General features: G+C 48.4%; 2 protein-coding genes and 1 long non-coding RNA gene across 5 annotated transcripts in view; 1 reads left to right on the top strand and 2 right to left on the bottom strand.

The window, feature by feature from the left end:
* Positions 1 to 15,561: 15,561 nt before the first annotated feature.
* On the bottom strand, positions 15,562 to 40,133 carry LOC140657083 (uncharacterized). Of its 2 annotated transcripts, none has more exons than XR_012044211.1 (4): positions 39,830 to 40,133; positions 21,984 to 22,157; positions 20,738 to 20,853; positions 15,562 to 20,012 (listed from the first exon to the last, which is right to left on the bottom strand). It is a non-coding gene; the product is annotated as an uncharacterized lncRNA (long non-coding RNA). The 2 variants fall into 2 exon arrangements; XR_012044212.1 differs by lacking the exon at positions 39,830 to 40,133 and adding an exon at positions 27,904 to 28,038.
* A 1,123-nt stretch (positions 40,134 to 41,256) lies between these two features.
* Positions 41,257 to 45,590, top strand: FOXF1 (forkhead box F1). The gene is made up of 2 exons (XM_072873486.1): positions 41,257 to 42,362; positions 44,129 to 45,590. Exons 1-2 carry the CDS (start codon positions 41,303 to 41,305, stop codon positions 44,287 to 44,289), a joined length of 1,221 nt encoding a protein of 406 aa, XP_072729587.1. The 5' UTR covers positions 41,257 to 41,302; the 3' UTR covers positions 44,290 to 45,590.
* A 10,554-nt stretch (positions 45,591 to 56,144) lies between these two features.
* Positions 56,145 to 70,464, bottom strand: part of MTHFSD (methenyltetrahydrofolate synthetase domain containing) — a 15,458-nt gene continuing 1,138 nt past the window's right edge. Inside the window, exons 3-8 of one of the 2 annotated variants that reach the window (XM_072872930.1) lie at positions 69,737 to 69,850; positions 68,872 to 68,985; positions 66,697 to 66,787; positions 65,709 to 65,821; positions 65,371 to 65,496; positions 56,145 to 57,160 (exon numbers count right to left, since the gene is read on the bottom strand). In XM_072872930.1, coding sequence (XP_072729031.1) covers positions 56,645 to 57,160; positions 65,371 to 65,496; positions 65,709 to 65,821; positions 66,697 to 66,787; positions 68,872 to 68,985; positions 69,737 to 69,850 — 1,074 coding nt within the window. In that variant the 3' untranslated portion in view covers positions 56,145 to 56,644. Of the gene's footprint in view, positions 57,161 to 65,370; positions 65,497 to 65,708; positions 65,822 to 66,696; positions 66,788 to 68,871; positions 68,986 to 69,576; positions 69,691 to 69,736; positions 69,851 to 70,464 lie in introns of both variants that reach the window. The other variant, XM_072872929.1, reaches the window with a different exon arrangement.

The raw sequence follows: 70,464 nt of genomic DNA, 5'->3' as shown, positions 1-70,464 counted from the left end.
TCTACAAAGACTAGATGAGGAAACAACCACTGAAGCTTATTAGACTAACGAGAAACTCAGTGATCCCATGGGAGGATGCAAAAGATGCGGGTCCTTGGCTCCACCACTGACCTGCTGGGTGGTCTTGGGCAATTCACTCTGGTTTCCACATGTACCTATTCTCTGTCCTAGAAGGAAATTCTCTCGGGCAAGACCCTGCAGTCCTGCCACGTTCATCCACGGACCTCTCGAAAGCCTCCAGTTTGTGTGGCTGTACAAATAACGCTGTACTGCAAAGCACAATGATGCTCTTCAGAGAGCCATGACGGTTCACAGCAACATAGCTAGATGGTCTTGATAATTAGAAGGGATGTTTAAGCCCATTCCTGCATAAATAGTGTTGAAGAACTTCCTCTTTTCCATCTTGACCACTTGTAGAGATTCTTGATTCACAGTAAAATACCCTACTGCCTGATGCCTATGGCAGACCTCGTGCCAAATACTCATTGCCTTCTGACACCCAAGAGTTACATATGGGCAGGAGCAAGACTTAGACTCAGGAGGAGGAAGAAAAGGAGGAAGAATTGGACTCAGCCAACATTTTCTAAACTGTCAGGGTTTTTTCATGGTGACCATATCCTCAGTTCTCTTATCCTTTGCCTCAGCATCTACATAGGTTTGCAGTTTGAAGGCAGAAGGAGCTGAGACTTCGTCATTGTAGAGTGATTATGATCATCTGTGATTCCCACTGGCAGGGATTTCCATTCACTTGTGTTAATGGAAATGAGTCCAGTGATGTAGATATCAGTAGAAACAAGTGTCCTTAGATATTTTTCTGGACAACCTCCAAAATGTTTTGGTAGGATTATGTTTCTGTTTTATTTCCAGGTTTTATAGTATCGTAGATAATACAAAGTTAAATAAACTAGTCTCGCTCCTTTGGTCTGCACTTATTTATATCTACCATTTCCATGAAAATCAAGAAAAAATACACATGTAAGGTCAGAGTCTTGTTCCATATCAAATTTGCCCGAAGTTAATTGAATTGCGGGGAACATCTAGGAATGCTGCAAAAGTAACTTCTGGAGAGAGTAACCTGAACATGTCTTGAGATAAATTTTCAGTGGGTATAAAAAACAGTACGTGTGCATCAAAAGACTATTTACCCTTTCATGTTTTCTTTTCTTTTTTTTTAAGTTCATATATACACAAGGAATGCAGCTTGAAGTAATTTTAGCAAGTTCTTCTCTAGTGAAAATTAAAAAATATTAAAGGCATGTGCCAGTTTGTTGGAATGAATTACCTTTTGATACTAAATCCAAAGAAAGAAATTCTGCTGGGTAAAATGACCTGGTGCAAATTTTTTTAGATCTTGCACATTAGACCCGTAGCCAGCTACATTACGATGTGATTCTTTATGACACAGCTGCAATAGCAAGTTATTAATAAAAGGATTAATGGTTAGAATAATAGTAATTCTCAGCAAACCATGTGATATGGGAATACTGGAATACGCAATGTGAAAACGCAGTCATATTACTGTAAAAAATCTTGCACACTCTGTACGCATCCATACGCACACATATGGTTTCATAATATATCCTAGATTGCAAAGAACAAATGGAATTTAGGAATGATTTGGTTTACAGTTCCCTTAAGTAACATTATCTTGTTAAAGACATTAACCTCAGGCCTTTACTGTTATATATTTGCTTTTATTGTTTTCATCCTGGGGAGCAACCTGTAGGAGAGACACTCAACAGGAAAAGAAGGTTCAAAGGGCATCAAAACATTGATTTTCAAGATGGCTGAACAGCTGTCTTGGGAACACTGTGCAATTATGAAAAACAGACATCTCTGTTTAGCCTTCCTTATTATTAAAAATCTTCACGTACCTTTCAAGCACTAATAACTGGGGTAAGATTTAGCTTGGCATCATCGATTTTGCTCAATGGGTTTTGGTACCCCCACTAAGCAGAATTTAAGTAGATGAAATATATTCTCCTGTGTGCTATATACAACCGAGTGCTGGCAGAAAGACTGAAAATGAGTCAAACAGCCTCTTCCAAAAAGATTTTCCCCAACATAACTGTAGTGATCTACATGGGATTTGTTATTTCTATTTACCCTTGGGGCTTTTATACAGTGTTTGTTTGCTGTGTGTTTATGGGTTAAGTATGCACAAATCTTAGAATAAACTTTAGGAATAATGTTTCCATTTAAGTTGCTTGACAAGTCCATTTTAAAATCCCTCTGGAAGCCTCTGTATATGCTCTCCAGAATTGCTCCGATTCCTTAAAGCAGGTGTTCTTCCTTGGTTTCCCTTTTCCTTGCTGAAGGCCAAAGAAGCTTTTTAAATGCCTTTGGCAAACCCTACATCGGCTAACACGCTATCTAGGGACAAATTATATAGCATGATGAGTTGTGTTGTTTCCAGAGCATTTGCCACAGCTTCTCACCTGTGCTTTAAATGAGCTGGGGAAGGGGTAATGCTGTACGGTCCCGGTTGCATCGTCCCCTCATAGGCTCATCTGTGCAAATGCTCTGAGCGGAGAGGTCCTAAGCTGCCTCTGGTTTGACTCGATGTGCCCACACGTGCAAACACCTGTTGGCTCCTCGGTTGCCTTCCCGGAGCGCATTGCCTGAAGCACAGCACCGTGCTCCCAGGTAGAGGCAGTTTCAGCTCGCAGGCTGAGGATGGAAGGGGCTGAGCTGTCTACGGAGCCCTCCTCCCCGAGGCAAAGCAAGTAAAATAGAGGTGATGCCAAAATAGACAAGACCATGAGAATGGGATATTCTGGGGAAAACCCAGCTGCTCCCAAGGGGAGGAAAAAAAAACCCCAATGTAAAATATATACGTTCTTTGAGTTCCATTACAAAGTCATTTCTTTCCCAAATAAAATAGCTTCTTCTGGAAAATACTTGGTACACAGATGCCCCAGACACAATGACTTCCAAGCTCTTAGCTCAAGGTTTCCAATCCGGGGCAGCTTTTACATGTAGTCACAGCTTCAAAGGTCATTTTAAGTACACGATGTTTTTTTTCTATTCGCAGTTGTCTTCTCTTAGTTAAGGCAGAGGCTCTGTTAAGTGACATCCATTCGGGAGGTCACGGCACACAGTTCACAGCGACAAGCAGGCTCTTCAAATTTCTACCAGCTCTCATTTCAGGCTGCTTGCAAACTCAAGCACCAACCTCTTTAATCAGTTACAGCTGAAGGGTTATTTCTTTCCCACGACCACAAGAGATAGAGACTGATATGAAAAAGAAAGTCCATATGCCTGAAACTGTGGGTTCTGGAACAGAAAATAGCAGCTGAGAAGATGTGCTGTCAAATGGTATTGCTGTTACTGCCTCCACCGGTGTGAGTGTTTGGGGCTCTGTCTTCTCTGCTGTTCCCCAAGGATGTAATTAGGATGCAGTGCCGTAGGTCTCCATTCATGGAGTTTCCTGGAGGCCAGCAGCTGTCCAAGGGCTTTTCCTTTTGTCTTTTCAATTGCCTAAGACTTGGGAGTTTAGAGCTATTCCTTATTGTCATAGCAGTTTGCTTCAGAGAGAAAATGAACAAATCCTGTGGTAACCAATTGAGGAAAAATAAATATTTATTCTGTATTGATTATGAATAAAGACGTGTTTCCTAAGGCACAGATGAATAACTGTATAGTCAGATTCCAGCTCTGTATTTAAAAGACACATTCACAGTATTTAAGAACATGTAGCCTTTTAAAAACATTGAATTGTGGTTTTGTCAATGAATGGTATTATTTCCGTCTTTAAAAAAAGAGAAAACTACAAAATAAGCTGGAATACAAAGATCCAGGAATGGTGTGGTGTGGTGTACGTGAATGCATGAAGTCATCAAAATCCCTTTTTTACCTACTTATCCAGCATGCTCCTATGATTTTTTCCAATGTGCTTAGAACGAAACTGTAGGACTGTGTTGTTGGATGCTGACTGGTGGAAAATTGGTTATTTAAATTCCAGGAAATGTCTGATTTTTCAACTACAACTGGTTTCTAATTAGGGAAGAATCCAGCTGTCAGCCAGCAGAGGAATTATGAAATGTTAAAATCACTGGGGGCGATGGAGAACAATTAACATTCTCAGCCGTAGTGTCGTTGTTGTGCGCTCCAAATGCTGGGCTGCTTACCTTGCAAACGCTTGTGGTCTGTTCGACTGAGGGATCCTATGGGAGTTGCACATGACAAGAGAACAGTTTATTACTTAAACTCTTCTGGGGTCAGCAAAAAGTCATGGAGGCCCAGAGTTTCTTCTCATTGAAGTTGATAATCAAAGGTTTAGAGCCAAGTGAGTCAGGTGGTGTGTTTCAGCACAGCTCCCTTGGCTTCGGTGGCTTCAGTGGGATGTGCAGCCATCGAGGACCTGACATGCTGGCCTCGGTGGGAGTGGGATTATTGAAAAGTGGTTCAAGATTTCGCATTAGCTTAGGCAAAGTTGCATGTTGTAGTCCAAAGGCTCGGGAACCAGAGCCAAGCTGGGCTCCTGCTGCTGTTGTGCTGGGAGGAGGAATTGGAGGAGGAAGGTGAAGGCAGAGAGACAGAGCCATGAAGTAATGGCCAGGGTTATGGTTGGGTTGGCACGAACGAAACAGCTGTAGCTGCTCAACTAGAGCTGGCCCGGACTTGTGATTCTGCAAAGCTTTTGGTGGGACCACCTGGGTAAGGGCAGATCATCTGGCCTTAATGCTTGAATTTGGGTTACAGTGGCTGGTTCCTTGCTTAGTCCATGCAAACCAGTGAAACACACTGAACTGCGGAGCTCCATCCAAAGGCAGCCAACCTACCCAACAGGAATTTGTATGAGGCAGTCTGGGGAGATGTTATCTTATTCCAGACTGATTGTTATTTTTTTCTTAGTCTATACCTTCAGTTTGGATTTCTAACAGCCTAGTAATCAAACTGAATGTATTGAAACATTTTGACCTGCTATTAATTTAAAGCTACCATTGTATTAGTCCAGTTTTGTGTTATATGTAACACTTTGGCACTGTCATAGTGTGCCCTCGGGCCTCAAATGAGACACCAATCTTGTGAGATACAAGATACATGCATCTCCTGTCAGCTTGAAAAGGTACTGGCGGGAAGACAAAGTAGCTTGGAAGAAGTTTCGATGTTATCTGAAAAGTAAAAAAATCAAGAATGTGTTATAGTTGGAAGCAATCAGCAGAGATAATGCTGGACTCCAGGAGGTGGAAAAGAAGCAGCCAAAAGGTGACCTTGAGGGAGTGTGTATGTGTAAATACAGAAAGCACTGAGTGTTAGAAACGATGGTCGTTGCCTGGGACAACGATGACTCCTTGGACAAGCTGGGAAAGGGGGGAAAGTCATGAAAGTTCTGCTCTGCTGCTCTCGTTGCCCAAGTTGGACATTAGTCACAGGAAAGCTCAAGCCAACAAGTTGGATCTGAACACTCTTGTCCAGATCCAAGTTTCATCCACTTGATTTTGTTCTTGTTTATATGGGAACAACTTGGCTAGTGTCAGTGCTTTTTGCAATGTTGCAAAATCAGTGGAAGTGGGATCAGAATTTTGTCCGACCTGATCTGTAGTGAGTCAATCCTACAACGTCACGTTAGAGACTCAAAGCTGAACTTGCGGTTGTGTTCCCTTCCTGCTGGCAAGTGGGACTTCTGAGATATTGCACCTTAGGGCACCCAGTCTTCCTCTTGTCCCTTGGGAATCTCCCACAGGACTGAACCTACAAAGGGTGTGCTGGACCTCGTGACATTGCTCTGTTCAGTTAATCCAAGTGAAATCCCCAAGGCGGGATGGGATTGCTTTTCCACTGCTGTGCAGGAAAGATCATGAAGACCTCTGAGCCAAGCCAAGAGGCAAGCTTTCCGTGCTCAGATTTTACCCTTCTAGAAAATGCAGGGTGAGCCGAGAACTTGGGCTCTAAACCTGGATGTGAGCCTTGGCTCAGATCTACCGATACCAGTCCTATCTCTCTTTTGGGGGTGAGATAAATATTTGAGTGCTCAGCTGTGTGTTTTTGTAAGGAATATGTATAGTCTTGGATAAGCAGATGAGTCACTATTATGAGATAGTTCCTGGCTGTTACTGGAGCACAGTAAAGCAGCTATATTAAGACTATATTAAGGAACAAATTGAATAATTATTTAAAGATGAAAAACCACATTTCTCCACAAAGAGAAAATGTTAAGAGCTCTGTGGCTTACTGTCTCCTTTCCAACATGAAGAGTTTCACAGGAAAGGACTGATAAACCAAAAAAACCCAAGGAACAGGGCAGAAAGCATGTCCCACGTGCAGTGCCGGGAAACCAAATTACCGTTATTTGCTTATTAGATACTGCTGTCTTGGTAAATAAGGGATACAGGTATGAATTAAGACGAGACATTTGTGGCCAAGGCTTGATACCTCAGAGTAACAAGCGTCTTGGTGAAATACTGCAGTTCAGCCCTGTGCACTGAGCACAGGCTCAACAGGCAGTGACGAATGGCAGTGCAATCTCATGCAAAGCCTGTGAGGTGGAGCAGGGCCTGGAAAGGCTGAAAAAGGTGGATTTTGGAAGAAGTCACCATTTCCAAGGATCTACCTCCTTGATGTGGTCTAGGAAAAGGTACAGAAACAGGACAGGTGAAGAGGTTTACTGTATGATACACAGAGGATGTGTGAAACCAAGCAGGAGAAAGATCATGCAAAGGACTGCTGTGGCTTCAGGACCAGCCCAGTATATAGGTGGTGTAACTGGAAAGAACTGAGACTTTAAAGACAGATTTACAGTTGAAGTTAGTAAGGGACCATCTTTCAACACTGTCCTCACCATGGCCTCATTATTCCCATTGATTCAGACTTGTGTCTGCTGGAAAACAGGACTCAGGGTGACAGCACCAGTTTGCAAAATGTGCTTGGAGGAGCTGGTGCGACCCAGCAGCCCCTGGGCAGGGGCAGAGCTCGGCAGCAGCGAGCACCCCTCCCCGAGCACATCTCCTTCTCATGGAGAGGACGCTTCACAGAGAAAACGTACAACGACTTAGTAAATAATTTCTAGTCTTGAATTCCTCTTATTTTTGGACCCAAATAGGTTGTAAGTATTAATTAATTTGATAATATATATAAAATACAGATGTGTTTGAAGCAAAAGCTTGGACTTTTTTAATGTGAAATAAGTGCAGAGGTTGCTGTGAGTAGATGGTGAACTGGGCACCAAGTGACCACAGATATTTGCTAGTCTGAAGGACAACTTGACTTTAAATCGTGTTGATTATTAATCATCTGTGTTAACCTATTTGTTAGGTCAGGACCAAAACCAACTCCCTTAAAAAACTTAAAAACTAAAATAATCCTCCTCCCCCTTCCACCGGAGCAGCCCTCCCTCCAGCCTGCTGGATTTCTGAACTTGGAACAGGGTTTAAAGCAGGGAGATGACATTACACACAGCCTGTCAGCATACAATTCCAGAGCCCAGGAAGAGCAAGACAGCCTCTCTCATTACAGGTGGAAAAATGTTTTTTAAGCAAAGCTTTCGGAAGAGTTACAACCGCGTGCGCACAGCGGAAGACAACGTTTTTCTTTGCGTTTTATCAGCCGTGTTTCCGATGCACATGGTCCTGTGATGTCGGTTTGTCCTCTGGGATGGGATGTCAGATAAACAGGTAGTTTGTACTTTGCTGGAGCCTTTCTCATCCTCGGCCAGGGAAGCCTGCCGAAATCCGAGATATAAAAAATAGAAGACCAGACTCCTGAATAGGTGTAAGTTGGCGTGCCTCCATGGCATCGGTGGAGCTACGCTGATTTATGCAAGCTGAGAAATCTGCTTCGCGGTGTGCTGGAATAGATAATATTTCTTTGCCTTGCTCTTGAAGGGGTGGGAAAAGGAAAAAAGTTATAATGAGGATGAAATTGTCATGGTTTTGAACAATAGGTTTGGAAATTCTTATTCTCGCAGCTCATGGGGAATATCACTTCTCAGGGGAAAGGGGAATGGCTTCTGGAGGATGACACGCCTTCCTCCAGTTCCGTTTTGGAAAAGTCTGTGCTCGTTTCTTCAGTTCCAATGAAAAGACACGATAAAACGAGTCATCAAGCACACCTACTGCTGTTATCTTCTGCATTTCACGGGAATATGACAAACCCTAATAAAACATCCAGCTGTGGACCGCCCTGGGCTATGGGCCTGATCCAGCAGCAGGACTGTGGGAGGGTGGTCTTCCAGGGCTCTGATGCTGGTGCTGCTGTGGTCCCCTGGGAATACAGCTTCCAGCAAGCCTGGAAGTACCACTGGAGTGGCTGAAACTTGGGGCATCTCCTGGTGCATCCTCCCAGCAGGCTCCCAAGATACAGGGATGTTTGGAGGTGCTGCCAGCACAACAGACTGAGCCAGGGTTCGGGTATCTTTCACCTCTGCGTTGCTTCAGAGCTCATCCTAAAACCATGGCTGGCTCGCAGGTGTAGGACTTTTCATGACGTGGTTCTGCTCAAGGAGCTGGGTGGTTTTGGCAAACCTTTGTGAAAAAATGCAAAATAAAAGGATATGACATAACTCATTTAGTTACCTTAGGTTGGTAATTAGTAAAGATATGATGTAGCCTCATATTGTGGTAAGAAATGCATAATTAATTCATGGAACTCACTACCACAAGACACCACTGAAGCCAAAGGACTTGATGGTTTCAAACCCAGCCTGTAGGATTATGTGAACACGGTTGCATTCAATTTGATTTGTTTGGGTAAAAATCAAAACCACAGCAGTTTGGAAGAAATGAAAGCCTACATGTTTTGGTGCAGGACTGAAACCTGAGCCAAAGGGTATAAGGAAGACAGGGAGATTTGTGACAGGTTATTCCATAACTTCCCAATTTGGGGATTCTTCTTTAAAGTGAGATACCAGAGAACAGGAAAAACTGCTCCAATCGAGTTGAGAAATTATCTAGGAACGTGCAGACCTAAACTCCTTGGTTTCAAGAGGTAGAAAGCTCTTCCTTGCTCCTTCGCTAACCTCCCGAGCAAAAACCATGGGCATTTGCTAATGCTTTTGCTTATCTCAGCCTTCCCCTATCAGCAGATCTCTGTCACGCACTTCAACTTGAACTTGACCACAAGTCAACAGGAGGCCTTGATAGATAGACAGATAGTTTTTGCATGTCTTTTCAAGCCGGTTCCCTTCAACAGGTGTTTGCTGTGTCTGAGGTTACTTTGTTTATATAACCCTTGTTCCATTTGGAAGGATGAAAAATATCGCTCCGTTTTATTGTAAACAGACTTAGGTTCTCTTAAACACTAAAAGGAAAGGTTACAAGATTAGTCATAGGCTTCTCCCCCACCGCCACCACCACCTTGCTTTGCTCCCCCTTTGAAAAATGCATAGGAACCAGCAAACCTCCCCTCGCGCTGACATCGGGGTGCATGGCGTGGCTGCTGGAGGGGGGCGAAGCCTCCGCGGGGCTCCAGCCCTGCATGCTGCACGGTGCTCTGGACGAGGGGCGGTTTGCTACGTGGGGGGTCTTTGCGTGCTGCGTGAGTGCTGGCTATCAGTTTTCAAATACAAGCTTGGATGAGCGTCCAGGTTTTATCTTCCATTCGCTGCCAACAATTCTCATTTTAATTTTTTTTCCTTTTCTTTTTTTTTTTTTCTTTTTTTTTTCTTGACAAGCATCCATGAGTGAAAGCTCCATCATGGAAAGACAATCTTTTATAATGACAGAAGCAGAGCCAGGGATCTGTGTCAAAGGGCTTAGATACTGCCTAGCTGCGAAAGCAAAGCGAGGGCTGGCCTGAGCTTGGTGCATGTATAAGGTGCATTTGGAAAAGCGATGGGAAGGCTGGGATAGATGTGAGATGTAGCAAAGACAGGCTGGCAGCCAGAACTGGGTGGCTTTACTGGGGTCCCAGTGACCCTAATATAGACAGAGGTCCCCATGCCTTCCTGCAAGAGGTTGGCACACGGCGTGGCCGTACCCCAACACCAGGGCAGCCGCTCCCAGGGCTCAGGTTTCCCCTGGGCTCTGCAGAAAGCCCTGGTGATGTGTATAAATGAGCTCTGTGCAAAGCCTATGCTCGAGTCCTCGAACTCGAAAGGGGCATGAGCATCTTGACAGGGCCTCCTAACATAAGGCATGTGTGCGTGAGCCATGCTATGAATCATCGGGGCCTGGAACGGAGCTTTATTTAGGATGCAGAGTCAGAGAAAATTCCACCCTTGCCCTGGGAGTAGGGGAAAGCAGGTGTTTTTTTCCATAAACTGTCCTTAGCCCTAAAGTTAACGGCCATAAATTAAACAGGGTAGGGGAATAGCAGATGTTACTCTAGGAATCCACGTGCTGTGTCTGAAGGTGAAAGCTAAATATAGGGTTTTTTTTCTTTTTCAATCAAAATCCAAAGAAATGTCCGTACTTTTTTCCTTTCTGGATGACAGTCAGGTTACACGGTTTTCAAGAAATTCACCCTTCCACCTTCCTCCCCAGACTGACTCATCCCTCGGCCCCAGCATGGGTCCCGTGGCTGGGCAGGCTGCAGGCATCCCACTGCCCCTGCTCCCCTCTGGGTCTGGGCTCTGCCGCCGCACCGCTCCCTAGCACATTGCAAGAGATTCGTTGCAGCCTTTTGGTTGAAAGAAACCCCCCGTATTCTTGATCAGCTCTATTTCTTCCCTTTTTTCCTAATATCTCCCCATTCCCCTTCTCCTAATCCCTCTCCTCATGAATCCCTGGTGAGGATGCGCTGGGAGCCCGCCACCCAGAAATGCCCAGACGCAGCCCTGCTATTGCTGTCCCCATGTCCCCAGCACCCATGCGGGGAAGGGCTGGTGGTGGCGAGGCCAGCCGCTGCTGCCTGTCCCCACGCCCCGTGTGGCTCAGCCCCGGTGGGACGCTTCCGTCCCAGCCGTCCCTTCAACACAGGCTGTGGCGCTGAGACAGCCGCCCCGGCTGGACCTCACCGGCACCTCGCATGCCTTTGCCCCCCCTCCCCACGACCGGTTTACCTAACGGCCTGTATAAACACAGGAAATGTGGTTATTTTCCAAAAAAAATCGGTGCGTGGCTGTTTTGCAAGAGGCGCTCCATCAGGCAAGACAGGGCTGATGGGGATGCAGGGGGACACAGCAGGGGACACAACCCGTGCACTGTCTCTGCTTAGCACCCCCATGATGGGGGGCACAAAAGCCCCGGGGAAGCATCTGAGGGCAGGATGAAGAGGGATTGCTGATGGGACAGCATCTAAGTCCTATCTGGGTGGGTGGAGGGCTTTTGGGGCAGGTGGGTGGGTTTTTGGGGGGTCGTTTGCTATTCAGATTGCCCGGTGGGCTGTGTGGGCACCTGGGCAAGGTGGGCTGCACATCCACTGTATAAATAAATGGGGAAACTGAGGCATGCTGAAGGCGCATTACAGGAAGGGCAAAATAACTCCGTTCCCCAGTGCCCCCCAACCCCAGTCCTTGCTGGATCAAAGCCCAGCTCTTTGCTAAGCCAGCCAAGCCTTGCAGCCATGCATGCAAAAACCAGGCGCCCAGACGCCGGGGCGATGGGCTCGGTGTGTCCTCCTTTCAGGCTGCCTTCTACCCACTCACAGATGTCTCGCTGCGAGTGAAGCTGGTTTAGGTTTCTCCAGCCAAGATGATTTTGTGTCCTGAGAGGGGAGAGAGGGATGCTGCTAACCACAGGGGCAGCTCACGCAGCACCATTTGGCCCGAGATTCGTGCTCCGTGGCCACCTTGCCTTGGAAAAAGCTGTCCAAAGGGCGTTGCTTCAAGCTGGGCATTTAGAAGCACCTCAAAACACCCTCAGCTTTGCAGTTCTGTGTAAATTGCTTTAAATATTGTTTCTTTGCAAATCGGGCCAGGGATACAGGACCACTGGGGTCCACTCCCAGAGCTGGGGAAGGGGCATCTTCAGCTGCCCCTTTGGTCCTTATGTCCACGCACTTTTCAGAGTAGACACTGCAACTCCCAGCTCCTCCAAAGCAGTCAGGAGGAAAGGGAGGGGAAAAAAAAAGAAAAAGTTAAAAAAAAAAAAAAAAGAAAGAAAAAAGAAAAAGCCCTGGGGCTAAATTGAAGCCATTAGTAGCCTCGAACTGATGACAGCGCAATAAATTACTAATTAACCTTCAGGGCGAGTTCAACACCTTGGGGATAAGTGTGAAAACACGGAGTAATAAGCCCTGACAAAGCCGGGGAGCGGCAGCTCCCGCCGGGCCGGGGCATGCGGCACTGCCTTGGCTTTAGGGGGGATTTCTGCGTGGTGTAGGGGGGCAGAGAGCAGCAAAGTGGGGGCACCGGGGCTGGGACCTTGCCTGGCCTCAGTCCCGAGACCTTAAAAAAAAAAATAACCGCATTTCTTCCTTGTTTTTGCAAAACTGCATCTTACTCGGATGTCTGGTTTAGTGCAGCCACGCTTAAAAAAAAAAAAAAAAAAAAAAAATGCCACCCGCCTATGGGAAATGCCTTCAATTACAGAGAACAAGGGCTGGCTCTGGGGGGGTTTGTTGCTGTTGTAATTGCACCAAGCCATCAGTGCCTCGGACTGACTTTTCCAGGGCAGGCGATTGCCTTGAACCCCTTGGCCAGCCCCTGGATCTGAGAGCAGCCCAGGCCTGGAGGGCTCTGCCTGCCGGCGCTGGGGACGGGGCACCCAGAGCCAAGCCCCCCTTGGCTGAGCCCTGCCCATGGGGGGATTTGCCCTTGCAGAGGTTTCGGCACAGAAATGCTTACAGTGATTAACGCTGTGCAGCGCCGACCTGATTAGGTCAATCCGCCTCATTAGGAGAGACAATCATATATTGCAACTGATTTTTTATACATATATAAATATATATATATATATATATATATATCACTGTGTTGCAAGAAGCGGAAGAAGATCATAATTACCCCAACCTGAGCCCAGTCCCTGCAGGTTTTCTGTGGTTGTTTGGATTTTATTCTCCAGCAAGGGGGGAAATGTAATCCCGACCACCCATGAAGTGCACGGAGCTCTTGGAAACGTGAACATGTTGGGGACAGGGAGCTGTGATTGCTGGGGACTGGGACGGGGCTGTGGCAGGGGACGATCCCTGCCTCTGTCCTGGGTGAAGGTGAAGAGGCAACATGCGCTCGAGGCAGCAAAGGGCAGCAGGGCTCTTCCCACATCAGAAAAAACCCCCATGCAAGATTTCAGCTCTTGCCTGCCGTAAGGAAGAGCCCAAAGCCACCCAATCTGTACAAGCAAGAGCTCCGAAACCCCCTTCTCTTTTTAATTTCCGTCCTGGTGCTGGGGCAAGGTTCATTCTTTGGCATCTTGCTGCTGATCAAGCAGGGGACTTTGCCAATAGTATTGCATCAAGGTCTTTTCAGTTGTAATGGTGTATGACATTTCTGAGACCAGATATGGCTCAACTAATCATATTTTAATAGCCCTACCTTTTAGGAATAGACTGGCTCGGAGTGTACACAGTAATATTTTAATTTCTGAGCTCTGATGAGCATAATTTTGAGCAGGTATTCAGTTTCTGTATGTTATAAATCGTGCTCCCAGATGTTCAATGCCAACGGGCTATAAAGAGTAACAGCACAAATATAATATTTAATACCGAATGTCAGTTTGGGTGTTCCACTCAATTTCCTGGAAAGATCTTTAAACTCGTCTTATTTAGCTTGAATACCCAATCAGTTCCATACTCCAGCCCGAGCTATGTAATTCCGCATAACTAAGTTCTCTAATTTCTGAGATGCAAATGTAGAGCAGATGTAAAAGGGGAGTGGAGGGAAGGGGGGATGTTCCTGTGCTTTCAGCAGCACTGGTTATCAGTGCCGGTTGGATCAGAGAGGGAAAGGGCTGTCAGGTTTTGCAAAAAGTGCAGACCCTGCATGCTTTGGACCCTAACCAAGGGCTGTTGGGGAGGAGGTGGGTCAACCAGGTGGCCCTAGCCCTGAGAAATCAGCCTGCTGCAGTGGCAAGTTCATAGTGGGAATAACTGGTGGACCTGTCCTGCTAGCAAAGCCCCGTCCCATTAAATGAGCCTGAGCTATCACACAGGCTGAAAGGAGCACTGAGATTTCAGGGGGCTGAGGGTAAAGGTGCGCTTATGGCTTTCTTGGTAGTAGGATGGGACAGGGAAGGAGCTGTAGTCATCTGGGACTTCTCCGATGCAGACAGAGACTCACTTCTTGCTGGTTGCCCTGTTGTCCCACATGATGTTCCTCTCTCGGTCTGTGGCCATCATTTATCTCATCACCTATGAGTAACCAATTTGGTCGGCTGAAACATCTGCAATTGCTGCCCGTACCGTTCCTAGCACTGCCAGTGTCCTGGTGTTACTCATGTGATGGGAATCAGTAACAGCAGAAGAAAGACCCTTTCCTTCCTCGGAGCCCTGGCTCCTGCCGGCCCACGGCTGTCCCCTCCGCAGACACCACAGCTCTGGCCCAGAGGGTTCATGCGTCAAACCCAACACAGTTCCCCACTGAGCCTGTCCATGCGGGTCAAAATCGGGGCGGAGGGGAGTCCCGAGGGAGTCGGAGTGGACAGGCCACCCAGTCTAAGGGCTCGCTGGTCTGGCAGAGGGCAGGGGAGGCCGTAGCCCCTGTAGCAGCCCGCACAAGTGCTCCCAGGGCTCGAAACTTAGCAGCTGCCACTCGCAGCACTATCCATCACCCCAGGCTCTTTGAGCATGGTGAAGTTATTTGACCTTTTTTCTGCTTTAAAAAGAAATACAATAAAAACGTGATTCTGGCTGCAGCTTCTAAAGCAGAACTGACCAAATACCATATATAGTATCAAGTAAGGGCAGCCACAGACTTCCTTCCATCTTTTTAAGCCATCCCCCTTCCTACAGCACCATCCAAGTTGCATTAATCATGGGCTTCTTCAGAGTAAACGGGATTAATCTGCCCTCTCGCCTATTCCCTGATGTTTTGCAGCAAATCTTGGATGCATGTGGGATCCTGTGCACCTCGCAGGCACGGTGGTGATATGCTGCAAAGGAAACGGTAGCTATTTCTATCAGGTCGAGCCTCACAGTGTTTCCTGCTCCTCCAAGCAGATCAGTCCCAGGTGGTCAGAGCTCCATGCACACTTAGGTCAAAAATGCTCACTTTCTCCGTGCTTGCTTGCCAAAAATAAAAATTGTTTGCTGAGTGACCCATCCTATTTTTTTGGTTTAAAGATCTCAGGAGCTTCAAAGGCTGCTTCTGCATCCTGGACTTTGGACATTTGTTCTGAAAAAGCTCAGAAAGAGCTTCAGAAATTAAGCTGGGTGAATATAGAAACTAGCTACCTGTTGGCATCTTTGACTCCCTCGGAATTTCTTCCTTTTCCTGTTCCCAAATGCATTTGCCAAAGGACTCCTTGGAGATATGCTCAATGTTAAGCAGACGTGTAATGTAATGCATGCATTCATAAACCATCAAAAAACCCCCCGAACCTTCTGTGCTTTATCTAAGCTGATCACAGTCTTTCTCTCACATGGGGGATATAGGTCCTTCATGTCATGTCCTAGTATTGTTATAAACAAAACTCTTTAAAATGTCATTTTCTCATCTTTCTTTTTATTTTAGTGGGAAAACTACTTATGTATTCTGCCACATGAAAGTAGATTTGCCTTCATTTGTGGCCATGCTGATTACAAAGCCTTGGAGATCTTTAATTAAATCGCTTGGGTTTTGTGTATTTCTTTCAAAGAAAACCATCAAAATAGCATTTGTGACTCATTACAATTATAACAGCAATGCTATCATCTTTGCTTTCTTATATTACTTATTTTGATCAAAAAAGCTGCGTGCCGTGCATATCTTTAACAGCTCGTGAGTGTGCATCACTCCTGCATGGGGAAGAGGATGATACCCAGCAGCGCTGAGGCATGGCTGGCCTTGGCATCTGTCAAAGGGCACCGAGCACATCTCTAGCTGGTTTATCACTTTGCTGAAAGCCACAAAGTCAAGACATTTCCAAAGCCAAAGCCCATGAGTGACTGGAATGTGCACAGAATTTATTCTGGACATATCCATGTCATCAAGATGTCGTGAAAGCAGTCAGCACACTTGTAGTGTCCTCTCTTGCTCAAAACTGTCCTCCAGAGGGTTTGTCTCTTGCTCTTTCTCCTTTTTTTTAAAAGCAGCAGAGACCTGGCAAGGTAATTCGGTGTCTGCATCTCCTGCTCTGTCCCTGCCACCGGGTGAAGTAACCAGCTGCAGTGAGCACAAAGCCCTCGTTCTGCTGGAGACAGTTGTGCACGGTCACATATGTTAACTGTGCTGAGGTTTTTGTTCTCCATTTTTTGACCCCCTCTGTTACGTCAACACATGCATCTTTTTTGGACACGGGATGGGGCTCATTCACTGCCTCCTGCAGCAACACTGCAGCACACCAGGTAACCGATGCCACGACAGCCCCCAGCAAAGGATAACTTCAGAGATGAAAGCTTTCTGGGGAGATTAATCCCACCAAAACTAGTGATGTTTGATGTCATGGGGCTGTGCCACTGCAAGGAGCCATCCAGCCTCCTGGGGCAGAGACCTCTTCTTAAAGACAAAAGTTACTTTGGAGAAAGACCAGAAATGAGAGAAAAGCTCCTAAAGCCCCTAAAGGGGCACTACGATGGGGATTAGAGAAGGGCCACCTCCCACTCACGGTAATCATCTGGGACACTTTGAGGGTTGTATATTAAGGGCAGACATGCTCTGAGTTATTCTCCTTAAGATGGGGCCAGACTATTCCCCTGATGTTGTTCCTAAGGAAGAGGGGATGCAGCTGAGGTCCCTTCACTTTTGCATGAGTTTCAGGACAGGTCTGGCTGCAAACTGGATGGGACCATGAGGGTTTTAGGAGAGGACCAGGGATGGAGTCACTGACTCCCCAGCTGATCCCACAGATCCCAGCTGTGGAAGAAGTTGCAGAAGGGCTTCATGACTCTACAGGTTTATTTTATCAAAGCTTGAGGATACTCTAAAACCACATTGCTCATTTGTCCGAGGTCCTTGCAGGACTCCTCGTCAATGGTGGCCTCAAAAGCCACCCTTCACACGATCATGTCTGAGTGACGGGGAGGACTGACACATGCCTCTTCCTACTGCTGCTTCCACTTATTGAGGCCGGGGAGAAAGCAGTCCTGGCCCCGATGCTGTTGCACTGATGATGATTGCCACCGGCACGTGTTTCCTCATGTTTGGTTTCCGATGCTGCGGGACATCCCTGTGGCCTGGCGAGTGGCATGTGGGTATAATCAGTCTCAGGCAATTTATTTTTACTACCCTGTGTAAACACTGTGCTGAAATTGTCACTGTGATTTAGGAGGTGCCAGATTTTTCTGTTAGTAATTTTTTTTTCTTTTTTTTTTTTTTGTTCTTTCTTGACACCTTCCACTCCGTCTCTGGAATGACACTTCATGAGCAGCTTTCACCAAGGATTTCCTCAGTGATGGGACATGCTGTTGAAGTCTGAGCTCCATCTCTCTAGGTTTCCCTAGATGCTTTCTTGGAGACTGCAAGAAGGAGAGGACAAAATTATCTTTCTCTTTGGGCCGGCAACCATTTTGTGCACTGAAAATAGAAGTATCATTTTAAATGAGCCGCTCAGAGAGACATAATCACCCAAATACAGATGAAATCACTTAAAAATTTTGAAACTGGCAACCTCATATATTTTAATTATAGACTACAGTGATATTCTGCTGAAAGCAATTATGTTGTAGCTCTTCCCACACACACAGGCAGTCCCAGTTGTGCTCCACAAAGACTAGTGGTTAAGCATATAAGGCATCATGTATGTTTGGTTTTTTTAAATCCTTTTTTTTCATTGCTTTGAAATAAGGCAAGAGATTCACTGTTCTGGACACGGCCTTATTGCATATACATGGGGTGCAATTAGGTAGGTGAACGTAGGTACATTGATTGCAGCAGCAGAAATACGTATCTGCCGCGAGACCAACTTTTTTCCCCTACTTTTTGAATGGCCTCTTGTTTTTGCTATGGAAATGGCTGTCCCTGCTTCGTCAGTACTTTTTAAACTTGCCATGGCCAGAAAAGATACTTCTGTTTAAAATCAGAGAAACGATCCACTAAAAAGCTTCAAATGAAAGATATCTATTTCACCGGGTTGGACTGGCCAACAAGCGTGGCTTGCTGAAATGTGGTCGAGACACTCAGATACAGTTCATGCTACTGATACCCCTTGCTCTCCCTTCAAAATTAGCCCAGATGAATGGGGCCTTTTGTAGTGAGGAAAGAAACGGGCAGAAATCACAATAATCTCTTTCTAGCCAGGCCTCTGTAGCACGGGGTGAGTCAACGGCTCTGCCTGGTGCTGGAGAAGAAGGAAAACAGCAATTTCTCGGCGGTTTCCTTGGCATGTTGGAAACTGAAGGCGATCTTCTCGCACACAGCTCGTTGCACCTCAGGCTGGTCGCTCCCGTTGACTCTGTTCCAGCCATTCAAGCGCCATGGGGCTGTGGACCGTGAATCGCATCCTTCACAGCCCAGCGCCATGGCCAAGCAGGTTTGTCCTGGCCCGGCACCCTCGGGTGGTGGGAGGTGGCAAGCATCTTCTGGCTTTGGAGCACAGTGGCTTTTGACTTTTCTGTGCACGCTTCTCGGGCCAAAACCTTTGCTCTTGGTGAGAAGTTATACTTCTTTCCTGTTATTCTAAAACTAAGTACTTTGCACATTTGGGAAGTATTATTAAGTAATAGTCTGAGTGACGGTCTGTGGTTGGAGTTAATTTCTTCCAGTTCTCAAAGTGTCTAATTACACTTTCTTCAATGCTAACTGTACAGATTGTTTCAAATGTGCAAAGACCTCGTGTTTAAATTTAAATAAAAAGAGAAAGAAAACCCTCAGTTCATCCCTCCAGAGTGAAGGTCTGGGACTAGAGGCATAACCCAAATGTCTTCTGACTTCAGCACCATTCGCAATTCTGTACATCTTCCCGCAAGTACCCTTGAAAGAATAAAAACCAAGGGGCCAGATGCTACCTGGTGTAAATCCAGATCATCCCTTTTATACAGTTCCAGTATTACCTGGCTTAAAGCCAGGTCTGTCTTTAACTTGGATCCATGTCAACTGAAGACATTGTTAAGCAAATGTAGACAATGCCATTTTAAGAAGTTGTGCCCCACTTCAGTTGCAATCCCTGTGGTGGGGTCACCATGACCAGCTGCCTGTTCCTAGTCCAGGGTGATGCAAAGTGAAGTCGGCACTGGAAGGGGCTTCAAGCTGATGTGTTTCATCCCAGAGCTGGGGCAGGGTAGGAGAACATACATGGGATCTCTGGCACGTTGGCTGAAAACAGCAATTTGGTAAGCCACCATAACTGGGTTGTGTTTAGAGATCATTTGAGCCTTCCTTTAATGGGAAAGCAACACAGCTTTCACATGGAGATATCTCTCAGAAGAAGGAGAAACTCCGTTTGGAGGTACATTTCTACCTCTTTGCTATGACCAATTTAGAAAAACAAACATATCCTGCAGCTGATTTTTCCAATTACAGTTTAAAATGCATTAGGTGGGTGTCAGGGGAGAGATGAGAGGGGCAGAGCTGCCACTGGGGCTGTGAGAAAAGCCAGCGATGCACATCACCCTTCGATGCCCGACGGACAAGCTCTGGGAAGGCACCAACAGCTTGGTTGTGCTCACAGCTGCTGCTGACCACCATGTCAGCCTCAATTCAAGCTGATCACAAGTTTTTTGTCAGTCCTTGACTTTGGCCATGCTCAGAATAAGGGTTTCATGGTTATCAGATTTTTGTCCCACTGTCAGACCATGGCGGGGAAAAATAACATGGAGAATTTGGAAGGGTGGGTAAGATGGGCATCTGTCTCATGGCAATGCACGCAGCTTTGTTTTGCACGGGTGGTTTCACGCGATAGCCTGGGCTGATGGCGCTGATTCGGTCGCTGTGTTCGCTGACTTCTCTGAGAGATGGACACATCCAATTTGAATGGTGGCCTACAGGACTAGACGTGGTATCCTTCAAGACTGGGTGAGCTCACAATGTGATTTATTTTTCTTTCCTGGGGTTTGTGACTGAATCAGACGGGAGAGAGGAAGTGAAGGTTTGTTCTTTCTAAAGATTTATTTCATTACATCTGCAACAAGTCAAGAAGAGAACAGGGTAGAAAGGCTTTTGGTTTTGGGCCTGGAACAAAGCTCAGTACTTGAGATAAACAAATGGGGGGAAAGGAATTATCAAAGAAAGAGCTGGCCACAGACTTTGTTATGAGCTTTACTGTAACAGGCTGAGAAACTTTGGTAACTTAAACCAAACTGAAAGCGGACCGGACTTGCAGGGTGAAAGGAAAAGCAGATGATTGAGGTACCTTGAAGAAGAAAATGTTCTCTCTGTCTGTCCACTTATTTGTCTCTCAGAATCTCCTATGTTGCACTTATATGTGGAGATACTTACATGGAAAATAACCCGAGCTTTGTATTGGAGGACCCAGCAGATTTCTCAGGTGTGCGAGTTGCCCTGCCATTGACTTTGATAGCCGTGAACAAGCTTTGTTGACTCATCCATCGAATGAAGTAGTGGTGCTCGCTTAGTTTTTACAACGAGCACCGAGACACCCGAGTGCAAGACAACATGTAGGTACTGATGTGGCCAGGCATTGCGTACCAGTGTGTTTTACCTGCCAGGTGTGATGTGTGATTATACACACAGCCAGAAGCTACATCCACAAGCAAGACTTTTCTCTGAGTTGGCTGCAAAATTTTCAAATATTCTATTGCAAGTAATTTTCAAAAAATGTTGCAGAACGACAATGACACCTTGTCCAGGTTTCCACTTTGGTAAGCAGGTGTTAATAATTCCTACCTCGTGCTCAGGCCAGTGTAGAAGCTGAATTACTTCATGTAGGTCAGCAGAGATGATGAAAAATAACAAAAGATCTGAGAGATACAGCGTCTGTTAAAATAACAGAATTTATTTCTCTGCGGGGGAAAAAGAAGGGAGAAATGATGAAACCTTCATTTCCACAGTGTTAAATTAACAACAGCAAAAACCACTCAAAAGAATAAACTGCATGTTAAGTAAATTTGAAAGAATTACTATAAAATGAATGCCAGGTTGCTTTTCTAGTGTTTGCAAATCCTGAGTCACCAAAATCCCTGATAGCACCTCCTAAAAAGCTTAGAGGAGCGTGCCGGTCGCAGCTACCCTCCACATATCCTTAGGAACCCAGCGTCCCTCTTAGGAGGTCGGTGCCTCGGGCTCTCAGCAGGAGAGATAACCCCTCCAGAAGGCAGCTCACCCCACCGCAGGTCTGACAACATTCACCAGTTACCTGTGCTGAGTGCTCCTTATCTGACTGATACCCTATCAGCCCTGCTCAGGGCAAGGCTGGGGAGATAGCAAAGTGGCACAATTAGCAGTAATTAGCCTAGTGAGAAACCCATTCTGCGGTGGTTCCGGGGATGGAGCAGGTCCATGTCTCCTGGTCCCTCCAGAGAAGCTGGTGGCATTGGGTTGCCGTTGGCCTGGTAGCCAGGATGGGCTTTGTGCTGCCGGTTCCCTTTAATTGCTGTGCATGATGGGGCTGGGTTTAGGGGCAGAGCCCTCAGGCAAATGGGGGGATGGTGGAGGTGCCCCCACCCTGTGGTGGGAGGGTGCATGGGAGGCGCAGACCTCTGCACAGGTGCACAGGCAGGCTACCCCATGGCATTGTAGAGACATCGATCTTACTAAAACTGGCCAGGCTGATCTTGCACGTGATGGTCCATGACCATAAAGCATCTTGCTAGGACCTGCTGTTCCTCACTGGGCTGCCTGGGATGAGGAAATCTCAGGCTGGTGGGAAATTTGGAGAAGTGGAAAATGTGAGTCCCTCTAGCATGGTGATACTGGGGGTTTTCTAAAGCAACAAAGCCCTTGAGATGACCCAATCATCAGTATGCCCTATAGAAGAAGAGGGGAAAACCTCAGTAAAGATGAGGTTTGGGTTGTTTTGTGCACACACAGACTGATTTGCATGGCAGCCCATCTCAGTTGCCTGGGGCTGGGGACGGCTGCCCCAATTGCTTGCTCCAAAAGTTGGCTTTGCCTACACTTTCTAAGCACTCACCCTTGAGGTGGGGGTCATCCTGTCTCCAACCCAGAGCTCAATCCTGCAGCATGGTTGGGGTTTTCCTCCCTCCTCCTGCACGCACACGGCTTGTACATGGCTAAAGCCCCTGTGCATGACATCTCCGAATTAACGGGTTGGCCGTGACAATCATTGGTGTTGCTGGCCAGAAACCTGTAAAGCAGAAGGGAAATGGTTTTGGTGGCAGAACTACAAATACTCAATAAAACACAGCTTGTTTCAGTGCTTTTTTATGTGGTTCTGTGCTGACTTTTTGTCCCCTAATTCACAGCAGAAGTGAAGCAGAGTGTAGTAGAGATTGAGCATGAATCCTTTGCGCTTGGTTAATGGGAACAATTACAGAAGTTTCTTCTTTTTCTTTTGCCAAGCTGTGATATGAAATCATTTGCTGGGTTCCTGTTTCCATGGAAACAATTAGTTTCATACCATTTTTGTATTATACATCAATGAAGTGATTAACCAAATGAAGGCCAACACTTCATAAATGTATTGTCTCACGCAATAATCAAGTAGCTACCAAGTACCACAGCTAAATGCACTTAAAATGCAATGAAACCAGCTCTATAAAGCTTATGAGTGTGTGAATATTTATTGATCTGATACGGCACATCATTTGCAAGCCAAAAATACCAAAAATACCAAATGTGGGTGTTTAGGTGTTGCGGCGCTTGCTGGCTTTTGAGTAAAGCCCCATTTTCTCAAAGGGTCTGGTCGCCTTGAGCCATCTCCAGGAAAGGGTTTAGGGACCTGTTGTGTGATGCAGATGGACTTCAGCTGCCGACGATGCCGAGAGCTGCCCATCAGCTGCCAGCCTGTCTTGCAGGCAAAGGCAAGCCAAGGGCAGATGACTTGCAGGACCTCCTAGCCTTGTGGTTAGTGTGCTCACAGGGACGTGCCTGGACCCCGGCCTTTCTCCAAGGACTCTCTACATATTTTCTCCTTAAAACAAAATATACAAAGAGTCCACCCGGCATGGAGTGGAATTCGGGACTCTGCCCACTCCCTCCCAAGCACATCTGGGAGCCTTTCCCTCGCAGAGCTGAGCAGCTGCACAGCGAGAGAGGGAGGGAGGGAGGGAGGGAGGGAGGAAGACTCCCATGCTCTGCCACGGAGGAAAGCAAGGGCTGAAATGGGAATTGAATTCAGGGATGCTGCAGTGGGTGGCTCAGCCCCGAGGCTCTTCAGTGGGACAGGGACAGGGTCACAGGGAGGTGCAGCCTGGGCTGGGTGACAGGCGGGGGATGACTTCCCTTAGTAATTTGGTTCTGAAAATAAGCCACTCACTTAGAAGGCTCTGTAGGAGTTGGGGTAGCTTATTTTAATGAGTAGTTAGGGAAGAATTTACCATGCAACCCTCTATATTGGACAGTGAATCCTTATTTCACGGGGCAATGGATTGGAGTTTTCATCTCCCTTGTTGAGACCATCCCTTAGAGAAAAGGAAATTAAGTTTTCCCCATCATTTGGGAAGGATTTATACACAAGTGGTCGTGCAAAAATTAATAACCCATTTTCAGTTTAGCAACTTAAGACAATCAGAATTTTGCTTGGATCATTCTCTTTTTTCCCCTCTCTCTCTGTCTGTATTGAAATATCTCCTAGGAAAGTGCTGTGATGCACATAGAAGCAGTCTCTCCCTGTTCCTGATGGGCAGCCAGACCATGTTCAGTGACCCCTTTCACAGCTATTTCTTGGACGAAGCCAGTTAGTTGGCCCGTCCAGACAAACGCAAACAGAAATTCCACAGAAAAACTTCACATGAAATAATTTTTTGACCTGATCCCAAAGGACACCATTTCCACATAGGGAGAAATGCTTCATCGATGTGTACAAAATGGACAATAGCTGTCCAGTGCAATGGTATTTTCTGTAATCCTTTCTGCTGACAAGCTAGCAGGTATGACATGACACAAAAAGAAATGTTCTGTGATGGATGAAAGCAATACACAGACCTGTATGTCCATCCAGTTGAGATGGACACCCGTCTACTTCCACCTGATAGAGCTATTTCTCCCCTTCTCCTATGTGCCCCCCTGCCACATGCCTTTTCTGCTTATTTATACTTCCCGTTGGTTATACCACAGTATCTCAGTTGCAGCTCATGCTGAAAACGTCCTCGTTGCCCTACAAAGGAACCAGGGATAAGATGATGCCTACCAGGGCTAGCTGCCTTACCCTGTCCTGCCTTGGTCCACTTGGCCCAAGTTGCATGACTAAGGACCAAGGGTGCAGAGCATGCATGGGCCACCCTCATCCAGAATACTTTGAAGCTAGGACTGTGTCTGTGCCTGATGCGTGTTTGCACGCAAACAACGCAGAAGGGCGGCAAATCTGGAGAGGAGAACAGGCTCAAGTCTGCACTTAATGGCCAGTGTAAACATCCCCCTGAAATCTCTTTGCAGAGTCAGCCTCAACTGTCTCTCTGCTATTCCCCACTCCCCTTTTACCACCCAACCTCCTGACCTTGCAAAAATATGTCTCTGAAGGGTCAGAGCTTGGGCCTGGAGCAGATGCTGATGCCTGGGATCAGGGGTGGGTGGCCCGAGGGCTGGACATTCCTGGACAGGGTCTCTGGTTGAGATAAGGCAGCCCCACACTGTGATTTACTCCAAGGAAGTGGAGTTCGAGTGAGTCCTGCATGTTCCCTGTCAGATGAGGCAGGAAAAATCCTGTAGAAGAAAAATCTTTCAATCTGTCAGTAATGGTTTGCTTTAGAAAAACATCTAATTATGTACAGCTAAAAGCACCACACTGGTCTGGACCACAAGCCATCGCTCAGTCTCCAAGCCCAAACACAGTGGAAGGTACCAGGGACTGAGCTCATTTATCGGCTTCAGTTATTCCTGGGCCAAATCCTACTGTTTTTGCAACCTTCTCCTGATTGGATTTCAGTAGCAAAGGTGGGACAAAGAGCAAGTAGTGCTTCCAAGTAAGAAGAGCCCGTGTGAGGTGCTTAAAGTCCCTGTTCAGGGTCTGGGGAGGGTCAGGACTTCAAAAATGAATTGATCTCCCCCACCAAGGTGAGCATACACCTACCTAAAGCCAGCAACTCCAAGTACAGCTGCTCTGGGCCAGCTGGGAAGAGAGCAGTGAATGCTAAAACAGAAGAGTGGCCTCCATCCCTCAACACGCTCTCTGAAAGCTGGTATCGGTGGCCTTTCTCTCCCAAAACTGCTCTGACGTAGAGTCTAGAGAATAGACCTGCAATGGGTCAGCAGCAGGTTCTCTCTTCTGCCAGAGAGCTTTGAGCCTGCAATTGCCCCCATGCAATGCGGGTGCTTCTAGGTTCAGACAACAGGCAAACTGAGGTTTTAGGATTGCAGTTTTGGGCTGGAATGCCTTATATCCAATCTTTTTACCATTTTTTTAATCTCAAAATTACTGCATCTACAGTATTTGAAAGGTCATAACCCATCCACAAAACAGCTGGCTGCAAAAGAGGGTATGAGTTCCCAATCCAGAGGCCCAGCAGTATGGAAGATAACACAGCCAGAGTCTGAATTCTCTCTCCAGCGGGAATTTCTTCAGGCAGCTCGGTGGGAGGATGGTGTGTATGTCCCCACCAGCCCAGCCTGCCATTTCCTTTACCTAATCCCTCGCATTCCCACCACACTGCACCCACTGAGCCAGCCCTGGGTCTGGGGAAAGGGGAGACCCAGCCACACCAGCATGCAATCCCCCTGGCCAGTCTCTGTGGAGGGAGACCTGCAGGAAGACTCTTCCAGCCCTGTAGCATATCCCCACTGAAGTGCAAATATAATCCCAAGGCTCACAGCTAAGAAGAACTGGAGATATTGATGCTTAAGCATGGTTGGCATGGCTGTCGAGAAAGCTTTGGGCCGTGCACAGTATGACCACAAGATAAGCAGCATATGCATTTGCAGAAACAGTCACTCTTGCAGTAAAAGCAATGCTGCAGTTAACACTCTGCCTCTGATCCCTCTACACCTGCAATGCTGGGACACCCAGTCCAGATGCCACCAGCCCCAGTGAGAACTTGTTGCTACCAACCAGGCACTTTACCAGATGCGACTCGTTCTTCCTTGCATCCCTCTGGCTTGGAGCCAGCTGATGGCTCAAGATCCTTGCCTAGGAAACACATTTCCAGCGCTGGTGGGTAATTCTTGAGAAATACATTCAAGGAGAGAGGAGTCCAGATTAGTCTGAGTTATGACTCCACATCTAAGGTCACACTGAGAATGTGACATCAAACCCAGGACTGAATTCTTTTAATATATAAAAAGCCTTCATCGAGCACAACAGATGACTTTGGAATTTGAGCACTTACTTCTTTTTTCCCATATATTTTATTACGCAATTTCTTCTCCCTAGAAGAACACCAAGTTCTCTTTGTAATTTTTCAAACAAATCAAAAGAGGTAATACTAATAATCTGGTCCACAGCCTGCGGCAGTTTCTTTCGTTGCTTCAGCGTGGGACGACAAATGGTCTTAACCCTATGTAAGGGAGCTCATTGAAATGAATCAGGTAACAAATAGAAAACATACAGTTTACGCAACAGCATGCAACTAAGAAATCTTCCCTTGGCAAAACAATAAGGCCATTGTATTCCCCATCTGAGCAGTCGGTAAACTCTACTAGTCCGGGGCTGTAACGAATTAAAGGCTTTTCTGCAGCAGATACAATTGCTGTTCGTTACTAAGAAATGCACGTTGTCTGGGCATCTGCAGCACGCTAAATGCATGCGTTCATCTTCCCAGCACAGTCGAAACTTGCAAAATAGTGGAGTGGAAGGTGATTACCAGACTTGAGTGACTCAATTCTATGCTGATTTCTCCCGTTTCTTAGGATATTGTTTCTCAATAACATGACAGCAGGAACGCTTACAGCCAAAATGGCTGCTGCTTTGGTAGCAGAGCTTGAGAGCCTGGTTGGATGGATGCAAGGGCACCAACGGCTCCTCTGCTACCTGGGCTATCAATATTTGTGGTTGTTGGACTCTGTCATTGGAGGCTTTCAAGGCTGTGCTAAACAAAGCCATGGATGACCCGATCTAGCGCTGGCGACGGACCTGCTTTGAGCAGGAGGTTGGGCTGGCAGTAGCATCGGGACAGTAAGTTACAGGATGGGGTATCAAGGCACCAGAGCTGACCTTTCTGCCATTGAATCATTGAATGAACGTGGGCAAGGTACTAAATCTTTCCTTGACTGTATTTCCAGCTCTGGTCAGTCAGCCTGGTCTATACTGGATGTACACTCCTCTTTTGGCTGGGAGGGCAGAAGTAGAGGCTACCTGACAATAGGTATGGGGCACTTCCAGTGGGGTCTGCACCACCACTGGAAAGCTGTAGCTATTTGAACACCAGAAATGGTTAAAACTGATCTGTTAGCACTTCTGATATGCCTGTAGCAGCAATCAGGGCTTACTGTGAGACAGAAGAGATCAAATCCCAGTAGTGGAAATTAGGAAGTGAAGTGCCAAGAACAATAACTAGAACAATGTCATGAATTTCCTCCACCACAGCACCGAAGGAGTGTGACAGGGAATATTTTGATGGGCTTAAATAATTCAGAGCATTGGTTTCACTTCGGAAATTCCAACTAAACATGCTCAATGCTTGTGTGTTTTTTTTAAATGTTAGTAATGGGTTGAATTGCTATCAGGGGTACGCATCATTGGAGTGGATCCTAGGCTCCCATCTTGCTGCTCCATGGGCTCCAAACCAGTAAGCAGCTTAACAGAGCTGGGAAAAGGGAGCCGAGACTTATGAAACAGGCTTTCTCCTGCATCCCCTTTCCCAGAGCACACATATACCATGTGTCATGTTGAAACTGGATGCACCTGCTAGAGGAGCTGTGTGGGGGCAGACATTATACACCAGTTATAAATCCTTAGGCTATCAACAGCCTTTAGTAAACATTTGGACAATCCTTCCTACCTCTCGGTCATCCAAATATTTGCATCATGCGGGGCTGCTAGCCGTTTCCTGACATGCTGCGTATCTAAGAATATCCTCAGATCGTAGGTCGGTTCCAGCGCACAGTGATGGATAGTCTTATTGGATGAAATAAATGGCTTGGGGAGAAAGAAAAAAAAAAATCTATCTGTCTCCTGATAATAAATCCAGGTCAGGATGGAGTGAAACAGCTTGCAGTCGTGAATGGTATTTTTAGAGAGCTTTTAGGATCTGATCCGAAGCACCCAAGGGTTAATGATGAACAGCCCTGAGCTCAATTAGTGGATATACTTCCCTTGGTGACTCGGACCACTTTGGACCAGGCTCTTGGAGAAACGGTTGAGGATGCTCCTGCAAGCTCTTCCTTCCTGCTGTTGGAAATAGCCCCAGCCAACTTTGGATATAAAATAGGAGCCTGCTGCACCAAAGCTGGGTTTGGCAGCTCTCCCTCCAGACCAAAGCATCTCCCAGGTGAACCGCGGGAGGAGACCACTACAAGGCACAGGGCTTGTAACCTGTGTGCAAGCCATTTAATGCAGCAGAGTCGCCAAACAGAAATAAAACCTTTTTTTTCTTAATGCAGAGAGAGGAAAGCAGCCTGGACTCCACTTTAGCAGCTAATAGGGTTTAGCAGTTAATTGGGTTTAGCAGTTAATAGTCTTAAACACAAAATCTGTGTTTTGTCATTAAGACTACTGGGCTAAATAACAACATTAGGAAGATTACGCCTTGCAACACAATTTATGTGCAACTAATAATTTTAGTCTTCTACTTGATACACGGTGGGTACTTTATGGCTAAATACACACTATAATAAGCCAGTGGATTTTCTGATAGTGTAGTAAAGAAAATAATCCACCCTCAGCTTAACTGCAGGATAAAACCGCTTAGGGCACAGTGTGGCTTCTCCACTCCAGCTTCAGTTCGGACCTTTTGTTTTAATCTTCTCTCCCCTCTCAATAAAACCACCAAACCCATGACAAATAAAAGCAATGCGGCTCACTATTGTGTGATAGTTGAGGCGGAGGGTGCCGTAAATGTGTTTTCTAATTGCGATGTGGGGCTAACCCCATGCAGAGGGTTTTCTCACCCCCCGTTACCACCAGGTAATCGCCCTCTGCTACCCCCCAGTTTCTCCAGCATCTCCTCTCCCCCCCGGTCATCACTTCCTTTTGGGAAGCCCAAAGCTCCGACCCCTCTTTGGACAGACTAAACAACATCTGCAAAGTCACCTTTCTCCCCTCCAGCCCTCCCGGGGGAAAGGAGCCAGTCCCAGATGGACAGGAGAAAGCCGGTGTCACCGGGGAGGGCGAGCGGGGCTCCCGGGGGTACCAGGGAGCAGGGATGTGGCGGAAGCATAAAGCACCTGTTGGGAGGCTATTTAGGGATTAGCCAAGTGCTGACAGACAAATTGGCAAGATTAATAAGAGCAATCAAGGCTGTGTGGGCTCGAGTTGTGAGCTGACATTAATGTGACATCACTTTCATCTGCTTTTGCCTCACACCGCATAGCCGGTCTGCGGCATCATTAGTGCTTCTAGAGAGCAGCGCGGTCGGATGTGGGGGTTAGAGGAGCGGGGAGGGGTGTCTGCGAGCGTGTGTACGTGTGCGTGTGTGTGCACACGTGTGCGCGTCGGGGTAGGGGACAGCCCTTTGTGCCCATCCTTGAGCTGGTCCCCACGCAGGGGCTGCCCACGGGCACCAGCACAAGGGCTGTCCCTGCTTCAGGGTGAGCACCAGCAAGGTGCTGCGTGTTTTGGGGACCCCTGGGCCCCCTGCCCTGCTGCCCCCCACCCCAGGCACCTCTGCAGGGCCTACCTGGCTCTAACAGCACAGGCTGGTTTTGTGACTTTTGGTGACATTTTCTCCAAAGCCATCTACTCTACTGGGTTTGGGGTTTTTTTTTGCCCTGACAATCCCTCCTACAGGATCACTTAATGTCACTGGGAAAAAACAGTGTTTTCCCCCCCAAAAAAGAAAGAAGAGGGAAAAAAAGCATCATGGAATAAAGGCTAATTCCAGGTGTCAGGAGAGAACAAAGAAACCCCCTCTGCGGTCCGCAGAAAGCCCTGCGTTGGGAATCTCCCCTTTCTGCAGGGAGATGGCTTGACCCCCTAAAGGTATTTTAAGGGAGAAAAAGCTGTTTTCAGAGCACTCCTCTGCCCCCCAAACCCAGGAGAAATCCCCCCTGCAGCTCTGGTGCAGCACAGCCATTGCATGGGGAAAACTTTGGGTAGGCTTTTCTCATTTTCCCTTTTTTCCCCTTGTTTTCTTGAATCCCTTCCCAGCTAAAGCTTCGCTCGCCCCAAATTTTGTTCGCATCCCTTTCCAACAGCGACTTGGTTACGCTCCGATTTTCTTTGTGCTTTAGTCAATGAGGAATCATAAGAGTAGTGTAACATCTGAATGTACAAATCCTCCAGGTCTGCCTGGCTCTGCCGGAGAGGCTCCTCTGCCGAGAGCTTTTGCCCACAAAAGGAAAGTGTTGAAAAGGAGCGAGATGCCAAATGCTGCACGCACGTTTGCTCGGGGAGGGAGAAAGCCGCTTGCTGGGAGCCAAGGTGGATCCCTCCACGCTGGGAAATTATCGAGTGGGGAAAAAAAAGTCTGCAGAAATCTGGTTTTTTTAACTATCACTATCAATAGTTCAAGAATGCAAATGCAGATGGGGATAGAAGGGGGGCGGGGGGGGGCAGGAATAATTTTGGAAAGAGGGTTTTTGTTAAGAAAAACAGAATGAGACTGACCCCGAAGTCAGACTCTGAAATCAAAGTAACAGGATGATGATTGCTGCTTCCCCCCCAAAAAAAAAAAACTTCTGTATTTTTATTTTTATGTAAATTGATTAATTGATTCCTGCTTAGTTAGCATTTAAAAGGACTGGAATTATATATTTTTAATCATCCTAAATGGGTAAATTACCGGGGTTTGGGGAGTGGATTTCAGGTTCTTGCCTAGCTCCACCCGGCAAGGACAAACCCCTGAGCACAACCCATCTCCACCGCGCCTGCGGTTCCCCCCGCGCAGCCCAGGTTTTGGGGGACACGCATCCGTTTGCCACCGGGACACGGAATCCCCTCTGCGGGGTCGGGGGTCACTCAGAGGGGGCGAGCTGAACCCCCTCTTCCCCTGCCCGCCTCCAGGAGCCCAGGGCTCGTTTTCGTTGGTTTTTAATGGCTAATTCTTGGAGATGCTTTTCCCTGCAACCTTCCTCCATCCCTGCCCGCCGCGCTGGGAAATGCAGCCCCAAAAGCAGGGGGAAGGGGCGGCACGGGGCTCCCCAAAGCCCCCAGATGTCTTTCTGCTAAAAAATAATTAAAAAAAAAAAAAAGCCAACAACATATTTGCTCCCCAAAACTGATGAGGTTTAAAGTACACAGCTTAGACCAATCCGGCAGCAACATCCCGGGCATTCAGTGGTCTGTTTGTAATCTCAGCCTTTTTCATTAACATAAACACTACTTCAACAAAAATATACACGGCCACCTACTAAGCCAGGGAAGTAAATGAGGAGCCGGTCGCGCCGTTTTCGGCGCGGGTATTAAGCCGGGTTTAACGGGCGCGGAGCGGGGCAGGAGCTGCGTGGAAAACCCACGCGGAGATCGGTGTTAAACCTGTGTTCTCCTTCGTGTCCCTGTCCCGGGGGGGGGGGCGACAGGCATTGCCCTTCACCCACCGCCAATTCCCCTCTCCGGGAACAGATCAAACACGGAACCACCCCCCGCTACCCGAACCCGGGGCCGGGGTGTTGGGGTGTTGCTCGTTCTTCCCTCCCTGTGGCGGCCAGGGCACCGGGCACGGGGGCGGCAGGAGCCGGGGGCCCGCGGCCGCGCCGGGCCGGGAGGGGCCGGGGCCGGGGCCGGGCTGCTCTGCCCGCGGGAGCGCTTTCCTCCGGTTCACCCCTGTTTTCCAGGGAGAAATTATATTGTCTATGTCTTATTATTGGTTTTGCAGGAAATTAGTTTCCCTTTCCGGGCTTGCTTTTTTTTTTTTCCCCTTTCTTTCGTGCTTTCTCTCTCTCGTTCTCCCCTTTTCTGCCTTTCTCTCTTTCCTTTTTTTGTTTCTCTTTTCTTTTGCTCTTTTAATCTTTCTCTTTTTCTCTTTTTTCTTTTTTGTTTTCTTCCTCCCTTTCTCTCTCTCCCTTCCTTCCATTTTCTTTCTTTCTTTCTGTCTTTCTGTCTTTCTTTCCCTTTCTTCCTTCCTTCTATTTTCTTTTTCTTTCTTGCTTTCTTTCTTTCTTCCTTCCTTCCATTTTCTTTTTCTTTCTTTCTTTCTTTCTTTCTTTCTTTCTTTCTTTCTTTCTTTCTTTCTTTCTTTCTTTCTTCCTTCCTTCCTTCCTTCCTTCCTTCCTTCCATTTTCTTTTTCTTTCTTTCTTTCTTTCTTTCTTTCTTTCTTTCTTTCTTTCTTTCTTTCTTTCTTTCTTTCTTTCTTTCTTTCTTTCTTTCTTTCTTTCTTTCTTTCTTTCTTTCTTTCTTTCTTTCTTTCTTTCTTTCTTTCTTTCTTTCTTTCTTTCTTTCTTTCTTTCTTTCTTTCTTTCTTTCTTTCTTTCTTTCTTTCTTTCTTTTCTTCTCTTTCTTCCTTCCTTCCATTTTCTTTTGCTTTCTTTGTTTCTTTGTTTCTTTCTTTTTTCTTTCTTTCTTTCTTCCCCCCCCTTTTCCTTTCGTTGTCTTTTTCTGTCTTTCTTTCTCCCTTTCTCCCTTTCTTTCTTTGTCTTTTCCCTCTCTTTGTCTTCATTTTCTTTCTTTCCTTCTCTCCAGCTTTTCCTCTTTCTCTCTGTTTTTCTCTTTCTCTTTATTTCTTTCTTAATTTTTGTTTCCCTCTTTTTTGTCCCAGTTTCCCTCTTTCCCCGTTTCTTTCTTTCACCCTTTCTTTCTCACTCTCTTCATTTCTCTGTCTTAATTTCTCTTTTTCTCTCTCCTTCTCTTTACTCCTCTCTTTTTCATATTCTCTGCCTTTCTAGTTCTCGTTCTTTATCTCTTTTTCTTTCTCTCCTTTTTTCCCCCTTTCTTTCCGTCTTTCTGTCTTACTGTATGTCATTCTGTCTGTCGTTCTGTCTGTTCTGTCTTTCTTCTTCCTCACTCTCCTGTTCTCTCTCCTTCTCTCCCCTCCAGGTCAGTCTCTCTCTATACCCATTTATCTATTTCAGTACATGGACACACTTCTGTTTTCCCCTTCTGGGGCTGCGGGGCAAACCAGACCCAGGGTTCCACTCCAGCTCTGCTCTAAAACCTCTGCCCGATGTAAAGAAAAAAACCTTTCCTGCTATGCCAGCGCAAATTTCACAACACGCCTGTATTCGCTTTAATCCCAGCCGTTTAAGCATCGTCGGGAGGGTTTGAACCCCCCCGTGGGTCGGACCCACTCTCTCCCCGACGCCAGGGCTCTGCAGGCAGATTTCGATACTCTTTAAGGGCTCAGCACCGTGCCCCGACGGCACCGCCCGTCCCACGCGTGGGGGGGGACACGGGCGAGCCGGGGCTGCCTCCGCCCCGGGCACCGGCAGCTCCCCCGACCCCGTCCCCGCAGGGGCTCCGCGGCTGCGGCTTCGCCCCCCGCTTCGGTGGGGGAAACACCGCTTCGGGGGGAGAAAAGTCCTTGAGCCCGCGGGGCTTTGAGTGAAACATTCGAATTCGATTGTTTCCGAAGGAAAAACGAACGATCCTGGAAGAAAAATTTTTATGCTGCAACCGAAGCCCTCGGGCAGCACCTTTCCTCGCAGGTAGCCCGCAAAATCTGCTGGAGAAAGGGATTCGCTTCCAGCACCTTGGGGGCCGGGCAGGAGTTGCCCCATTCACGGATTTTAAGGGGGTTAGACGCAAAATGGTTTTGCATATTTTAAGAAGTGGAGTTTAAGGGAGATGAAGGGCGCGGAGCTGAGGGTGCTCTGCAAAACGCGCTGGGGCGTTTCATCATTCAGCGAGCAATTCTGCACACAGGAAAAGCAAACCCGTTTCTGGGTTCGTTAGTCGAATTTGTAGTGAGTTCTGCGCCAATTTTGATTTCTTCCCCTTTCCTCTCCGGCTTTCACACACGCACATCTCCTTCCCCCCAAAAAAACCCGCCAGATGCGGAGCGGGAAGATGGATGTTCCCGTTATCAACCTGATTCTCACAGAAAGCAACTGCTTTGCTGCAGAAATCGGTTAACTTCGGGGCATAATAACCAGTACTGCGGAAAGCCTTCCCACCTTGGGTCGGGCATTTCACGTACCCACTGAGCATCTTTCCCGGGAATGCCAAGGGAGCACGCTGTTCCTTGCAGAACGTTTTTACCCCCCCCCCCCCCCCCAAATCCCTTATAATATTTAGCTAGGGACCGGTCGTGAAAAAGGCATCGTTTTACCAGGCGTTCTTCTGGGTTTTTTTTCTGAGGAGATGGGAAAGATGATTAACCAAATTTGGGTGGGTTTTAACTCTCTGCGCTGGTAACTGCAAAGCGAAGGGGGTCCCGAATCTGCAGCACCCCGTAGCGCGGCTCCAGAGCCGGCGGGTGCACTACAGAGCGGCCAGGGTCCACCAATTAAGCGATACATCATTAGTCGGGAGTTTACTCATTAAAAAGAATAATAATAACGAGGGAAAACAGGTTTTGCCGGGAGAGCTTCCAAGGAAAGCCATCCCCAGGTCTCTGCAAAGAGGGGAGCAGGGAGAAGGGAACTGCGGTTGTTTACAGCGGGGATTTTTCACGTTGTTTGTGAACACGAGTCCCGAACCCCCCCCTTTGGGTTGGGGAAGAAGGAGGGGGACGGAGTTTAGATGAGGGATTTGTTGTAGAAACGAGAAATTTAAAATGTCAGGAGGTTGCCCTGGGACACAGGCGGTAGCCCTGCGGGCTCATCTCTGTCCGGGCAGGGGGGTCTCCGGGCCGCGGGTCTTTGCCTTGGCCGGTGCGGCCCCCCCTCCGCCTGCCGTGTGCTGCCCCTTTGCCTGGGGGCTGCAAGGCCGCTCGGCAGCCCAGCCCCTCTCCCTGCAGCAAAGCACCCGGGGAAACGGCCCACGGGTGGGGTTTTTTTCCCCCCCGGAGGGATGCTCCGGGGCTCCCTCCAGCAAAAGCCGCTTTTGCAAGTGGGGAGGACCTGGCTGGTCCCGGCGTGGAGTGGGAGCTCCGTGGGCAGATACCAAAGGGACAAAGCCCCTCTGCCGCACCAGGGACCTTCTCGCACGCCGGGACCCGCCGGGAGCTTTCCTCCCCCGGCCAGGTACCTGCGCAGGTCGGTACCTCCCGGCAGGTCGCTGCCACGGCCCGGAGAAGGTGCCAGCCCTCCCCGGCTCTCCCGGGGCAGCCCTGCCCTCAGCATCCTTCGCTGGCAGCCGCTGTTCTTGCCGCATCCCTCCCCACGGGGGACCGCCGCGTCCCGCGTGGATGGCTCTGCCGCCGCAGCCGCCCGCTCCCCGCTCGGCAGGTGACAAGGCAGAAGGGGTGGTGGCTGCCGGGGACCCCGGTGCTGGGGACCCCAGGGACACTTGCCCTGGGGAGCTCCCGCCTGCCGGCACCCCCTCTTCCCCCGGGGCCGGGGGATGCTCCTGCCTCGGTGGTCGCGGGGGGGACCGTGCTGGACAAGGTCCTTTCTCCCTCCGCGGAGCCCACCCGGACCCGCAGCACCGGGGACCGACCCGGGGCTCTGCACGGTCGCGGGGACCGTGCGGGTCCCCTCAATCCTCGCCGGGGTTTTCCTCTTGGGGAGCCCCCTGGCCGCACCCCCAGCTCAGGGGACCGGCCACGTCCAGGCACTGCTGCCCCCCGGGACTGAGCACCGAGGGGCAGCACAGGGAGGCCGGATCCTTCCCAAAAGCCGTCGGGTTTGTTTTCAGCCTCTTTCTCTATATTTAAGTGTAGACGAAGCCGCCAGACTGGTTATTATTTAGCCCGACAATACACCGTCCCCGCGGCTTTTAGTACCCGTGCAAGAAAATAACGGTTTCCTCCTTGATTTGGGCAATTCCGTTTTAACTTCTCTCACCTCTCCGTGCAGACGGATTTTGTGTGATACCCTGAAACGGGCCCGTCGAGGGGGCCGGTGGTCCTCGCCTGCCCGACGCTAAAAATGCCCCCCCCCGCTACCACCGGCACACCGGTACGATTTCGGCGGAGTTTTGGTTTAAAGTTGGGAAGAAAACAACGAAAAAATTTCAATAAGGCGGGAAATAAGGCTAAGCCCCGGGGAAGCCCCTCGCCCTTCCCGTCTGGCGGGGACTCCCCGGCCCGGCTCGGCCCGGCCGGGCTTTTCTCTCCGGGAGACTTTGGGGGCTGGAGGCGATTCCCGACCCCAAAAAGTTCGGTGGATCTCAATATTTCTCCGGCACAGCCGTCCCCATTTGACCGCTAACCCGCCGCAGTCTGGGGCTAGAAAAGCTGGAAACGGCTCCTTATTTCGTCTGCGTGCCACACTGCTCTGCCAAGGAGCTGGGAGAGGGGGGCATCCCTTCCCGAGGGTCCTGTTGGGGTTTGGGGGCATCCCCAGCACCGGGCCCCGTCCCTAGAGGAGCCCCTCAGGGAAGAAAACTTGTCCGAGAAAGCATGGATAGCTCAGCAATGCCAGCCTGGATTTACATCTGGATTTACACCTGGATTTACACTTCGGGCCGTCTTTAAGGGCGAACTTGTTTGCCGAGGGCTGGCCGGGAGCATCACCCGCCGGCTCCCAGCTCCGCTCCGCCTCAGCCCCGCCGTTTCTCTCGGTACCCAGGTCCTCGGGTCTGAATCCCAGCCAGCCAAAAAGCATCCCTCCGGGAAAGTATTCTAGCTATCCATCCCTGCCCGGGGTTATAAATACCCGGAGATATTTTGAAGATCTCTGTGGGAAGCGATTGTGTTTAAGTGGTAGCGCTCGGAGCTTATTATCGCTGGAACCGATTTGTGTTGCAGGGGCTGGGTCCTGCCAGAAATCTCCTAAAAAATCCTGCCCTGAAGAAGAAGGCTGTAAATTCCTGTGCTGCAATATTTCATCGAAGGACGTAATGGAAAATGTGGGCTCTTGGGGCGGGGGGGCAGTGTCGGGACGGACAGAAGGGGGAAAAGAGAGACAAGGGGGGGGGGGGGGAAGTGTAAGATTTTTCTTTTTTTTTTTTTTTTTCCATTTTCTGACCAAAGTCTGAACTTCTGCCTGAGACACGGCGTTGACAGCCAGCCCGCACCTCCCCGCAGCCGCTTTCGGCTCTCCGGCCGCTCTGCTTCGCACCCGCTCCCGATTTCGCCTCCTTCTTTCCCAAAATCTCCTCCAGGTCCCGGAGGCCGGACTCTGCCCGCACGGAGCCCCGGGGGTGCGAGGGGCCGGGGCTGGGCTCTGGGTGCCACCGGGAAAGGGCCCGCCCGCAACCGGGCACACGCACACGCGTGGAGCAAAGCGTGGCCGTGTGATAGATCGGCAAAAACGGTCGGGGGGTGCGTGTGTTCCCCCAAACACCACCTCTCCCTCGGCCCGTTCGCACCCCCAGCGCCCCTCTCCCTCTCCCCAGCCTTGAGCCCCTCGCTTTCAACGCACCCCCTCGACCTTAAATAAACATTTAGGGATCAATTTGCCACGGATTTGGGGCCAGCGGCCACGGGGACGGCCGCGACTGAAAAATACAAAACCCAGCCGAGGGAAAAGGGCCGATGCTGGGGAAAAGGGGGGGGACCTGCGGGTGGTGTTAATGCAAAGCAGGGGCGGCGGGGAGGGGGACGTGAGGCGGTCACTCCCCTCGCCCTGGGTGGTCCGGGCTCGCAGAAACACCCCGGCCCCTCTCCGAGCAGCACCCAGCCCGCCTATAACAATACCACCTATATACATTTCCATACTCGGATTACACCCGGCCTGGTTGCAAAGTTGACTTCACTTAAGCAATTAGCTAGTAAAAATACCTTCGGCGCAGGAAAAGGAAGAAAGCTCGGATTTGTCTATTTTTACACAAAACACTGCCGGGTTTCGGGGCGGGGGAGGGAAGGGGAGCGGGTTTGGGAAGGAGCCGGTTGGGAAGCGCAGCGGGGCCGGGGGTGGTCGCGGGGAATATGCGGGGCCGGGCCGGCAAAACGGGCCCCAAACGGTGCGGGGATTAGCGGGGCTAATTGCTCTAGATGATCTTTTATTTTTTTCTTTTTCTTCTTCTTCTTTTTTTCCCTTCCCTGCATTCCCCCCCGCCCCCCCCCTCCAGGGGGCTGGGGCCGGACCTGATTAAACCACCCAAACCACCAGCAAACAACAGCAAAAGCGAGTCCCGTTCATCTGCCGGGGCCAACCCGCATCTTCAACCCAGAAACTTTTCCCATCCTCTCTCCTCCAAAAACCCATCCGAGGCCCATCTTGAATCGGAAAGTGCTTCTGGGACCTGTGCGGGGGTTTTATAAGCCATCGAGTGTCACCACCAACCCCTCTCCCCCCGTCTTTGTCTCCCTTCCATCCCTCCAAGGCCGGCGCGGTCCCGCCGGCCCCGCACACCATCATCCCCCTCGTACCTCAGACACGACACGGCCTGGCTTTTCCTCCCCAAAACTCGCCTTTCCCCAGTTCACGGCCTCGGTTTAAAACCCTCCAACCTTTCTGCTATTCCCACGGCGAGGCCTATAAAACCCGGGGCGATATATTTCCATGTTTAACGTTTGCTGGCTATAATAAATGCATCGGAAACCAAATCTTCACACTCCGAAAAGATACTGCGAGGGGGGAAAGGGCACTGGTGCCGGGACTGATTTTCTTTGAAGGGGAATGGTTTGATTTCCACGGAGAGGTTTTTTTTGCTCGGAGATGTTTTATTTCCTAGTGGAAACGCTGGCGACGGTTTTGAACGTGGGTTTTACACGAGCTCTTTGTGTTGTCTTTCGAGCTCCATCCCCGGGTGGTTTTGGGGGCAGGTCGGGGAGATTCAGTCGCAGAGCGATGTAAAGCGATGAAAAACACCGTTTTCGCGGCCCGGGGCCGGGAGCGGGGAGGGTCATTCGATGCGGAGCAAAGCTCATGGTCAGTGATGCGCTCCCCCCCAAAAAATAAAAAGAAATCCAGCGAGAAGCGGAGGGTTTTATCTTCACCAGCCGCCCTGGGGCTGTAAGCACCCGGGGAAGGTGCTCGCTTGCCCAAAAAGCGATTTTTGGGGGTGGTTTTCCCCCTCCCGGAGCAGCTGCCGGGCTCCGCGCTCTGCTCCGCGCCCGGACGAGAAGAGCAGCGGCCGCCGCCTCCCCGGGCAGCCGGAGCGGCCCGTTCTCCTCCTCCTCAAGGGAAAAGCTCCAGGAATAACCGTGTGTGTGCCCCCCGCCTCTCCCACCCCCTCCCCGGGTACCTGCCCCCGGCCTGGGGTTTGCCCAGGGCTCTCTCCCCTGCTGTCCCCTTCCCCAAAGCTCCCCCCTCGCCCCGGGAAGAGAAGGGCCGGTGCTTTCTTGCAAGAGGAATTATTTTGCGGAGAGGGGGCAGACGATGGGAAGGGGAAGGAGGGGGGGAACCAAAACAACCCTGATGTGAAATCCCTCTTGGTTGTATCACAGATGTGACAGGCGCCCCGGAGGCTGCTCACAACTGCTCGCGAATAACGCGGAGGGACTCTGGAAACCCGACCGGTATCTATCTTTCTTTTAAAAGGTATTAAATTATCATTAAAAACTTTAAAAGTGAATCTGAAAGACGGGGGGGGGTCCCCCTCTCTCTGCGGAGGGTGCAGCGGGACAGACCCACAGCACGGCGGTGCGGCCTGCAAAGGGGAGGGGGAGTTTTTCTTCTTCTTTTTTTTCCCCCCCTTCCTTTCTCTCTTCCTTTCCCTAATCTTGAAAGCGAGCAGGCTGCAGCAGCCAGCACATCTGCTCCGCTCCCAGCCAGCAGCCCTGAAAGCCCAGGCTCCTGCAGCCGGGCCACCCACCCTCCCACCCCCGCCACCCCTCCACCCCCGGAGCGCAGGTTTCCACGCGTGATCCGCAAGAAGGTGACAAAGGTTTAAAGCGACTTACCTTGAGTCACAGCTCTCCTGATGGGGCGATGCTCAAAAGGGGGGGGGGCTTTGGGGGGAGAGGGGGGAAGGGGGTCTCTGACCCCTTTCCTTTCTATTCTCCTTCCCCCACCCCGTGGCATCCGCCGGAGCTGAGCATCAAGCTCCTGGCTTTCAACTGCAAACCTTCAGCACAGATTTATATACCCCCCCAAAAAAAATCCCCAAAACCAACCCACCCTCATCCCTAAAGCAGCCTCGGAGCAGGCGAGGGGTCCGAAGCCCGTTCCCATCCCCGGACCGGCGGCGGAGGCAGAAAAGGGCATTTCGAGAGGCAGCAGGAGTTTTCGCCGATTTCTTTTTATTAAAGCACCCCCGAGCCCGTGTTTACATTGCGCAGTATAAACATCCTGCCCGGGCCCGCCGAGCTTAAAAAGAGCGCACGAAGAGGGGGTTTAAAGTGGGTGAAGCTCCGCGCTGCGCGGAAGCCGCGGTGGGGCAGCGCCTCCGCTGCCCTGCACTCCCGCGGAAGCTCCGCGCTGCCCGGCAGGCCCGAGCTGCCGCGCCCCGGCCCCTTCCACGGCCCGCGTGGGGCCCTTCCCACCCTCCCCCGTGATTTTCAGCAGAGGCGGCGGGGGGAAAAGGGGGGCAGGGCGGGGTGGGGGTGGCGGCCCCCGAGGCAGCGCCGCGGCCACGCGTGGCCCCCCCCCCCCCCCCCCCATACAGGCGGTACCCCCCGCGGCGGGCAGGGATGCGTCGCGCAGCCCCCGTGTCGGGCAGGGCGGCGTGGAAAGGGCTCTTTAAAAGCTGCCCACCAGCTGGGAGCGGGGAGCGGAGGGGGGCCGGGACAGGACGGCGGAGGGGGCCGCCCGGGAGGGCGTGGGGGAGCGGGCCGGGGCGGGGATCTCCTCTCCGCTCGTACGTCTGTCAAGGAGCGGCAGACGCCGCTGCAAGAGATAAAGTAAAAGGCGAGCGGCGGGGCCGGGGGCAGACTCGACAGCCACCGCGATGGGAAGCAGCTCCCCGCAGCACCGGCAGCGCCGACCCAGCTAGAGCCGGGGCGGGGGGGGGACGGCGGCGGCCCCGGGAGCCCGGCCCGCCGAGGGGCAGCGGGGCAGGCGGAGGCGGCGGCCGCCGGCTTCTCTCTCGCAGCCGCCGAGCTCAGATCGCTTCCACCCGCCCCCCCATCCCGCCTCCCTGCGGCCCCCCCCGACCCTCCGCCTCTCGCTCGCCTTCTGCAGCCGGGCTCGGATTTAGGGATAAAGTGGGAGGAGGAGGGACAGGGCGGGGGGGGGGGGGGGTCGTCGCTTCCATTTGTTTATCTACGGAGGGGTGAAGTCTCCCGGTGGAAAGAAACCCCGCCGGGGGGCCGGGAGGAGGCCGGGGGTGGGGGGGTGAGTGGCGGCGAGCCCCCAGCAGCGTGGCCTTTTGGGGGGGCGCGGGGGGGAGGGTGGCGGAGGAGGGCCGGGGCTGGCCGCCGCGGACCTGGCCGTAGATGACTGCAGAAGCGCAGCAGGCTCTGTCCTCTCAGCCCCCTCCTCCTCCGGTGCAGAGCAGCTACGGCCCCATGTCCTCCGTGGCCGAGAAGCAGCCGCAGAGCTCGGCCATGGACGCCGCCTCCGCGGCGCCCGGCGGGGCGACCGGCAGCGCTCCGGGCAGCGGCGGAGCCCCGGGCAGCGGCGGTCCCAAGGCGAAGAAGACCAACGCGGGGATCCGGCGGCCGGAGAAACCGCCTTATTCCTACATCGCCCTCATCGTCATGGCCATCCAGAGCTCGCCCTCCAAACGCCTGACCCTCAGCGAGATCTACCAGTTCTTGCAGAGCCGCTTTCCCTTCTTCCGAGGCTCCTACCAGGGCTGGAAAAACTCGGTGCGCCACAACCTCTCGCTCAACGAGTGCTTCATCAAGCTGCCCAAGGGGCTGGGACGCCCGGGCAAGGGCCACTACTGGACCATCGACCCGGCCAGCGAGTTCATGTTCGAGGAGGGCTCGTTTCGCCGCCGACCCCGCGGCTTCAGGAGGAAATGCCAGGCGCTGAAGCCCATGTACAGCATGATGAACGGGCTCAGCTTCAACCACCTCCCCGAGAGCTACGGCTTCCAGGGCTCGGCCGGCGGGCTCTCCTGCCCCCCCAACAGCCTCTCCCTCGAAGGGGGCTTGGGGATGATGAACGGGCATTTGTCCAGCAACGTGGAGGGGATGGGCCTCGCGGGACACTCCGTGCCCCACCTGCCCGCCAACGGTGGGCACTCCTACATGGGCAGCTGTACCGGCTCCTCGGCGGGGGACTACCCGCACCACGAGAGCTCCGTGCCCGCCTCCCCGCTGCTCGCCGGCGGCGGCGTGATGGAGCCCCACTCGGTTTACTCCAGCTCGGCCTCGGCGTGGGCGCCCTCCGCCTCGGCGGCCTTGAACACCGGCGCGTCCTACATCAAGCAGCAGCCCCTCTCGCCCTGCAACCCCACGGCCAACCCGCTCTCCTCCAGCCTTTCCACGCACTCCCTCGACCAGTCCTACCTGCACCAGAACAGCCACAACACCGCCGAGCTGCAAGGTAAGGCGCGGACACGCGTGGGAGAGACGCGAGACCACCGCCGCGGGGGTCGCCCGGGGGCTGCCCGGCGGGGCGGGCGCGCTCCGCGGCCACGCGTGGATCCCGGCCGCGCCGAGCCGCCCCGCTTCGTGGGCAGTTTTAATGCACCCCCCGGGGAGGAGGCCGCCGTCCCCCCGCTCCTCGCCTCCCTTCCCAGGGGCAACCGAGCAGCCGTCGGGGCTCGCCCCGACGAGGGAAGCGCTCTCCGCCGCTGCGGGGCTGGGAACCGCCGGGCCGGGGCTCCGCTCCCCCGGGCGGCTGCTCTGCTGCCGGGGCCGCCCCCGGGCCTAGGACCGGTGGGCTCAGGGAGGCGGGGAGCTGCGGGGAGGCGAAGCCGGGGATGGCCCCGAGGGGTCTTCCACCTCCATCGGGACCTGGAGGGATCCGCAGGGAGAAGAAGGGGGCATTTCCCCACCGGCGTGTCCGCCGTCCCCTCCCGGCCCCCGCCATCGGCTCCTCTCGGGGTTGTGTTTTCCAGGCCCATCGCCTCCCTCCACCCTCTGCTCCTCCGCCCGCGCAGAAGTCGGTGGCCCGGGCCCCCCGCGCCCCGCAGCCCCGGCCCGGCCTCGTCCCCGGCCCCGGGATGGAGCTGCCGGGGGTGGGTTTGCCCTGGCTCCTGGAGGGGGGCAGATGGCGTTTTGGCCGGGAGGAAGGCCTCGGGAGGGACGAGGCCGGCGCTGGGCTTCGTCCTGCGGCCCGAATTCACCTCGGGGGACACACACACACACACACGACACACGACTCTCGGGGCACGGGGGAGCCCTGGGGGCCGTGGCCGGGCGAAGGGGCAGGTTTGGGGGTCCCTGCACATCACCCCGGGCCTTCGGGGGAGCGGGAAGTGCCTGGCAGAAACGGGTGTGAAAGGGAGCGTTAACGGGTCAAAAACACGAAGCGAAGCGGGGAGAGAGGATCAGCCGGGCCGGTACGGAGCGGCCGAAGCCGGGCACAGCACCCGGCCGGGGCGGGCCGGGGCCAGCGCCCGCCTGCGGGCACCCTCCTGCCCCCGGGTGGGTCCTGGCTGCGGGTGGAAACCCAGATCCGCTGGAAAAACGGAGCAAAAATCCATCCCGACGAGCCACCGGGCCCACCCGCGGCCTTGACCGAAATACTGCGGATTAACACCCAAATTAACGGCGCCGGAGCGGCGGGGAGCGCGGTCCCCGGCTGGGCGCTCCTCCCCAGCGCACCCCAAATTTTCGGGGCGTTTTGCTGTCCCGAGGCGGCGGCAGGAAGGGCAGGAACAGCCCCGCTCTCGGCGGCGTTCGCCCTCGGCCTCTCCCGCCCGGTCTCTGCCCGCCGGCCGCGGTGAACGGCTGTGCTCCCCGCCCCGCACCCCGCGGACATTCCGCGCGGGCGGAGGCGGTGGGAAAAGCAGCCGGTACCTTCAAGGGGGCAAAAAAAAAAACAACCAAAAACCCCACACCGAACCCAACTCAAAGCAAACTCCGTCTCCTCGGAGCGTCCTTGGGCCGCGCCGTCCCGGGGCCGCGGGGCTTTCCCCGCCGCACCTGCCCGCGCCCGCGGAGCCCCGGGAGCGCCCCGCTATTCGTGTGCATGCAAAAATACACCCAATTCCGCGCCGAGACCTGCGGAGGGTTTGGGTTTGGTTTGGTTTGGTTGTTGTTTTTTTTTTAACCCCAGACGGCGGTTTTCTCCCTCCCGCGCTCAACCTCCTCTACTAAATATAATTCCGATGGCTGACAATCTTTCCCCCCCCCGTCCCGCAGGCATCCCGCGGTATCACTCCCAGTCTCCGAGCATGTGCGACAGAAAGGAATTCGTCTTCTCTTTCAACGCCATGGCCTCCTCCTCCATGCATTCAGCGGGCAGCGGCTCCTATTACCACCAACAAGTGACATACCAGGACATCAAGCCGTGCGTTATGTGATACGGGGCGGAAAAAACACCTCCTGGGGCCGGCAAGGCCTGACCCGGGCACCGAGCCCCCCCCCCCCAGGACCCTCTCGGTGGAAGGGGGGGTCTCTGCAGACTGGCTTTGTTCAGGAGGTAGAGACAGGAGACCCGGGGAGCGGCAGGGGAGCGGGGATGCGGCCCCGGGGCTGAGCCTGCCCCGCAGCTGAGCATCGGCCGGACCCGGCCTCCACCGCGGGTCTTGAATCACAGACGGTCTCTGCCTTCTTCTGCTTCTTCGCTTGGGGATGGGTCGAGAGGAAAGCAAAAGCAGTCCGTCCCCCCGAAAACCCCGACTGCGAGTTTGAGTTAAGGGTTTGAAAAATGAGGTTTTGATGCTTCTTTTTTTTTAAAAAAAATTAAATTACTAATCCGGTTTTGTAATTGGCATTGAGCGATGCCACCATCCCGGCTGGTAGGCGCAGAGCCGGATTGGGCTGGGGGGGCTGGAAAGGACCCCGACCCCAAAGCCGGCGCGTCCCGCGGCCCCTCCGCGCTGCACGGCGGGAGGAGAGGAGAGGAGCGGGCTGGCTGCGGGGTCCCCCCGCCCCGACCCCCTCGGTCCCGTCTCACTTCGAGCCCCTTCTTCCAAGAAATGAACCCCTTCTTTCGAGAAATGAGCCCCTTCTTCTGAAAAATACCTTTTTTTTTTTTTTTTTTTTTTTGCCGGCAAACACCCAGCGGGCAAAAATCTCTCAGAGGGATATTTTTTTTTTTTTAGCTATTAATATTTTTGGTTTTTTTGCCGGCATAAAGACTGCAGGATCAGACCCTATGCAGAGAGAATAAGGCACTTTGAAAAGAGACAGCCATGCTCATTCTGTTATTTATTCTACATTTTTTTTGTTGTTGTTGCTAATAATCGAGACACGAGTAGTCTCAGTTGATCAGTATTAAATCGGTGAATCTCTGTTGGCAATATTTGCCATATAGATTTTTTTTTTTTTTAGTTAACCTTTGTAAATTTTAAACCGATCGTGGTCTCTGTGTAAAGACAATCCTCCTTATGTTTTTATAGAAATATATATATAATGAAGGATTATTCCCCTCCCTCCCCGTTCTATATTTTTTTTCACCCTGACTTTGTACAGTTCGGTGACACCTATTTTAATTCTTTCTGCACTGTATAAAATTGTAATTATGTGGGGTTTTTTTTTTCGCCCTGCCCTTTTGTGTACGTTTTGTCCCTAAAGAAAAAAAAAAATCGAACCGAAATAAAAAATGTATGTTATTTGTACATGGGCTTCACGATTGTATGAGCAGCAAATAAACGAGCATGCGGTGTAACACGCGTAATTATATCTGAGGAGTCTGTGGCCTCCGCCGGGCTCCGTGGAGCGCCCGGCCCGGCCGCTGCAAACCTTCGTGCGTTTGATGCGATAATTTCCCGTCTCGCTGCAGACTCGAAAAGGCCTTTTTGGGGTTTGGCTAAGGCTTCCGAGGGGTCCTGTGTCCCCGGCTTCCCCCTTTCACCGCGCGGAAATATTTAAAATGAGGATAATGAAATGAGGAGGGAGGAAAAGCGGAGGCGCTTTTTATTTTTATCTTTTTTTAAAAAATATTATTATTTTATTTTTTCCCCCCAAGGAGAAAGCGAAAGGCGGTGTTAGACAGCTCTTTGCCTCTTGCTCGGGGACAAGGCCTGTTGCTGCAGGGGTGCACTCGCGGCTCCTTTTCTCTCTTCCTCCACCCCGGGAGGGACACGGGCATTTTTTGGGGAGCCCAAGCTGCGCATCCTTGTGGAGGCTCAACCCCGGCTCCGCGGAACCTCCGCTGGTAGTGGCCGTGGCTGTGCCGAGGAGCGCGCTAAAGCTTCCCACGGGTTTTTTCCCACCTGAAAAAAACAAACAAACAAACAAAAGTAATAATAAAAATCAAACAGATAAACTCCTGCACCATCACCGTCCTGCGCTGGGCAGCGATAAATCTGCAGCAAGGGGAGAGCAGGCAGCGGGCACACAAGCCCAGCTCATCTGAAAAATAGGTCTTTTCCTGTGAAGTTTCGGTTTATTTGGTCTAATTAAGGATACTGCCATATCCAGGAAATTTTGCTTTAATCCATGGGCCAATATGTCTATATCAACACTCATACTACAAATACACACACACATAAAAAAATAGATGCACACAAATTAAGCTCATTGTTGGCTGTGTATTTCTGTCTTTATATAGGGAAATTAGGTTACTGCACACTAATTAGCCCAGCTGTGTGTAATCAGCTTAATTAAAAGCAAAGTTAGCTGGTAACAACAAAAAAAATCTAATTATTCTTTTAATTAAGGCAGGTGGGAAAGGCTTTATCAGAGTTGGTGGAGGCCTTTCTCAGAGTGGGGTTTTTTGTTGTTGCTTTGGGGTTTTTTGGGAGGGTTGGGGGTTTTTTGTTTGGTGGGTTTGGGTTTTTTTTTTTGAGAGTAGGTCTATTTAAGCTAGCAGCAATCAACCTGCAGTATTTATTGGGGTTTCCCTGTTTTTATGCCTTTATGGGTTGATCCTTCCCTCCATCGTCTGCACCGCTGCCCATTCCTGTTGGAGGTGAGCCGCGTTGTTACCATCCTCTTCATATACAAGCTGAAGACTGAGGTTTTTGCTCCTGAACCACATATCTGCGCTAGGTGTGGCTGAGATAAAGGTCCAGGGTTAGGAGTTCAGTCTCTGCCAAGTGGTTCTTCCTTCCTTGAAATCTCACTGTCGCTCCTAAGGTTCATTTTCATCCTTCAGATTAATTTTGGACTCGCTCGTTTGCGTGCAGTACCGATGCCTTCACAGCTTGGCCTCCGCCGGGCTGGAAAGGGCAGGCAGGCACCTTGCAAAGCCTCAGGTCCGGCTTGAAAGGGTTTGATATCTGGTCCCCAACAAAGGTTTACGTGATTCATTTTTCTCCCTCCTGTCGGTTTCCAAACCTGGAAATACAGAACCGCCGCATACCGTGGACGCCACGTATTCCTCAAGCCAGTGAGCGCAGTCTAAACAGACAGCTCTCCATCTCAGACACCTACATCAGGGAGGAGAGGATGAAACTCCACGGGCTCCTGCCCCCAGCCCTTATTCTGCACAAGACAAACTTGATTTTTCCCTGCATATATTGCCCCAAGAGATGGCAAAAAACCTAGCCGCTATCACAAGCGGTCCCTTTGTACAAGCTCCGCTCGTACGTTTGCAGGATCGGTTGAGGCTCTGGTAGGAGGCAAGGAGAAATAAGCTTGCTCAGAAATGCTGTTGGAGCCCTGTAAGAGGAGATGAGGCATAGGCTTGCTCAAAAATGCGGTATTTGCTCACGTAACAGCCCAGATCTGCCCCGTGGTCAGCTACCATGGCTCAGTTCAGCATCAGCGATCTGCTCACTGCTCCTCGTCACCCACTTCCCAATCCGTAGGTGATAAAACAACAGTTTTCTTTGGTTTTTTGTCATTTCTGCTATAGGAAAGAGTTTCTCATTGCAGATGTCCTGTGCAGGCCCATGAGTTTTCTACAGGGCTGAAATTTTGGAGCATGACGAGAACCAGGACCTGGTGTCTCCACCTGGATTTGGCATGAGACGTACCCCTGGCTCAAGGGGACCTGGGGGTCCCCAGGCATGCTGCACCCAGGGCCACGCCCTGCCGTAGCAAGGATTCGGGTGGCGGGGTGCATTGGCAGCCTCGACGCTTCCCTCTGCTCCCCCCGGGGTGCTACCTCCCATCCTCGCAGGGCCACCAGGGAGCTGGAGCTCCGCAGCTACCACTGTCACCTGCCCCTGGGCTTGTGTCCCCAGGGGTGCTTATGGGGGCACACGGTCCCGCGTGGGGGGCACAGCTGGAGCGAGCATGGGATCGTGCAGGCATCCCAAAGCAGGGACACGCACCGCGGAGCACCTGCGAAAGGAGATGTGGGGCTGGGTCCCTGCTGGAGGAGGGGGGCATATATTTGGGGGGCACACATTGGGGGGCCCATGGGGGCGATCTGCGGTCCTTTTTGGATGGTGGCACCTGGGCAGGGATGCTGTCGGGGGCCTCTCGAAAGGGGGGCTGGGAGGGATCCCCGCCGGGGGCCGGGGCCGGGCGGGGGGGCAGCCCCGGCGGGGGGGAGCCGGGGGGGGGGGGGGCGGCGCCGTTCCCTTGGCGGCAGCGCCACCTGGCGTCGGCGGACCGGCACCACCCGCGCCTCGCCCCTGCCCCCCGCCCCGCCGCGATTTTCCCCAAATTGGGCTTAAAACCGGGCCGGTTCTGGCGGTTTCTGACCTTTTTTTCCCTCCATGGAGTGAGTGTTAAAGGTTTGCTTTCTTTTTTTTTTCCCATTTATTTATTTATTTTCTTCCCGTCTGGCATCCGGAGCTCTGAAGGTGAACGTCCCTCTGTCGCATCTTCAGATTTAGCATCGCGATATTGGTGACGGAACACGCCAGGTGAAACTCGTTTATGGGACACTTCTGGATCAGGCCCGTTCCGTGCCCAGGTGGGACAAGATGGGGATACTTGGCATGGGATAGCATAAAGTAGTCCGTGAATATAGACACTCAGCACATGATGCTCTCAGATGGGGTTGGTTATCCAGACTAGCAGAAAACTGGGTACCTTAAACTAGCAGAAAACTGGGTACCAGAAAACTGGAAACTTAACTGGTGGGAACAGACATCTTGAATCTTAAACCGGTATTGGGAAGGCCAGGTTCTGAGTTTGGTACCAACTTCTTAGCAGGTAAAGGCTCAGATCCATCAGAATAACTGGGTGCCTGATTTCTCCCTCAAAACCAAGAAGTTTGGGACCTATGTACCTTGGGGGATCCGAGCCACAGTTCTTGTCACGTTTGAAAAGGGGACTTTGATTTCTACATCACTGAAATGCTTTTGGAAGACCACACCTGAACATTTGTTCCTTTTCCATGCATATTTACAAGCATAGCTGCTGCCTGACACCACTCTCTGCAGGAGAAGACAGTGCTGAGTGCTCCCGTTGGCTTCGCATTTGCACATCCCTGCCAAGAAATCTTTGCCAGTGAGAGTCATCCTCAGGGGCAAAATACCTGATGCAGGTGAGTGTGTGTTTGGCTGAAGGAGACCCCCTGATGAGCAGGAGATGCCCTGAGTGCTAGCAGCAGCTCTGCAATCGTGAGCTGATGTTATTCATAGAAACAATTATCAGATTGGCTCAACAAATGAGGAAAGGCATGCAGCTCAGTTGTTTTTTTAAGTAACTTTCACTGCCAGTATTCATCTTGCCCAGTAAGAAACTAAAATCAGAATATTATTAAGGAAAGACAACAGAAGGAATAAACCTTATTGTTATTGAGCGTCTGGGTTGGAGATCTATTTGCACAGGCTTATAAAAAGCTGTTTGAGACCAGTTCCCATTATCACAGGTTGCTCCGATCCATCAAACTTCTGATAAATGTTTTAAACCCAATCTTAAAATAAGCTAAACATTTGCAAGGGAGATGCAGATCCTTCAGAAAAAAAATTCGCTGAGGTGGATTGCTGTGTAGTAAATGTGAATCTCCTCTTCCCGGACACTTCTCGCAGGTCCTCTGAGAGATCCCAAGAAGCCTGCAGGCCACTGGTACAAGCATCAGAGAGCAAATGACAATCCTAGAGATCAAACCATCTCTGCTTAATTATGGAAAGAGATGCAGGGACACTGGCAGTGCCGCTTTACTTCAGTAGTTCTTACACTGGCGTAAATATACGAGCTTGAGCATAGGCGTTTCTTTATTTAAAGCAGCAGGAGTTGAAAAACCCAGAATGGTACAGAAAGTGCAGTTCTGCGGCTCAGCTCAGCTTCAGGCTAATTACTGAAAAAATAAGCAAACACACCTGGGAAAGCAAGATGACAGGGCCTGGAAAGTTTTGCAGGGACTTAACAGTACCAAGAGTTCACTTGGAGCAGTACTTGCTACAGCAATTGTGTTCCTCTGTGGTAAAGAAAAGCCGCTACAGACCAGCTACCCGCGTAATCGCCTCCTTCAGAGATGGAAACGCCACGCTTCGGAGTCTGAGCAGTGCAGGTGCCTGGAAACACTCTGAAAACACGATATCCCTCTGGAAAAATGGCAGTATTACTCTTGTCTGAACAATTATTCACTCAAAAATACCAAGGACTGGCAGCACTGGATACACCAATGCCTAGAAATGTAGAAGCTTTTGCAGCATTTTGTGAATGTTTCCCTTCTTTCCCTGCCCTTTTTTTTCCCTCCTGTCTAACAGTCCTGTATGTTTGCCTTAGTCCTTAAAGAAAGAAAATCACCCTGGTTTAGCTCCGTGTGTTCCTGCATGGGATGGGTGGACCGTAACACACTTATGTGACCTGCTAGACCTCTGGAGGAGGCACGTTTTGGGAAAAGTATCTGAGTTTCGACCTCGTGTCTTGTCTCACAGGTTTGTCCCTGGACTGGAGAGAGGCTTGTGTGGGGTGCCTTCACTGGAAGGCTCTACCGGAGCAGGAGGACCCGCAGGATCGTACACTTCCCGGCCACAGCAGGGCTGGCCGGCGGCTCTGGCCAGTGTGTGGAGGCAGAGTGACTACGATGCTGCAGTTCTCCATTGGGAAGCAACAAGATGCCCGTCTGGGACATCAGGTACCCATCACATGGAAAAGTCCAAAGGCTACCACGCTGTGGGTTTGGTTTTTTTTTTTTTTTGAGAGCTTTTGATGAGTTTCTAGTCTGTTCTCTCCAGTTGTTTTCCAACGTGGTAGGAATTACCAGTTGGATCGAGTCTATCAGGAGCCATCTCCGCCTTCCTCATTTTCCCATCTGTAAAACGTGGATGTTCCTGGGGCCACTGTAAAGATTGACTAGATAGGTCCGTATCCTGAACTCATTTCTCCCAGTGACTTCAGTGGGATGCCCAGCCCAGAACAATGGCAGGATACACGACCCTAAACATTTCTGCAGTGCTTTGAAAGATGAAAAGCAGTGACTTTTATACCTATGTCAGTGTAGCGGCAGGGAACCGTTTCATGATGTTTATAGCAGACATCACGGACATTACACATGAAAACATGGGAAATGGTGCACTTTTCTTGTAGGGAGATAATCTTTAATAGATGGCAATGAGGAAATAAAAGCATTCGTACACAACAGCCTACCTCACGGAGGGGTATGTTTGCCTGAGTAACATGGCCACAGCCACAGATGTTTCCTCCAGAGCCAGAACTGCTGCATGGGGCTGTTCCTTCTGAGGAACCGGAATGAGAGAAATCCCAGCACACGCTTTTCCTCCCCCTCCTCACCCCTTGCTGCAGTTGTGGAGAAAAACGCAGCCCCAGTGCTAGATTTTTCAATGGAAACATTCCCCTAAAAAACATTTGTTTCTCCCTTTGGAGCAGTAGAAGACGATGAAATAAATAAATAAATAAAATTTATAAACATGACTTGAAGAAAGTATTTAACCATCCCTTTTCCAAGATATTTTATTGGTCCTCAAAGATAATGGGCTAAAGCCTCTGTCCTTAAAGACTGCTGTGGGACTGATGTGCATGGAGACGCTGGATGAGGACCTGGCTGTGGCACCCAGGATAGGGCTTTACTCTTTTCCCACCCTGATGGTGAGATTTTTTTTTTTTTTCCTTTTTCTCTCCATGGAAACAAACAATCTCTGACTCTTGTCACTCAGAGAAGACTACACAGCAACATGGCTTGTTTACTCGCTGTTGTCTTCAGTGGATTGAAGCTGTGTGGCCTTGTCCTTGTTCCAAGAAATGCATGGACATAGCTGTCTGAAGGAAAACCCTAATGATTGTATAGTTTTCAGTGCTGAGTGGCAGTCAGCCACCTCGCTTTTATTGTTAGCAGATTACAATGTTGCCTCACTGCTCTGTGCCACACACCACGCTGCGACTAATATCATTCAACAAAAGAAAATCCCCTCCAAAATGACCATGTTCTTGAGCCTAATGGATCTGGTAGAGGCTCCATTCATCCGATACTGTTTTCTCTTCACATCTCTCCCACAAGCGAGGATAGGAAGAGGGGCAGAATCACTCTGGGAAGCTCACGTCCACGATGTAACACCTAGGGTGGTCGCTGCTGGATCCCACACCCTCCCAGCTGCCATGAGACTGGAGCTGGGTTTGCTCACACCGACCAGCCTCCGGAGCTGTTCAGCATCTTTCCCACTTGAACCCTCAAAAAGAAGGGCATGCAGTAACAACATCCTAACTTGTTTGTGCCATGAAAGGAGTTGGAAAGAATGCACTGAACCACATGACAAGCGAGGACATCAGGCTGCGCAGAGAATAGAAAGACCTCATTTTTAATTACTTCTGAACAAAGTTGGCTCAGTAAAGTATTTCCCATTGTACTGCTGAACTTTTCTTCTCATCACACAGCAGTGAAACGCAGGCTACTCTGCTGCTGCAAGTGAACTAAAAATCAAGTCTGTGTTAGGGATCACTTCATTTCCTATTAAAAGCAGACTACCCATCTATCACCAGCGTTTCAGACTTTTCTGCAACACCCAGGCACTTCTTTGTCATTGTGGATGTTTTTATCATGAGAGTCTCAAGCAGCAAGGATATCTCACTGTCCTTACAGGGGTTAAGTGCTTAAAGATACCTTCTCCCCATTGCTCCAGGCATGAGAGGTCACAGAAAGGCCATTACAGAGAACTGGTTTGAAGCACTGAGGCCTCTGAAGTCCTAGACTGGTGCTTCAGTCACAGCAGGAAAGACGGGGTGTAAGGGCTGGTATCTACCTGAGATGAGGCTTGTCTACGTAGACGTAGCCTAGTTCAACCTACGTGCTAACAGCAAGGCCACAACTACAACAGGTACGAAATGAAGAATTATTGCTTGAGTAAAGGTTCTCATCTTTAAAGCCTGTTAATTCAGACTGTAAATTCTTCAGAGCACGGACTTTATGGTTTGATTGTCAGTAAAATATCTTGCAGTTTTGGTCTGGGCCAAAGTAAAACATAAGCAGGCTTCAGTTCCTTGAGTTTCATTATGAGATCAGAGTCTGAGGATTCACTAAAATGTATTTCATTTCAGAGTTTTGTGGATTTAGAGAAAAGTCTAAGTGACTCATGTATAACCGATGTCTTCCTGAGCATACAGAGAGCCTGAAACAATAGATCTAAGAGATGCAGACTGCCCCATTCACTTTTTCTTCAAAATCCGCTGTTTCCTCAAGTAGGAACTTGGTCAGCCCACAAGAAAAAATCCACATCATACAGCTAAAGACACCAGAAAGCCATGTAGGCGTGTGCCTTGGGCAGTCTTGCATTATTTAATTAAATAGCAATTTAGCATCTTGCATTGAAATGTCTTTTAGCTAAAGATGAGCAACTTCCCAAGCAGCAGCAAGGGCCCCATCCTCATCACTGCTTCCCTTGCTGTCCAAGACAGAAATTGCATCGACTTCAGAGTGCGCAGGCTCAAACTCCTGCTGTGTTGGTACAGGACGCATTTCAGAAAGCATGAGCTATACCCTCCTCCTCACAGGTAAGCTTATAGAACAGCTTTGCTGCAAGTCACGCTGCTTTTTTGTGGAATGTACTCAAGCCCTTGTTTTTCCCGTGGGAATCCTATAGCAACCCAAAGGTGATTTCTGAGGACTACTGTTTTGCCTCCATGTAACCCCCTACTACTAAACCTCTGCAGAAGCCCTGAACCCTGGTGAGCCATCTGCAACTTCAGGCTCTATTTTCAGCTGCTGCCTGTACTAGTTCCTTCCCTGCAGGTTGTTGCTCTTGAAGCAGAGATGACAGAAATGAACTTGTACCTGTGCTTCAGTTGCTACTGATTCGCTGAAGCTGCTGGTGCAGATGGGTTTGCAACAGGCTGCCAAACTCTGACCTGGAGCAGCTGCTACCTTGAATTAAAAACACACTTTAATGACTTAGGCCCAAAAGACCTTGCCATTTATTAATAACCTGGATCAAAAATGACTGCTTAAGTTGGAAAAAACAATTATCATAACATCAACATCATTTCAGTCCCTTCAAAATGCTAATGAATGGTCCATTAGCTTAAGCTTATAGTAATTATTTTTCTTCTCTGAGCCTAACTACAGTTACATACCTCTGTCTACTTAACATCTTCTCCGTAGCATGGTTTGGACTGTTAATTGCCTATTGGGAAAGTAACAAGAGTTATTAGGTAGTACTGTGAAATGTGGCCTCACAATACAGGACAGAAAAAAGCGACAGGCTGGAAGAGAACTGCAGAGATCTGCCCACCCAGATATCGACCTAGCACAGCTCACCCTGTGGGTTACATGCAGAACCACAACTGCAAACAGAAAACCATGTAGACATGTTTGTCCAAACAAAACTGGCCACTGACTGCATACGGTGTTGAGAGCAACGCAAGCAAACGTAACACATTTACGTATCACATAACATGTAAATGTATCTGCACTGAAACTTCAGATGTTAAGAAAGGAAATAAGGTAGAGGATGACGTTCCCACAAATTTGACCAGAGAAGGCTGGTTCAATCTGTAATGCAACAGGGGAAGTTTGAGATGCTGGAAGTTTTCATTGGCAGAATAACTGCTTTTTAACTGCTAACGTCACCTAGGCATCTTCACCAAAGCAAGCAGTATTGCAAGAGTCAAAAAGAACATCAAATGATCATGTTACTTAATTTGCCATCATTTGGAAGGGGAAGGCAGTGATGTATAATTATTTTTTTGCTTTTCTTTCCTCTTTCTAAGCTCATGATGTAATGAGTATGTTTAAGTAGTAACATAACCCCTGACTCTTACCCTTGAAGTGCACAACTGCTGAAACAAGACGCAGAGGACTCCTCAGTGCTTATGTTTTAATTCAGACTAAGTGATACTGAAAATAATTTTGAGCTGGAGAAAAAGAGAGCATTTTAGAGCATGGCACTATTTTTTTTCATAAACCTTTCCTTTGTTGACCTTACAAGAAGTTGAAGCAATGCTTTCCTTGAGCCCCTCTTTACAGAGTACATGATAACGATGCAAACTTTTTATTTAATACTGTACGAAATGTCTGACCCTTGAGGCATAACAACATGCTTAAAATATACTTAACAGTACCCTCTGGCTAAAAAAAGTTTCCAACTCATACTTAAAAAAATATCCACTTAGATGCTTACTTTGACTATGTGCCCAGCATCAATGGCAAGAGTGCTTCTGTTTAGAAAGGATGGTTCAGCCAAAATTCAACTTGTTTTTCAGGAATCGGAAACCGAAGAAAAAAAAAATTGTAATAAAAACCATACCAAATAAATCATCATTCTCCTTTACACCGTAAGTGAATGTTCATATGTTTGCAAATCTTACTGTTCAAGCTAATACTTGATAGCACTTTCACAATGAAACGTTGCCAGTGCTGCTGCCTAACCCTCATCACTGTCTGACGTTGTGGGTGCAGGAAGACCACACTGGTGGTGACAATGGCACAGCAGGAACAGGCTCTGTTACTATCTCCAGTAACTTTTCGAACAACTCCATACCAGACTAGACACCCACAAGTTTTGACCGCGGTCTGTCTGCTTTTCGTTTCCACTACAATGATTAATATTAACGTACTTTCACAGAGGCAATGGAATCACACCAAATTATAAGAGACATGACAATCAGGAAAACCATCTATTTTGTAATTATCTGCATCCATGAAAAAGGCACCTGAAGTATTTTGGGGAAAAGCAGAGGAGAAAACTGGCCTTCACTTTCCTCTGCCAGACTGAACTAAGAAATGTAAGGTTTACAAAGGGCTGAATTAACAAAACAAAGCCGAGAAAGGGGCCACCATCTCTTCCACATGATGGTAATAGCTATTGCTAGAACTCAGTGGCTGAGCCAGTGTTTCCACAGCCATTCTTCAAGAGCACAAAAAGAGAAGTCTCTCCCCCCAGCCATTTTTATGAAAAATATGCTGAAAACTCCCAACAGGCAAAACCCATTTTTTAGTAAGCAGAATTGTAACTCTTAAGACAGATTTTCTGCAGCTGGCTTTCAAGCTCACAAGTACAGATTTGCAGGTACAACCTTTAGATAACAGAACATAACCACCTCGCTACATGTGGCTGCACACAGCTACCAAGGGGCAGGTTTTTGATCCAGGTCTAACAAACATACACACCGAACAGCAAATCAACCCCCGGCCGATGAAAAACAAATACACGAAGTGTGGGTACTTTGTGGATAACCATTTAGAGAAATGGCCCCTCTGTCATCTGTCTTGACAAATACACTTTGCGTGTACGACTGCAGGGATGAGGCAGGCAAGTCAGCTGTGAGATGTATGCCTCATTTATCTGGAAAGTTGGCTTCGCACTTTGTTGTTTAGCCTGCAGAAATCAGAGGATATACTAATATCCTTGAAAACTTAGGTTGGCTTCTCACAAAACAATGAAAACATGCCTGTTTTTTTTCCTCTATTCATATTCATTTCTGACTATTGATTTCTACTTGCCCTTTGTTTCTCTGATTCTTGGCCAGCTCAACTCGCAAAGTATTACCCCTGAGGCTCAAGCCTTTCAAAGAGGATACAGCACTCTCTGCGGTTGCTTTATCCTTGTAATCGAGAAAAGCCCTGTGCTGCACTCCTTGCCAATTCAGTCGTAAAGGAGTTGCATGGAATTCCCTTAAAGCACATTTCAGCTCGCTCACTCTTACGCTGGGAGGTATGTTCCCCACATACACAGTAGTAATCATGCCAGATCCCTCTAATCTGGGACTTAAAGAACCACTTTCAACATAATGTTGTCCTATTTGAGCCGAGCCCATTGCAGCCTGCGGTCTTGTATTTTCAGCCATCGCCTTCTCATTTAACGCTGCTGGTGTGTTGGCATTTGCCAAGTCTGAGTGTTCATCTTGGAGGGTAACATCCTTGCCAGCCTGCTTCTCTCTGTATCGAAGACTCTTTAGGATGGGGATTTTTTCCAGCATCTCATAGCTGACCTAAAAAGGAGGAAGACAGATACAATTACGAGATTTCTCTCCTTCCAGAAAAAGGAGAAGACCATCAGGACCTATTTGTGCCATAAAAAGAGAGGAACTTTATTATATTGCTACCATTCAGAGTGCCAGAGCATTCAAAATGTTACTAATTACTGGCCCGATTCTGAAGTTGCTCCCTAAATACACACTGCAGGACAAAAATAAACATTAGTGACTCTTTAAGCCAGCAGCACAATGTAGATCCAGCAGGAAAATCAAAACCAAACTCAGAACTATTCGATTTTGACATTTATTTATCAGGGTGCTTTTAGATTCGCATTCTCATTGTTATCCCTTAATATTTGCTTTGACCGAGGGCCTGTGCTCCTGCTCTGGCAGAATCTTACATGCCTACAATTCATCAGACCATCAGGCACTTTCATTCTGCAGACCTCCTCGCGCTCTTTTCCCCCAAAACAGGATATCCCGTAGGCTGGGTCGTACAATGGGGAGGGACAATGGTGTTAAGTTTGCAGCTGGGGAGCATGCCTCGTAGCAGCGCTCCTATGAGTGTGGGCCCAGCCAGAGGCACGTTCTCTGGTTGTGGCACATCACCACAGCCTCCTTCTTGTCATCTGACCTCACACACCACCCACAGCTACTCATCAGATCCCACACCAGTCCACTGGGTTGGATCGCAGAACGGAAGAGCGCCCGGACACTATACTTCAAAACTGTGAACCCTCTATCCCCCCCATCCATCCCCAGTTCATAAGCAGCTTTTTCTGGAAGGGCTCTTCCTCTCAACAGCTGAACCCTATCCATCTCAGGCATGAGATGCCCCAGGCTGCACTCAGTGACTGGCAGGAAACACAGTGGTTCCCTAGCTAATGTGGTCTAGCTCTTGGCTTGCAGACTGCAGTTGGAAGGAGGAATAATTCGTACTTGGCTGCTGGACAAGCAGAATATCCATCAACACAAGATCCAATTCTTAAATTTAGGGAGCAAAACAGAGCCTAGGGAAGTGATGCCTGAGCTAGCAGAGACCCGTGCTAGTAGCCCACACAGTGTGAGCAAGATACTCTAGCAGGGTACTGCACCCAATCTTATGAGCCACTACTCCTCAGCAGGCTGTACTGGACTAGCACCAGCATATCCTGGCTGGAATATGCCTGCCCAGCTCAGATCTCTCTCACCTCAGAGCCCCTGAATTCCTAGTTCTACAATTACAGTCAGAGTGAGTTTGGATCTGGCTGCACCACATAGTCTAAAATTTACAGTTCCCTAGGGAGAGTAGCCCAGCTCTGAAGTGACTCGAGTAAAATCAAAGACAGGGTGAGGGCAATGTTAGGTTTAGGTAACAGGAAAGCCAGTCAACAGAAGTCTCAAATGTTCCCAGGGCTCCTCTTCTGAGGAGCAAACAAGCAAGTTTTATTTCAGGCTGAAATTAAATAAAAATATAATTTACATAAAGCTTGTCCTAGCTCAATCTTGTTAATGTAATATCAAACAGCAGAATAGGACTAACCAGTATGGGCAGAGGCCACCTCCATTCTGCCACACTGCAGACCAAGAGTCAAGGTGTTTGGGATCAGGCCCTTTAAACAAGCAAACTCTATGACCGAGAACAATTTCTGAACAAATCTGGCCTGATCTGGCAGCCAGTACAGAGAGGCAAGGACTTCCTCTGGGGCTCTGGGATCCTCCGCACTCTGAAAGGTACATGCCATTTTCAGATTTTGAAGAGTTATTGCTCTGTGGATTCTTGGACTGATTTGTTTTTCTCAGCCAAGAACTCAGGCTGCTGTGTTTGACAGCAAACTCCCCTTCCCTGGGCGATACAACATCAAACCAATGGCTGAAGCCATCTTACTTTGTTTTTACTGGCTAACAATTAGGAACATTTGTTGTCTTCTGTCAAATTTCTGTGAAATGTAAGCTCTATGCTAATTAAACCAAACAGGAAAAACATTTTTCTATTCTCATGCAACTAATCACTCCTGAGCCCAAAGCACAACCTCAACCTCTTACCAAGTGTATGTACAAGTTCCTTTCACCCTGAAATTAAACTCAGTTCCCAAGGCATGGACTGGGTGTTTAGTTAGAAAGATCAATGCTACCAAGGGCAAACCCTCACCACTTTGTAAATTAACAGAATCAAAGAGATGGGTACTGAGAGGACGATCTCTGGAACTCCCAGTCTTTCAAGGACAAATCGAGGAGAGGAGTTAGATAATCCAAGGGCCAGCATACTCTCTGAGACTTCCACTGGCCAGGCTTCAACATGGCCTCTCCTCTCACTAGAGTGACCAGTAGTTTTTGGCATCTGACAGGAGCTCTTTGAGCTACCGTTTCAGGGTCCCTGCAAACTCAGGAAGATGTAGTTACAGCAGCATATACATCTTCGTAAGGGCTATGAACTAGTTTTATAGAAAACCTGAAGCTCTTCTCATCAAACATCACCCCACGAGGCAAACCTAGCATTACCTTAAATTCCACCCTCTGTAGAGGTAACAGTACCAAAGCAACACGGGCAGTGGATGTGGCACTCAGATTTGTTTGTAATAGAAAACACTCTGTAAAAAACCTGCATTAGACAAGTTCTGACACTGTCAACTGACATCCTTCTGCCACAAGAGAGACAGAGGATTTACCTTAAGAGTTGTTTCCCTGGGGTCTAGGAGAACTTTTCAGCTGGGCCAAAGCTTTCAAATCCTTCCCTATTTTCCCCCACTTTTATGTCAAGGAAAGGCAGAAACTCAGTTTGGGATTTCAGAGTTTCAATTCAACAAACTAATTCACTACCTTTTTTGGGGTGTAGGGGGTGAGAGCCAAAAGGGCAAAGGGTGCAGTGGGTGGCAGAGGAGAGGAAAAAGCTTGCCCTGCTCTGTTGCAAAATAGCAAACAAAAGAACTCTGTGGTAGTACAATGTGTTGCTAATTACGATCATGCAAAAAGTTTCTTTTGTCTTGCGAGCTGTGGAGGATTGCAATGATTTATTTCCATGTGGAGAGAGGCCAACGATATTCCTCCTCTCCTTCAAACAAGCTGCACGTTTCTTGGTCCTGTGCCGGCTGGTCACTCCTCCCTAGCCTTGCCTACTGCTTTAGGCTAAGCCAGGATGCAGGGGACTTGGGTTCTACCCCACATCTGGTTCTTGCAGTTATGCGGACCTGGGCAGCCCCAGTGGCAGAAGCTTCTTCCCTTGCTCTCCCCATCCCTATAAAGTCAAGGCCAAACCATTTATTGATGTTTGTAAACTTTGTATTGAGTGTTGGGATTTAGCTAAATGATTGGCTTTGGCAGTGAAGCCAGCTGAAGAAGTTTCCCATTATCCCTTGACCACCAATTCCCAGGCCAGTTCCATACTTCAGCCCTCTGGGGTTGGCCAACAGAAGTGCTTGTGGGTCTGCGCTATAAACTCAGTAACTTAAGTGATTCAGGTTAAAAATAACTCCACCAAAGGCAATTAATCATTTAACAATCCTGCCTACTCCCTGCCATAGCTGGGAGAGCCTTGGGGAAAGAGGACAGCAGGGTAGATGAATTCTTCTGGCACACAATTACCGGGCTATGGGAAAGGAGCTGAGAAGGGAAATGTGGCCCCTTTCTGACAGAAACCTGAAGAAAACAGAGTCTTGGATGCTGACTGCCAATAAAAATCTCCCAGCACTTAACACTGAGCATCCACTCTTATGACACCTGGTTTGGTCCCAAAACAACGTAGTGGCAGATGGACTTCTGCAACGTCTCTGCTGGAACATCAGGGCTCTCTTCAACCTCTGTTATTCCAGAACAGTGAACGTAGCCACTTTCAATATTTTGCTGGGGAAAATGAAAGATGTGTTTGTCCTCTGACAGAATGAGTAATGCTGACCCCTGATACAGTGCGGGCCAAGCCAAACACCACTTTGATTTCCCTGGCAGCAGAGCGGTGCAGTTCTGATGTACGGCAGATGAGGGAAGGACAGCTATAGATTGGAGAGCATGCTAGGTATGCTATTTAATTCTGCTTCACACAGCTACCCATCCGCACACACCAACTGATATAAGAACACGTGGCTCAAGACGGAGACAGGTGATGCTGCTGCCTTGCCCTGCTGTGGAAGGCTGCAAACACGACCAAACAATCTTTAGTACAGCAGATCCACCAGCCCTTCCAAGTATTGAGGCTGGTAGGCAGAAGGTGTTCGAAAGATTAATCTTTGCCCACCCTGAGAGGTGTCTGACCCTAGACTCCTCATAAAGACCTGCAGGACAGAGCCTGCTTCTCGTGTTGTCTCCTTAATCAGCTGCTTGTTTCAAGGAGCACTGAACTCACAGGAGTTTAAAGCACAGACAAAGCCAAGACAGCTAGGACGAGCCAGCACAGCCGAACATTTTATCATTCATTTGCACAAAATGTCCAAATATGTGCACGCAATCCGAGGGCATATTTCTGGGAGCTGGCAGCCCGTGAAGTCTGCTAGCGTCCCTCAGGATAAACTTATGCAACCAACATTTGGAATCCATCAGCAAAAATTGATTCCACGGACTCTGCAGCAAGGGTCAGATTTGCAAAGGTGTTGAGATGTTTAACCATGCATGGAAGCATGCCCCGCTCACGCTATCCCTCCAAAAAACAAAATAAAACAAACCTTGGCTAAACTGACAGCAATTTTCTTCTGATGGCAACACTGTGTCCCTGCTGAAGGTTTTGCCAGCTTCAATGTGTGAACTTTTTGAGCTTTAAAACAACATAATTTTACTTTCCAAATATTCTATCACAGACCCAAATCAAAAGCTGTTTGTTGTCAGATAGCTTCCATCTCTGCCCCTGTGTACTAAACTCTCTCAACATTAGACCCAGGGATTTCCCCCCAGTTCATTTCATTTTGGGAAAAAAATCTTTTCCTACTTCTACAAAATTCTCAGCAAAAGAATGATTAAAGAAACAGAAGGAAATGCTTGCGAGAATCTAGTGATTTTTCCACCAACTACTCTCATTTCCCTCTTCATGACCCCAAATATTTTAATTGGTCTGTATAGTTTCAATTTAAAATAAGCACAGCACAAATAACTTCATAATTGTGACAAATATAATAGACAGTGTCACAGATAAAGATCACAGCTACCCATACAAAATACTAAATGAGAAAGTAAGTCGTTTCATGAATTTAGAGCTCCCAGAAACAATGGGTTAGATTTTCAAGACAGATGATGCCAAATAATTCTCCACTGGCATCCAAATAAAGTTTTCCAGAGCGCTCAGCTCTTAGCAGCTCTTGCTGTCCTCCAAGAGCACATACTGATTTCTCAAAACCCTGAACTCAGATGCAGAAAACTTACCCATATACACACTCCAGTACTGCCTTTGTATTTAGAAGTGTTTCTAGAGTGCCTAGCACAGATACTGGTAATGCTTCTTTGGTATTAATAATATTGTAGCTCTTACACTTCCTTGGAAGTCTTTAAATCAGCATTTCTGTGACAAAAATCACACCAAGTAATTCACATCTTCCTCTTTGGAAAAACATACTACCTCGATGGCAAGAAATAGCTCAGCTGGAAATTCTGCACTGAGAAGAACTAAAAAGGAGGCAACTGAGGGCAAGTCATGCCAATTACCCCAAGAATCGAATCATTTACTCACAGAGGAACACCTATTTACCCCATCCCCATATCTGACACACTACTTCCTTCCCACACAGCATGCAACAAACAAAAACACTCCAGGAAAATACTTTGAGCACAGAAATCTAGCCTGGAGACATGCATTTTGTTTGCTGCATAAGTACCTTCTTACCTCTTTCAGCTGAAAACAGAGTGTATGTATTAATGGCTATTTATCCTAACAGCTTCAGGAAAGCATGTCCTTTACAACAATGTTTAGCTGTAATCCCATGTTTGCAAACACCTTTAATTTAAGCTCTTAAATCATTGTCTTGGCTTGGTCCAGCCATGTTCCTGAAGGATTAAGGTTTTGCAACATATTTTACACATCACACATCTTAACAATAAAGTTAAGCTACTTTCTGTTGACAAAACACCATATTTAGAAGTGGGTTATTTATTTACTCACTACCTCTTGGTTCATTTAGTTTTGCTTCAAGGAACAGGAATGCACCAGTAAAGCCAGGATTTGAAGGAGAAAAGGATGTAGAAAAAAGGATGTAGAAACAGCCAGGAAGAGTCAAAGGACAAACACTTAAATAGCCTGTATCAAATCCTGCATTTTTAACACCCTGTCGATTAACTAGACCTCCCAGCTCCAAGACCCTCTGTGCAAGGGTTGATCATACAGTTACCACCACAACTACAAACAAAACATACACAAGTGGTTCAGCTCCCTGTGAAAGAACATAATGCTAACTTCTTTCTTCTTCATATAGATACAACACTCTGTTCTTGTCCCAGAACAACAGAAATGTAATGATTATCCCTGCTCTGGATAGTGTTCTCCAATATTCTTATCTAATCAACATATGCTCTGAAGAACAGCCAAAAGCAGTTTTAGGGGTTAAATCAACATTCAAGTATTCAAATAAATGCTCAATCATGTAACGTGCTCCGTTCTCAGTGAAAGATGTAGAAAATTCAGCGAGAGCTGTATTTTTCAGACAACACCACTAATGTAGAGATTACTATAGGAAAATAGTTTCACTGTCTCATGCAAAATAGCTAAAAGGAATGTGGTGCAAGCTTTAGATATGACTCTGCTGAGCATCTCCTCATGCTTTAGACACAAGCACAAAGGAGCCGTGGCAAATACTTCATCAGTTTATGAAGTGCGTATTATAACACTGATCTTGATTTTTTCTCTAAAAAGCAAAGAGATGCAAAGGTAACATGGAATTTGACACATCGCTTGGGACTGACTGACTTTTCATGAGTGGCAAAAATCTCAAAAAAATTCAACAGCCCCTGCAAGAGACTGTTCTCCAGACCTTTGGAAAATCTTGCTGCTAAAGGGAATCAGACAGGAAAAAAAGAAAAAAGTGTTAGCAAGGTCACTTACTGAGACTGAAGTCCAACACTAAGACAGACAGACTGTGATCAAAAGTATGTTGGCAAGACGGATGGAGCACAAGGGGTAGGCCCTCAAAACAATCACATTCAATAATATCCTAAAAAAATTGTGATTCAAAAATAATTCAATGGAAAAAATGCACTGGTACAGGCAGAGCTTTTATTTATTTATTTATAACCTCAAATCCTCCACCACAGGCAGGGTAAAATACTCTCCCACCATAGGAATAAAAATAGCACTGGCTAGAATTGTTTGTTGTAGATACATTACCTTAACAAATTTAACTCTTTTGGCTGGTTGGCAAGTGCTTAACAAACAACTCTTGATTTCCCCAGAAGTATTCACTAATAATTCCTCAGTGGTTTCTACAAGACATGGGTATACAATTCCTCATTTCAGTGTTCCTACTGTTACTCAATCATGCGGGATTGCGTCTGCTCCCTGACTGGATGATTTTAGGAATGAAAATCTAATGACAAAAAAAAGTTTTCCCAGCATGAACTTCCAGTAAAACAATTCACTAAATGCTTTTCTGAAACCATTTGTGAAGCTGCTAAAGTTTCTGACAATCTTGCGGGGAGAGGCCAAACCCATAAATCAGTATTTATCAATAAATAATGATTCATGATGTAATGCAGTATAAAGTCACTATTCCTGCAACTGAAAATGAGCTCCAGCCACAAATTCATCTGTCCTTTGAAAGTTAATCCCATACATCCACTACGTAAACAGCAATGTACCAGCCACCAGGTCACGCTTTCCTTTCACAACCAGAGCAGCACATATTTCACCCATTCCACTCGGCCTAATGCCATAAAGTTCTCTCTACGGTCCTGTCTCCAGAAAACGAAGAGAGCCAGTTTCAGTGAGCACTGAGGAATAAAACACACAAGGTGGAGAAGCCCCTCAGCTTACATAGACTATTATACTGCAAACAACAAGAAACCATGTCTATCTCAAAAATCCACGAACGATGTTTCCAGTGACTCTCAATCTATAATCCATTTGATACCGCAACCTCACCTTCAATAATGTATTTCTCCTCCTCACCATTACCACTTAAAAAAACGCTTAACACATATGCTGTTGTTTTGTTTCATCTGACAAACATATTTGCTCCTTTTCCAAGTACTTCTAATACAACAAATGTGTTTATATGTAAAAATGAGGGACTTAACAGAATGGCAGTACCAGTAAACCACCGTTAGCAGAGGTAACTTGCCTTATGCCATATTATTCCCTGAGGTTTTGGTCGTTCGCAATTAGTCTTAATAGTTCTTGTTGGAGTGAGTATATAATCCACAGTTAAATCATGATCATCAAGAATCTCTTCCGCTATGTCAACCACCTACGAGGAACAAGATTTGGTAAACAGTTAAAAGCAAATTCACTAAAATTGCGCACCATTCCTGATGTCTCGCAACATATGAACATCTGTCAATGACAGAGGAAACACAGTAAAGATGCTACACCAACATCGTTCCAAGTCTCTTCTTCAGACACACCATTCAGTATCACACAGTTCTGACTCGTCGCTTGAGAGTGAATATTTTAACTTACCTGGCAGTCATGCACAATCGTAATTACAGGTGTATCTGCCTGCACTGCACCCATTGACACCATCATTGCATATTCCATGTCTGCATAACCTTCCCCTTTTCCAATTCTCCAGCCTGAAACACACAAAAGCAAACAGTGATAGTAAACACAGAAAGAGCAGAATGGAAAGGCTGGTAACTGTCAAAAGCATGCAATTAAACTAAGCAGTCTGCAACAGATAAACCAAGCAGAGAGTTGTAACTTGGGAAAAAATCAGATCAGCGTCTCTCAGAGAATGCAACTTTTCTTGTAATCAGCACTGTAATTAAAATAAAATATTAGTTTCAATGAACTTCTAAAGGATCCCAGGAGCCTCCCATTCAGAATAAACCAAATTTAGCCCAATTCAGTTAGCATAGAAGCCTATTTACCCATTGTAATTAGAACCCTCTATTCATGTCAAACATAGGTTAATTTCATGTGCGTAAAGAGGAGTCTGGGTCACACGCAAAGAGCATGTTATTTTTAGGCAATGGATAAAGTCAGTGGAAAATTTTTCACCACCAGCAGGTCTTCAAAATACTAGAAAATGCAAAATCTGATCCCCAAACAGGTACTGAATCAGCAGCTGTAACACATGTCTTTTCACACACGCTGTGAGAGCAGAGCAGATCCTCTGAACAGGGAGCCCTTCGATTCTTTTAAAAGAAAAAAAAAATTGCTTGCCTGAATAGTTCTACTGAAGGCCAAAACACTGGCCTGCATGCTCTAAACCACACTGCTGTCTGCCCACTAAGTCCTGGTGGCATTGTTGTGAAGCAGGCATTGATTCTTCTTGATTGGATTAGGATCAGTGACTTGTCATACAGAAGAGACAGAACTCAAGACCATAATTCAGTTCCAAAGATACGTTCAGGTCTGCCAAAAGGAACACATAGCGTAGCCTACTGACACGGTGAATTGTGACTTAAGACCCTCCTTCTGAGAAGCTTACAAGGCTTTATCTTACCTTTTTCAGAGACAGCCACTGATCCTACAACAACCAAGTCAACTCGTGCTTTTCCATCAAGACCTACAGGCACACTGTATTCTTTGATACCCTGCAAGAAAAAACATAATTTTTGGATCGCAGAGTGCAGTCTTCCAACCAGTGAGGCAGAAATCCAGAATATTTTGACAAATCCAAGTAACTCCCCACGTTTCAAAGTGTTTCTTCCATGTATAGCCAAGCTGTACATGTCTGGAAAGTTATCCTCTAGGGAATCCTAGAATACATTCCCTACTACAGTGACGAGAAGTTTGGCACACTTCAGCGAGAGCGAAGGGAGGTGGGCACTTTTCTAAGCAAGGTTACTTATTTAGGATCAAAAACTCGTATTTTGAAACCCTTTCTTGGACATCCATTTCTAAAAATGAGGGCAAATGACACTTGCTACCGTACTACTACTACTAACTGAAAGTCATAATATGTAAATTCATGCGCATAAGGAATATCAGAGCACTACAAATTCTTAAATTAATTCTCACAAAGTTAATTTAGACACAGACAGCTACAGCATAAAGATATTAAGTGGCTTGTCTGAAGTCACACAAAATGCTTTACTGAAGCACAACCAGGTACATAAGCTGGATCACTCTCCATTTGACACTGCACCCGTTGCACTGCCAGTTTTCTCCACAGCTGTATGTTTAAAAGCACCTTCCAAAGCTGCCTACCTGTTCCCTGAGACTACATTCCTCAACACTTTGGTGCGTGATCATCATTCGGGATGTGCCACTGCAAAGCTAAGCTATCTTTACCGTAACCTTCTAAGTCACTAATGAACAGAAAAACACAGTTCTGGCAAGTGGAAAGAAAAACTTTACATAGTCCTGTCATCCTTTTTTTCTTCCCCTCTCTCCCCCCTCATTCCCACCCACCCCTCTTCAGGCTCCTCTCTAAAGAACAGATCCTAGCAAAATTCCATACAGAGCTGCAGAAATTAAAAATGGTGTTTTCTTGGGCTTTCAAACATCAGAGGTTTAAAACTTTTCAAAAGATATCTTACGATTCATTCACTCTTAATATGCAAGTACAGCATAATGTAAATCCTCCTCACACCAGTTCAACTTTGTGCTAAGTTAATCCCCACAATAAAAAGCCAAATATTTTCTGTGTAGAGCACAAAACTAAAAAGATTAGTCATCTGTGGCTGACTATCAGTAATAATGCTCATTATCCACTTCACAGCAGCGTGGCAAGAATTGTTTGCCCAGTGCTTTGTAAATATAAACTGCTAATAGCATTTATTCATTAGTACGCCTGGTAGGGGGAAAAACCAGACACATGGTGGTAAGATCACAGATCAGATATGAGGCCTGAAGCAGGTCAAGAGAAAGGTCCCTTTCAAAAGTGCTCTTCAACCCTGAAAAGCTTAATTAGTTAATGACTTTAATAGAAGTTCCAACAAAGAAAGTCGCTACTAATTACCATCCATTTACAACCCTCAGTTGTATACAGGATTACTGTAGAACTTCATTGCCTTTAGCAAGACATAAAGAACAAAATAAAACCTATATCGCTGGCCTATCCATTTTGTCCGAGTTACATTTTCATATCAAATAAGGACACATAAAGTAACGCCGGTTTCTCTGCCAAATGACTTTAGCTGTACAGTATGATATTTTAACACCAGAGGGCAGCAACATACCACATTTCCAAAGAAAACTGAACACATTTTTGTACCTCGTTGATGCAAATTGCAGAATTAATGTTTCTTCAGACTTAGGATTCTGAAAGAACTGATCTTTCCTATTTAGTAAAACCTGATATTTTATTGACCAGATTATGCAAAAACTGTAAACACTAAAATATTCCTTATAGGGTTCACTAGCTCAAAACTGCAGAAGAATATAGGAGTACTATTTATTAGAAACCTAAAGATCTAAGGCACCTGGGAAAGTTGCTCATAGTGTTTCAAAAAGCATTCACAAAATATCAATACCATTCTGCTAATAAAATATAGTAAAAAGACTAAATTTCCTCATGATTTAAGTACCGTGGATGTGTACACAAAACCAGGAATAACATACTAGCAGAACAGTATTTCAGGTGGCATCTGGTTTTCCAACTTCTAGTTGGACTATCACAACACAACACTCTTCTACATGTTAATTCAGACCTCCCCCATTCTTCAATTCCTACTTGAGACGTAGCACATATTCGCAGGATCTCCTTAGTTGCACCTGAAGGTGGAACAATCTTATTGAACAGCCCACTTCTCAGACGTGGTGTGGGAACCAACAGAGTCTTCCTTGCCTGTGTAACAAAAGAAGTTACCACATTAAAAGGAGGTGGGCCGCTAAAGAAAAATTTTTATTGTCCCATAGGTCTCCATGTGGTCAATCATCTTATTTGCTATAGAGTAGGTAGCATTGTTGATTGTGTAGTGCTTGTAGATGAATCCACGCCAGTACAGCAAAATTCCAGAAAAGATTTTATTTAAGAAATAGATGGCCAGACATACCTATTGATCTAAAGTGCATGCCCACAAATGAGCTACACATACAAGCTAGTGAACACGCATAGGTCTGAGGTAAGCCTGTCACACATTCATCTTGTGATAAATGTAAGGCAATTTGAGGCAAGGCTACCTTACGTGTTTCAGGGAATACGAATACAATGACGGTGAAACAGCTATTGCTCTGCAGAAACACATTAATTTCCCCAAACCCTACCTGTACCTTTGCTATTTGCCAAAAAGGCAATGACACCCTTACGTGAGCAACCTCATGAGGCTTACAACTCGTAAAGCTCCTGCCAGAGAAACGGCATGCATTGACCATGAGATGCTGCCAAGCACTGCACTCTCTCCTGCTCTCCTCCTCTGGGGTACAAAGGTGCTGTTACCTGCAGCGCAGCTAGCCGAACACCTTCTAGAGGTTTGTCAGGATCCACCTTAATCTCACTTGCTCTGTTGAACACATCCAGCTCTTTAATAGAGCAGCAAGCCTGGTGAGAGCCCTGCATGAAGAAACAAATCAAGAGAGAAAAGAACACGTTCACTTACTTCCAGCGTTAGAAAGCGAGCGTTCTTCTGGGGAGCATCAGGATTTATTTTTACGGTATTGGCAGCTCTGAACTCCTGTAAACCCAGAAGCCTTGTCGCAGCATGGGAAGCACCCTGTTTTCATAAGATATCAGTGCATCACCAAGGAGTTCACAGCAGAGGTGGGAAATTCAAAATCTTTAATCCTATAGAGAGGCTGATTTCCCCAGATTTTAAATATGAGGAACAAACTGCTAATTTTGTGACTTTTTCCACGGGAAACTCTCATGTACTAACAGATGCTGAGTGCTTGACTAGTATCTTGCAGGCCTCAGAAAAAGAGGGGATCCAAGTACACTCACTTTGCCTGACCTCACCCTCATTCACACCTAACTCAAAGCTGGAGATGGAGACCAATTCCCCTTTTTCATCAACGAATACAAATAGATTCCATTAAACACAAGCCATAGTCAGAGACTCTTTTAGATGAAGAGTTTCTGGACAAGGCTCTCTTTGTAAAGAGACTATACTGAACTTAGAAGATTCACTTAGCTGAGTAAGGTGCTCAAGCTTAGCAGAGCACACCCCTTCCCTTGCAATTTCATCTCTGATATCCCCTTGCTTAAGGGCATGATAAAGCCTCAGGCTTCCTCCACCATCTTCAGCACCTATTTTACCTCAGTGCCAAACTAAGGCAGAATATTTCTGCCAGTCCCTTGGGCAAAAGCAGAGCCAATCTCCTAATGCTG

This window comes from Ciconia boyciana, chromosome 9, assembly GCF_034638445.1.
Source record: "Ciconia boyciana chromosome 9, ASM3463844v1, whole genome shotgun sequence".
NCBI lineage: Eukaryota > Metazoa > Chordata > Aves > Ciconiiformes > Ciconiidae > Ciconia > Ciconia boyciana.
Note: the sequence above shows the minus strand (reverse complement) of the source record. Positions and strands in the feature narration are given on the sequence as shown.

What these genes read in the sequence shown, in the direction of transcription:
- FOXF1 (XM_072873486.1), top strand. Translation starts at nt 41,303, where the DNA reads ATGACTGCAGAAGCGCAGCAGGCTCTGTCCTCTCAGCCCCCTCCTCCT. An exon ending in CAACACCGCCGAGCTGCAAG is followed by an intron (nt 42,363 to 44,128) that starts GTAAGGCGCGGA and finishes CCCGTCCCGCAG; the next exon opens with GCATCCCGCGGTATCACTCC.